At 34.8% G+C, this 64,634-nt stretch overlaps 1 protein-coding gene across 1 annotated transcript; it reads left to right on the forward strand.

The window, feature by feature from the left end:
- The first annotated feature begins 24,433 nt into the window (after positions 1-24,433).
- On the forward strand, positions 24,434-55,513 carry pdxkb (pyridoxal (pyridoxine, vitamin B6) kinase b). The gene is made up of 11 exons (XM_056456631.1): positions 24,434-24,715; positions 29,396-29,450; positions 37,857-37,961; positions 42,927-43,010; positions 44,758-44,792; positions 44,884-44,969; positions 45,149-45,194; positions 46,433-46,544; positions 47,939-48,075; positions 48,183-48,249; positions 51,038-55,513. The coding sequence occupies exons 1-11, from the start codon at positions 24,635-24,637 to the stop codon at positions 51,148-51,150; spliced, it is 921 nt and encodes a 306-aa protein (XP_056312606.1). The 5' UTR covers positions 24,434-24,634; the 3' UTR covers positions 51,151-55,513.
- Positions 55,514-64,634: the final 9,121 nt, after the last annotated feature.

Here is a 64,634-nt window from a genome sequence, read left to right on the forward strand (position 1 = left end):
GTACCCGGAGGAAACCCACACCAACACAGGGAGAACATGCAAACTCCACACAGATATGCCAACTGACCCAGCCGGGGCTTTACCCAGTGACCTTCTTGCTGTGAGGCAACAGTGCTAACCACACTTTCACAGTCAATAATAGGCTAATTATTTAATTGTTTTGTGTTTAATCTGATCCCTGTACTGAGTTTGATTTGCCTATATGTTTATTTTTCTATTTTCAAAGTGCTGCTAGTGCTAACATTTGACCAATCACCAAGGATGCAGCTAAAGTTATAGTTCACACCCAAATTTAAATGTACTCACTATTTCCTCATTCTCAAATGTTTCTAAACCTTTTCTCGTTTCTGTTAAACACAAAAGAAGACATTTTGAAGAATGCTGAAAACCATTGACTTCCAGCAGGTAAGAAAGAAAATACAATGGAAGTCAATGGTTACAGGCTTCTAACATCTTTCAAAGTCGTTTCTTTGGTGTTCAACAGAAGAGATAATCTCATAAAGGTATTTGGAATAAGTAAAGGATGAATAAATGATGACAGAATTTTCATTTGGGTGAACTATCCCTTTAATGTCCCATTTAAGACATAAAGTCAGTGTGTGTGTTATACATAGACGATCAAGGGGGGCAACTATTTGATTAGTTAGTTTAATACATGCTTCAGTCATTTATATGTTTATTGTTAATTGAATCTAGTTTATTAATACAACATATTTACGTTTTCAGTTTTTTTGAGGGATATTTATTGTGTTCTGACCTACAGTATTCTCTGATTAGCTCTTTCAGCTATTTCTGTAGGTCAAAGTATATAAACTCCATCTAATTAGACTTTACTTTCAGGCTATATGTAGATACAAACACCTATTTTACGAGAAACACGTCTTGTAAACACTTGTGATGTTTCAGATTTGCTTTGACTTTTGGCATTTTGCATTCACAATGGAATGAACCATTATAAGGGTGGTCAAATGTATATTTATATTGTCTATTACTTTAATTATTAACATTATCATTTAAAAACAGATCAGAGTGAACTATTTCTCAGTATTAAACTGCAGACCCCCCATACAGCTTGTTTTGACATCCTTTAGGGAGATCAAGTATTAATGGGGTGGGGGGTAAAATCCCCCTGTAATTTGCACCCTATATAAAGTCACCTCCATCTTAAGGTGAGTAAATTAACATCACATTTTCATTTTAGGTGAACTATCTCTTTAATGGCACTCAGAAGAGGCTGCTATAAAGCAAAAAGTGTTTTGGTTTTACTCTAAAAATAATGAATGTTGACTTGTAGTAGTACGATTATTGCCCTCCCATAGAGTTTGCTTTGTTGAAAATAAATACATTCCCATTTAGATAGCTCTTAGAATGATTCATGAATGCCATAAGGCTTTGTGGCATCTTAACAAAGTCTCTGTCTTTTTACTGAGGCCTGACAAACTGCTCTGACCTCGTAGTTTTCTAGATTTATGGTCAGGTGGGCAGCAGGCCAAAGACAAAAAGATGAACTAGGTTTCTAAAGCCTAAAGCTATCGGCCCACCTGTCCAAAAATAGTCGAGTCCTGACCTGAGGCTTTGCATGAGTCAGTATTCTAGCTTCAGTGGACAATAAAGTACAGAGGACATGCAGAATAGGGGTGTTACAGTAATTATAAACCAGAACAAGTAATGAGGTCTGATATATGAAACACTAGTCTAAAAACTGAAGACCTTAAGTTTGCATTTATGATGTTGAAATTTGATATATCAAAACTTAGTAATGGGGCGGCACGGTGGCTCGGTGGTTAGCAATGTCGCCTCGCAGCAAGAAGGTGACTGGTAGGGTTGGGCGATGTCGACCAATTTGGCATCGTACGATGTCTAATGTGAAACATCGCGATGGACGATGGCATCGGCGTCGTCTTAGGCGGCGGTGAATTAATTGTTTATGAATAATTAATGAACTGATAATGAATTAATTATTTGTAGCCTACAGTTTCAACTACCTGACTCGCATGGTTTTTGTTTTACCCATAACCAAATTATAAATAAATAAAGATAAGTTACACAATTTACACTAAACTTCGAGAGCGGGTTGCTGCGACGGAGGCATGGCGGAGGATCGCGATGCCGGTGTTGTGCCAAGAAATACACTCCTGCCGTAAAATGCACCCCCTCTGAAATGTGCATCTATTAACTGAAATTGATTTAAAAAAATATTTAATAATATAGTTATGACACTAATGAGAGGGACTGAGGTGAGTTTCATGAATGGAACCCTTCCCTTACAGAAGATATAAATAAATAAATAAATAAATAAATAGATTGACTTTAAATACAATACAGACGAGATTAAGTGAACTGTTTAATGTGTGGTTTAGTTTAAAACAGCAACAACAATTTTATGTGTTCCATGTAGCATAAATGTGTTTAAAACCCACCAAAAAGCCTAATTTTAGGCTACACTACAGTCAATATTAATATTTTACATTTATTTGTAAACCGAGTGCATTTTAAAATGCGTTTCACATCTTGTCTTTGCTTTATCCATCAAATTAATAGTAATAATTTTTAAGTTTTAATCAATTATGGCCTTTATTTTATTAAATGTAGACTGAGAATGCCAATGAAAGTCTATGAGGGGGTACATTTTCTCGGCACAACACCGGCTCAGGATCATGATGCCTATCGGCCATTGGAGATGAACGATAGCATCATCTATCAACCCAACCCTAGTCACTAGTTCGAGCCCCGGCTGGGCCAGTTGGTGTATCTGTGTAGAGGCATTTTCTCACCTCCGGGTGCTCCGGTTTCCCCCACAGTCCAAAGACATGCGCTACAGGTGAATTGGATGAACTAAATTGTCTGTAGTACTATTGTACCGTAATACAACCCACTGAGTCAAATCGATTTGATTAAAGCTAATGCTAACGCTTTCAGTCAGTGTATTATACAAAGACAATGGAACTTTTTTTGTCTGAACAATGGAAAGTAGATAAAATTTCATGTATTCACAAGCTTTTAAGATTTGCTTGGTTAATATGTCAATGAAGTCTCATTCATTCATTCATTTTCTTTTTGGCTTAGTCCCTTTATTGATCTGGGGTCACCACAGCGGAATGAACCGCCAACTTATCCAGCATATGTTTTACACAGCGGATGCCCCTCCAGCTGCAACCCATCACTGGGAAATACACTCTCGTTCACACTCATACACTACGGCCAATTTATCTTACCCAATTCACCTGTAGCGCATGTCTTTGCACTGTGAGGTGAACTGGAGCATCTGGAGGAAATCCATGCGAACACACCAGCGACCTTCTTACTGTGAGGCGATCGTGCTACCCACTGCGCTATCATGACGCCCACCTTAATAAAGTCTATTACAGAAATATATAGTAAAAACCCCACAACATGTTCGTGTAATTTAAAAGACACCCACATATTCTGGACAATAGGGGTCATCATTAATTTACTGTTGGTGCTCAATGCATCAGAAAGTTGCACTCGGTGACTGACGCCACTGGTCCTGATGCTAGTGCTATTTTTATGACAAAACAATGCAGAATATAAAATACTGATACGATGCACATCGTGTAGCTTTTGGCTGTAAAAAGCCATCTAAAAAAGTTTAAGTTGACTCTTGATATACAGTAGTCAGCATTTGAAGTGGATCAAATCCTTTCATCAAAGTTGTCCTAAAACTATTGAACAACACCCAGTCTTGACAATTTTAATACACTTTTTTGATCCACTTCAAATGTTGACTGCTGTGTATGTGTGTGTGTATATGCTTTGTGCTGACGTGATTGTCATAGTGACGACAACCAAATATAAGCCATGTCTTGTATATAAAACTAGATTAAAGACACATCTCTTTGCATCAGCATACATAAAACACAAATCCAAATCCTCTAAAGGATTGTTAGTCTGCATTATTTAATAGCAACCAGAGCCGGGAACACTTCCCAAAAGACATATTAATTTGAATAGCATCTGTGCTTATTTCACACTTGTGAATCGATTCATTTGTTCCGAAACAGGGATTTAAATTGTTACAATGTTGCTCTTTGGTCTTGGTGCAGATCACTTTCACACAGCAAAGTTTCTAAACAGACCAAACGAGCTGAAACAAGTCATGTGCGAGTCACACTTTCGTATTTAACATGAAACGCACATTTACCTTTAGGAATGACATCCCACCTTACTCATAATTCTCTTTTCATACAGCCCTATATGCCTATTATATGTCCATAATACACTGTGATGTAGCCGGTCTCGGATCGTTTTGCTTTCTCACTACAATCGATCCACTCCAGAGTTCGTTTCAATCGAGCCGAGACCACCTCATTCAGGCGATTTCGGACCGATTTATTTGGCACAGATCCGAGCGCGATTGCTGGGTTCACATATGCCAAACCAACCGCGCTAACTAGGCAAACGAGACAGGTTCCGAAAGAAAAGTCTAGGTGTGAAAGCACCCTTAGTCTGTTTTTATTATTCCCGAGGTTATCAAAATCCTGGACCAGGCTGTATCCTGAGCAGCTGCTGTGGTGGTCATGGAGGAGTGGAGAGCATGAGACTGATTCCTGTAAGACCCCAATGAAAGACAAGTCCTCACATTGATCCTGAAATGCCAGCCTGTACACCAGTCTGTGACCTTTCCCTCTTCCAGTTTCTCCACAATGGACGTCCAGCTTTCTCCAGCCTCCGGCGCCTAGACTACAGCTCTGCACAAGAAGTTTGGCCAGAAGAGAAATGGTCTTGCCCAACTGAGCCTGGTTTCTCTCAAGGTTTTTTTCCCTTCTCTTTCGTCAATTGGTGAAGTCTGAAAACTGGACTGACACAGTTTCAATTTACTAGAACTTCTATGTGAAGCTGCTTTGACAGAATCTACATTGTAAAAGCGCTATACAAATAAAGGTGAATTGAATTGAATATGTATGATGTATAAAGATCAATCATAAAGCACCGGGTGATTAAGAACCAACCACGTACTGGGTTGCGGTTGGAAGGGCATCTGCTCTGTAAAACATATGGTGGATATGTTGGCGGTTCATTCCGCTGTGGCGACCCCTGATGAATAAAGGGAAGAAGCCAAAGGAAAATGAATGAATGAAAATTTAATAATATCATATAATGATAATATGGAGCTCATTGAGGTATAGGAAATCACGAGGCCCGAATCATATGCATCAATATAGAGTTTTCACAAATGTGCTTTTATAAACAAATAGAAAACATTGAATTAAAATAATGTAATAATAATTTTTAAAAATAACATTAAACATTTATAATAAAATATGAATATCATTCATTCACTTTCTTTTTGGCTTTGCCCCTTTATTTATCAGGGGTCGCCACAGTGGAATGAACTACCAACTTATCCAGCTTATGCAGCGGATACCCTTCCAGCTGCAACCCATCACTGGAAAAATATGAATATTAATAAAAATATTAATAAAATATGTATAATTCAAATATATTATGTTAAATGTTTAAACCAATAAATACTATTTAACATAAAGATACTATAAGTTCTATAATATTTAATAATTTTCCTTTGGCTTAGTCTCTATTCATAAGGGGTCGCCACAGCGGAATGAACCGCCAACTTATTCAGCATATGTTTTACACAGTAGATGCCCTTCCAGCTGCAACCCAGTACTGGGTAACACCCACTCACACTCATTCACACTGATACACTACAGACAATTTAGTTTATTTAATTCTATAGCACATGTCTTTGGACTTGTGGGGGAAACCGGAGCACCCGGAGGAAACCCACACGAACAAGGGAAAAGGGAATATATTTTTTATTATTTTAATCTCTTTTTCTTTTTATTAAACAATTATTTGTGTTCCTTAAAGGTCAAATCATGCTCTGCATACTAATGAAACATTTTTGCAGAAGAAGATAGCGCTGATAGAGATGAACAGGCCTGATTGTCTAAAACTGACTTGAGCTGGGCAGCTAGAAACTTCCTGTCAGCAGTATTTTTTTAACACAGAAAATGTGCAGTTGAGAAAGGTTTAGACTTTTTAATATTGTGCAGAGAATTTGTAGAGAAATAGGACATGTGTATGGGGTGCAGCCAGTGGAGGAATTTCATTAAACTCCACCTGTTAATATCAGCTGCCTATATAAGTTGAAGTGAGGAAATGAAATTTGTTGCGCACCTCCTGAATGTAACTTTTGCATTGCATTGAGGATAACAGAATTCCGAGAATCGAATTTTTCATTTGTATTTAATAAATTGTTACGATTTTTGACATTTCTCTTGAGTCCTGACCTTTTTTTATTGAACACACATGAAATTGATTGAATATTCCAACAATGGGGAGAACATGCAAACTCCACACAGACATGCCAACTGACCCAGCTGGGGCTTGAACCTGCGACCTTTTTGCTGTGAGGCGACAGTGCTAACCACTGAGCAACCGTGTCACCCCAATATAAATACATCTAAATAAAATATGTGTAATTCAAATAAATTATGCAAAATGTTTTAATCCAATTAAAATAAACAAATACGAATTAGAATAAAATTAGTGATATTTAAAATGTAAATAGTGACATATAGTACTATAATAAGTAGATAAGTAGCTTAAAGTTACTAAATATTTTTCCTAATAATATGTTAGACAATATTTACAATATTAATATTCTACGGTATGTAATGTAATGTTTATACCAAGGAACCATTTTTGGATGAGCGTCACTTGCGCCAGATTTGTTCATTATTTTAATTTTATTACAGAGAAATTCAAATGAGCAGAATTAAATTCCGCACGGATGGGCAGAATTAAAATTCAGTAAGAGCCGGACAGCGGTGACGTCAAACACCATCCATTCGCTGTCTGACGTCACCGCGGAACGCGCTTGCGATTGGAGGATATCAGAGCGCGTCTTTCTGTACAAGGACCCCACTTCCGCAATACCCAAGGCTATAAAACATGCTATTTCTTTAAATCCACAAGTTGTTTTACAGAAAATGAGTGCAAGGCAATTGACTAATATATAGCTGTCATAACAATTCAGAAGGCGCCAGTTCACATACATCCACGAATGACTTCCTCAGTTTACGTGATGGACTGGTGTAGACTTCCCTGCTCCTCCTATGTGTCTTTACTGTTCAAACGCGTGAAGTAAATTTAGCCTACGGTTCTACTTTCTTTCTTTATTGATTTATTTATTTGATATGCTTTAAACAACAGATACAAGACCACAAAATAAAATAGCGCTTAAGTTACTTTATTTTTTCTCTACTTATTATAGTCCTGTCTTTATGCAACTATTTACATTATTTGTTTATTTTAATTGGAATCAACATTTTGCATCATTTATTTTAATTATACATATTTTAATTATATTATTTATATTACACATTATCATGTTAGTTATTTTATAATTATTGTTTTAATGCAGTGTTTATTTGTTTGGCCAGAGTGAAAGAAAGTCAATTAAAAATAAAATTCTTATAATTACAGACAAGCATGGCCTTTAAATTAGTCAAAGACTTTGAAAACAGAACACACAAATGGAGTTTTAATTGCATTTCTATTAGTACTAAAAGTAGAGAAATACTGTTAAACTGTTTTTTGTTAGAAAATTCAGTCTTATGAATATGAAATGTAATCAACAAAGTAAATAGACCAATAAAAAAAACGTTATTCTCATAATTATAAATGCGTGATGTAAATTTAGCCTACGGTTCTACTTTACTTATTTAATATGCTTTAAACAACAGATACAAGACCAGAAAATAAACATTTATAAAGCCAGGATGATATAAAGTAAATTAAAAATAAATTCTAACAATTACAGACAAGCATGTCCTTTACATTAATCAAATATTTTGAAAACAGAACACACAAATGGAGTTTTAACTTAATTTTCATTAGTACTAGGTTGATTAGTACAGAAACACTGTAAAACTGTTTTTGTCAGAAAATTCATCCTTATGAATATGAAATGTAATCAACAAAGTAAATTGAATAAAAACGTTGTTATTCTCATAATCATAAATGCGTGATGTAAATTTAGCCTACGGTTCTACTTTACTTATTTAATATGCTTTAAACAAGATACAAGACCAGAAAATAAACATTTATAAAGCAAGGAGGATATAAACTAAATTAAAATAAATTCTAACAATTACAGACAAGCATGTCCTTTACATTAATCAAAGAAAACAGAACACTTTTAATTGCCTTTCTCTTAGTACTACGTTGAATAGTACAGAAATATTTTTAAAGTCTTTATGAAACACTATAGAACTGATTTTTTGTTAGAAAGTTTACCCTTATAAATGTCAAACTTAATCAACAAATTAAATAGATTAACAACAAAAACTTAGTTATTCACATAATCATAATTTAAATATCAGTAACGGACATTTTCAAAATGATCATTTTAAATTAATTTTACATTTAAAATTTAAACACAATTAAGGCAAGGCAAGTTTATTTATATACACTGTAAAATCCAAGTCAAGGGAACTCAAACCGTTTGAGGCAACCGATTGCAACAAACCATTTAAGTTCAAAAACTAATCCTAATGAGTACTGTGAACTTAATCCATTTGAGTAAATGAAGCAACCTGAGCACAGTAAAACCCAATAAATGAGAACACAAACCAACTGAGTACTGTTAAACCCAATAAGTTAAGACAACTCAAATCATGAGGAAACCGATTGCTACAAACCATTTGAGTTAAAAAAAAAACTAATCTATATGGGTACTGTGAAGTTACTCCATTTAAGTTGAAGAAATGAAGTATTTAATTAACTCATTACCTTCAACGCTGAGTTCAAAACTCTTTTCTAATAAGTAGAATTAACTTTCAGTCAATTTTGAGTTAACTACACTCATATTACAAAAGTTGACTATTGGGATTTACAGTGTAGCACATTTCTTACACAGTGGCAATTCAAAGTGTTTTACATAAACAGGAATAAAAGAGACAAGTATAAGAAAATTAAAAACAAATAATAACAGTGATTAAAAACAGATTAAAATGTGTTAAAACAGGTTTAAAAGAATGAAAAAGAAAGACATAATAGTGCGATGTGTCGGACGTAACAGTGCTCATTCAGTAAAGGCACAGCTAAATAGATGTGTTTTCAGTCTTGTACGCATCATACTATACCTTTTTTAAATAACTACAGAGCCAAATATGTGGGTACAATTTCCAAATGTAAAAAAAGAGCTATTTAATTCAATATCCTTTTCAAAATTGACCGAAAATGTGTTTAACCGGTTAAAATCACGGCTCTGCTAATAGCAAACACGACTGCGGTCAAGCCAGCCGCGGTTCGGAAAAACACAGTCAAGCCAGCCGCGATTTATATTTCGGTGCGCGCGTATTGCTATGATTACGGTAATGTCAGCAGCCACACAGAGAGCGCTCCACAGAGCGCCCATTTCGCCCAGAACAGAAAGATTATAACGAAATATCAGTTTCTCCCTCTTTCCTGCCACGTATGCTTTATTAAACAATTTATTAGCTCTTTTTTGACGGTGTTGTTGTTTTAAGAAATGGGTTTTTGGGCTTTTCTGTAATTTCTTTAAGTTTATCTTTTTGCTTCAACTGATTTTATAGCAGATCAAACGGACAGAATAATTATACTATTTCTAAATACCAGGAATGCGTTTCTGTTTCTCCTAGCCAACTACAGTACATTGCAAATACGGTTGAATTCAAGTTTATACAACTTGGCTAACCTCAGAAAGTGAATACAGATATAAGTAGTCCAACAAAACATTGTCTGAGTTACAAATATATGTTTATTTAATTTAAAGGAGATTTAAAAAGGTATGCTTCTTTCAGTATATGGGATATGAGGCATTATTACACTTTAGATGACTATAAAGACCTAATTTGTTATAAGTAGAATAGAACAACAATATGATCTGATGCAGGAAGTACTGTTTGCATACATCATATGAAACCTGTTTTACTGCAGTATTTTGGAGAAATGTACCATTAACACACTTTAAAGTGCTATAAAGAAATAAGTAGAAAAAATAAACAAAGCTTGGTTCTGCGACAGTATGTACATGCATATGTCATGTGAAAGACCTCATTTAAATGAGCAGAAGAAAACAATGGACAGGACGTCCAATATTATATGCATACCTCATAATAAACCTTCTTACTGCAGCATTTTGGTGAAATGTGCTATTAATGAGCTATAAAGTCTTTAAAGTGCTATAAAGACATTGTTTGAATTAAATAAAAGTTAAAAAAAAAAGTTGAGTTAAATAAAAGACTGATCTGGTCTGATACTGGATGTCCCATGCTATATGCATATATACCACATAAGAATCTTTTTTACAGCACCAATTTGGAGAAATGTGCTCATTTAAAATATGTAGAAAAAAAACAATGGTCAGGTCTGATACAAGACATCCCATACTAAACCTCAGATAAAGACTTGTTATTGCAGCGTTTTGGAGAAATTGGGTATTAACATTACTCAAAGTGTTATAAAGACCCCATTTACAATAAGTAGAAAAAAACTATGGTCAGTTCTTATACAGGACAACCCATACTATATGTGTACTCCACACGAAACCTTTTTACTGCAGCGTTTTGAAGAAATTGGGTATTAACATTACTCAGTGTTATGAAGACCCCATTTCCAATAAGTAGACAAAAACAATGATGAGTTCCTGTACAGAACATCCCATAAATTATGCATACTTCATATGAAGATATCTTGCTTCCGGAATTTGGAGAAATGGGGCATTTACATAATATAAAGTGCTATAAAGACCCAATTTCAAATAAGTAGAAAAAAACAATAGTCAGTTATTATACAGGACATCGCATACTATATGTGTACTTCACATGAAAACTTTTTACTGCAGCATTTTGGACAAAATGGTTATTAATATAATTCAAAATGTTATAAAGACCCCATTTCCAATAAGTAGAAAAAAACAATGGTCAGTTCTTATACAGGACAACCCATACTATATGTTTACTTCACATAAAGCCTTCTTACTGCAGCATTTTGAAGAAACTGGTTATTAATATAATTCAAAATGTCATAATGACCCCATTTTTAATAAGTAGAAAAAAACAATGGTCAGTTCTTATACAGGACATCCCATACTATATGTATACTTCACATTAAACCTTTTTACTGCAGCATTTTGGAGAAATTGGTTATTAATATAATTCAAACTGTTATAATGACCCAATTTCAAATAAGTAGAAAAAAAGTACTATATGTGTACTTCACATGAAACCTTCTTACTGCAGCCATTTGGAGAAATTGGGCATTTATATAATTCAAAATGTTATGATGACCCCATTTCTAATAAGTTGAAAAAAACTAATGGTCAGTTCTTACCCAGGACATCCCATACTATATGTGTACTTTACATGAAACATTCTTACAGCAGCGTTTTGAAGAAATTGTGTATTAATAAATATCAAAATGTTATAAAGACCCCATTTCCAATAAGTAGAAAAAAACAATGGGTAGTTCTTATACAGGACATCCCATACTACATGTGTACTTCACATAAAACCTTTTAACTGCATCATTTTGGAGAAATGGGGTACTAACATAATTCAAAGTGTAATAAAGACCCCATTTCCAAAAAGTAGAAAAAAAACAATGGTCAGTTCTTATACAGGACATCCCATACTATATGTGTACTTCACATGAAGCCTTCTTACTGCAGAGTTTTTGAGAATTGGGGTATTAATATAATATAAAGTGCTATAAAGACCCAATTTCAAATAAGTAGAAAAAACAATGGTCAGTTCTTATACAGGACATCCCATACTATATGTGTACTTCACATGAAACCTTCTTACTGCATAGTTTTGGAGAATTGGGGTATTAACATAATATAAAGTGTTATAAAGACCCCATTTCTAATAAGTAGAAAAAAACAATAGTCAGTTCTTATACAGGACATCCCATACTACTTGTGTACTTCACATGAAACCTTTTTACTGCAGCGTTTTGGAGAAATTAGGTAATAATATAACTCAAAATGTTATAAAGACCCCATTTCCAATAAGTAGAAAAAAACAATGGTCAGTTCTTATACAGGACAACCCATACTATATGTGTACTTCACATGAAACCTTCTTACTGCAGCGTTTTGGAGAAATTGGGCATTTATATAATTCAAAATGTTATAATGACCCCATTTCTAATAAGTAGAAAAAAACAATAGTCAGTTCTTATACAGGACAACCCATACTATATGTGTACTTTACATGAAACCTTTTTACTGCAGCGTTTTGGAGAAATTAGGTAATAATATACTTCAAAATGTCATAATGACCCTATTTCCAATAAGTAGAAAAAACTATGTCCAGTTCTTATACAGGACATCCCATATTTTATGTGTACTTCACATGAAACCTTCTTACTGCAGCGTTTTGGAGAAACGGTGTATTAACATAATATAAAGTGCTATAAAGACCCAATTTCAAATAAGTAGAAAAAATCAATGGTCAGTTCTTATAAAGGACATCCCATACTGTGTATGTGCTTCACATGAAACCTTTTTACTGCAGCGTTTTGGAGAAATTGGGAATTAATATAATTCAAAATGTTATAATGACCCCATTACTAATAAGTAGAAAAAAACAATAGTCAGTTCTTATACAGGACATCCCATACTACTTGTGTACTTCACATAAAACCTTTTTACTGCAGCGTTTTGGAGAAATTAGGTAATAATATAACTCAAAATGTTATAAAGACCCCATTTCCAATAACTAGAAAAAACAATGGTCAGTTCTTATACAGGACAACCCATACTATATGTGTACTTCACATGAAACCTTTTTAGTGCAGCATTTTGAAGAAACTGGTTACTAATATAATTCAAACTGTTATAATGACCCCATTTCTAATAAGTAGAAAAAAACAACAGTCAGTTATTATACAGGACATAGCATACTATATGTGTACTTCACATGAAACCTTCTTACTGCAGCGTTTTGGAGAACTTGGGCATTTATATAAATTCAAAATGTTATAATGACCCCATTTCTAATAAGTAGAAAAAAACAATCGTCAGTTTTTATACAGGACAACCCATACTATATGTGTACTTCACACGAAACATTCTTACTGTAGCGTTTTGAAGAAATTGAGCATGAATATAATTCAAATTGTTATAAAGACCCCATTTCTAATAATTAGAAAAAAACTAATGGTCAGTTCTTACCCAGGACATCCCATACTATATGTGTACTTTACATGAAACATTCTTACAGCAGCGTTTTGAAGAAATTGGGTATTAATAAATATCAAAATGTTATAAAGACCCCATTTCCAATAAGTAGAAAAAAACAATGGTTAGTTCTTATACAGGACATCCCATACTACATGTGTACTTCACATAAAGCCTTTTAACTGCATCATTTTCGAGAAATGGGGTACTAACATAATTCAAAGTATAATAAAGACCCCATTTCCAAAAAGTAGAAAAAAACAATGGTCAGTTCTTATACAGGACATCCCATAATATATGTGTACTTCACATGAAGCCTTCTTACTGCAGAGTTTTGGAGAATTGTGGTATTAATATAATATAAAGTGCTATAAAGACCCAATTTCAAATAAGTAGAAAAAAACAATGGTCAGTTCTTATAAAGGACATTCCATACTGTGTATGTGCTTCACATGAAACCTTTTTACTGCAGCGTTTTGGAGAAATTGGGAATTAATATAATTCAAAATATTATAATGACCTCATTTCTAATAAGTAGAAAAAAACAATCGTCAGTTCTTATACAGGACAACCCATACTATATGTGTACTTCACACGAAACATTCTTACTGCAGCGTTTTGAAGAAATTGAGCATTAATATAATTCAAAATGTTATAAAGACCCCATTTCTAATAAGTAGAAAAAAACTAATGGTCAGTTCTTATACAGGACAACCCATACTATATGTGTACTTCACATGAAACCTTCTTACTGCAGCGTTTTGGAGAAATTGGGCATTTATATAATTCAAAATGTTATCCTGACCCCATTTCTAATAAGTAGAAAAAAAACAATAGTCAGTTATTATACAGGACAACCCATACTATATGTGTACTTTACATGAAACCTTTTTACTGCAGCGTTTTGGAGAAATTAGGTAATAATATACTTCAAAATGTCATAATGACCCTATTTCCAATAAGTAGAAAAAAACTATGGTCAGTTCTTATACAGGACATCCCATATTTTATGTGTACTTCACATGAAACCTTCTTACTGCAGCGTTTTGGAGAAACGGGGTATTAACATAATATAAAGTGCTATAAAGACCCAATTTCAAATAAATAGAAAAAAACAATGGTCAGTTCTTATAAAGGACATCCCATACTGTGTATGTGCTTCACATGAAACCTTTTTACTGCAGCGTTTTGGAGAAATTGGGAATTAATATAATTCAAAATGTTATAATGACCCCATTTCTAATAAGTAGAAAAAAACAATAGTCAGTTCTTATACAGGACATCCCATACTACTTGTGTACTTCACATGAAACCTTTTTACTGCAGCGTTTTGGAGAAATTGGGAATTAATATAATTCAAAATGTTATAAAGACCCCATTTCCAATAAGTAGAAAAAAACAATGGTCAGTTCTTATACAGGACATCTCATGCTATATGTGTACTTCACATAAAGCCTTCTTACTGCACCATTTTGGAGAAATAGGGCATTAACATAATAAAAAGTGCTATAAAGACCCCATTTCAAATAAGTAGAAAAGAACAATGGTCAGTTTTTATACAAGACATCCCATACTATATGTGTACTTGACATAAAACCTTACTGCAGCGTTTTGGAGAAACGGGGTATTAACATAATATAAAGTGTTATAAAGACCCCATTTCAAATAAGTAGAAAAAAACAATGGTCAGTTCTTATACAGGACATCCCATAGTACTTGTGTACTTCACATGAAACATTTTTACTGCAGCGTTTTGGAGAAATTAGGTAATAATATAACTCAAAATGTTATAAAGACCCCATTTCCAATAAGTAGAAAAAAACAATGGTCAGTTCTTATACAGGACATCCCATACTATGTGTGTACTTTACATGAAACCTTCCTACTGCAGTGTTTTGGAGAAATGGGGTATTAGCATAATATAAAGTGTTATAAAGACCCCATTTCAAATACGTAGAAAAAAAAACAATGGTCAGTTCTTATACAGGACATCCCATGCTATATGTGTACTTCACATAAAGCCTTTTTACTGCATCATTTTGGAGAAATGGGGTATTAACATATTTAAAAGTGCTATAAAGATCCCAATGCCAACAAGTAGAACAAAACAATGGTCCATTCTTGTACATAATGTGCCTCATATGAAATCTTCCTATTGCCGCATTTTGAAGAAAGAGGCAATTAACATACTTTAAAGTGCTACATAGACCCCATTTCTAAAAATTAAAAAAAAAAAAACATCGGTCAGTTCTTAAACAGGACGTCCCATACTATATGTGTACTTCACATTAAACCTTCTTACAGCAGTGTTTTGTAGAAATGGGGTTTAACAATTTAAAGTGCTATAAAGACCCTATTTCTTGTAAGTAGAAGAAAACAATGGTCATTTCTTATGCAGGACGTCTCATAATATATGCGTACTTCACATGAACACTTGTTACTGCACTCTTTTGGAGAATTGGGAAGTCATTACTTTTCAGATGGCTATAAACACCCCATTTAATAAGTACAAAAAATGGTCAGTTCTTGTACATATGAAGACTTCTTCCTGCAGCATTTTGATAAAAAGTGCAGTTAACATACTTTAAAGTCCTATATTGACCCAATTTCTAATAAGTAGAAGAAAACAATAATCAGTCGTTGTACAGGACATCCAATGATATATACATATCTCAGACGAAGACTTGTTACTGCAGCGTTTTGGAGAAATGGGACATTATTACCTTTCAGATTGCTACAAACACCTCATTTCTATTAAGAAGAAAAAAGAACAATCATTTCTTGTAGGAAATTATATGCATACCTCATAAGAAGACTTGTTACTGCAGTGTTCTGGAGTATTGGGACATTATTACTCTTAAGATGACTATAAAGTGCCCATTTCTAGTTTTTAGTAGAATAAAATAATGGTCAGTTTTGATACAGCACGAATGTGTCAAGCACAGACAGCACATCACAGTTTTCTACATCTCCAAATGTGTCAAGGACAGACAAAATTTCAGTTCCCTTCCTGCTGAGGGACACTATTTATTGACCTCCATAGTATTTTTTTTTTTTTTTTCTAAAATGGAGGTCAGTGGTTACCAGTTTTTAGTTTAATTCAAAATATCTTCTTTTGTGTTCAACAAAAGAAAGGAACTCATAAATGTTCGTAACCATTTTATTGTGAGTGAATAGTGTGTTCGTTTTCACTTTTGGGTAAACTATCTCTATAAAATTAACCAAACATATCAGGTTGCTTTGTCTTTGTAGTCTACATTTGAAGCAGAACCACTCATAATCCCCAATAATAGCATTTTGTAGTAATGCCACAATAATAGCTCCACACAGTTGGGATGATGCCATCAACCCAACTGACCATTGAATTGACCATTGAAGAACTGACCGTTTATTTTTTTACTTATTAGAAATGGGGTCAGCATAGCCATCTAAAAGGTAATTATGTCCCTTTTCTCTAAAACACTGCAGTAAGAAGTCTTCATATGAGGTACGCCTCCTGTATGGGATGTCCTTTTTAAGAACAGACCATTGCTTTCTTCCATTTATTAGAAATTGGATCTTTATAGCACTTTATATTATGTTAATGTACAATTTCTCCAAATCTGTACAATTTGACATCTTCATATGAAGTATGTACATAGAATAGGAAGTCTTGTATGAAAACTGCCCATTGTTTTCTTCTACTTATTAGACATTGGGTCTTTATGACACTTTGAATGTTGTTATTACCCCGTTTCTCCAAAATGCTGCAGTACGAAGTTTTCATGTACAGTGTGCAAATACTATGGAATGTCATGAACTGCCCATTGTTTTCTTCAACTTGTTAGACATTGGGTATTTAAAACACTTTATATAATGTTTATGCCCCAATTCTCCAAAAACACTGCAGTAGCAAGTCTTCATCTGAGGTATACATGTAGTATGGGATGTCCTGTACAAGAACTGACCGCTGTTTTTATCTACTTATTAGAAATGAGGTCTTTATAGTACTTCAAGTTGATACCTATTTCTCCAAAAAAATGCCCCAGTAAGATGGCTTCATGTAAAGTATGCATATAGTATGGGACGTCCTGTACAAAAACATACAGCACTTTATATTATGTTAATGCCAATTCTCCAAAAAGTTCATATTAGGAATGCATACAGTATGGGATGTCCTCTACGATTATGCGGCAATAAGAGGAGCTGAGCATTGTTTTTTCTACTTTTTAGAAAAGGGGTCTTTAAAGACATTTATATTGTTAATACCCCATTTCTCCAAAATGCTGCAGTAAGAAGTTATCACATAAAGTATGCATAAAGTATAGGACATCCTGTATGATAACTGACTATTGTTTTTTTCTTATTATTAACGGGGTCTTTATACTGTAGCACTTCATATTATGTTAATGCCCCATTTCTCTAAAACGTAGCTGTAAGAAGGTTTCATATTATGTATCATTTATTATGGGACGTCCTTTAAAAAAATGACCATTTTTTTCTTCTACTTCTTAGAAATGGTCTGTTTAACACTTTGAATTATGTTATTACCCAATTTCTTTAAAATGATGCAGTAAGAAATCTTTACATGAAGTATGCGTATAGTATAGGACGTCCTGTATAAAAACTGACCATTGTTTTCTTCTACTTATTAGAAATTGGCTCTTTATAACATTTTGAATTGTGTTAATTCCCCATATCAGACAGCATGGTGGCAGAAGGTCACTGGTTCGAGCCTTGGCTGGGCCAGTTGGCATTTCTGTGTAGAGTTTGCATGTTCTCCCCGTGTTCGCGTGGGTTTCCTCTAGGTGTTCCGTTTTCTCCCACAAGTCCAAAAACATGTGATATAGGTGAATTGGGTAAGCTAAATTGTCTGTAGATTATGTGTTTAAATGAGTGTGTATGGATGTTTCCCAGTGATGGGTTGCAGCTGGAAGGGCATTCGCTACGTAAAACATGTGCTGGATAAGTTTGCGGTTCATTCCGCTGTGGCGAACCCCAGATTAATAATGGCATTAAGCTAAAAAGATACTAAATTAATGAATGAATAATACCCCGTTTCTCCAAAATGCTGCAGTAACAAGGTTTCATATAAAGTATGCATATAGTATAGGTCATCCTAAATGAGAACTGACCATTGTTTTCTTCTATTTATTGGAAATGGGTTCTTTATAACACTTTACATGATGTTAATACCCTGTTTCTCTAAAAAGCTGCAGTAAGAAGGTTTCATGGGAAGTACATATTATGGGATGTCCTGTATAAGAACTGACCATTGTTTCTTTCTACTTATCGCAAATGCGGTCTTTATAACACTTTGAATTATATTATTAACCAATTTCTCCAAAATGCTGCAGTAAAAAAGTTTCATGTGAAGTACACATATATTATTGGATGTCACGTATAAGAACTGACCATTGTTTCTTTCTACTTATCGCAAATGCGGTCTTTGTAACATTTTGAATTATATTAATAACTAATTTCTCCAAAACACTGCAGTAAAATGGTTTCATGTGAAGTACACATATAGTATGGGATGTCCTGTTTAAGAACTGACCATTGTTTTTTTTCTACCTAATTGAAAAGGGGTCTTTATAGCACTTTATATTATGTTAATGCACAATTTCTCCAAATTGCTGGAGTAAGAAGTCTTCATATGAAGTATGCCTATTGTAAGTGTTGTTGATCATTGTTTTTGTCCATCTATTGGAAATGGGGTCTTTATAACACTTTGAATAAAGTGAATACCCCATTTCTCCAAAACACTGCAGTAAAAAGGTTTCATGTGAAGTGCACACATAGTATGGGATGTCCTGTATAAGAACTGACCATTGTTTTTTTCTACTCATTTGAAATGGGGTCTTTATAGCATTTTTATCATGTTAATGCCCAATTTCTCCAAAATGGTGCAGTAAGAAGGCTTTATGTGAAGTACAGATATAATATGGGATGTCCTGTATAAGAACTGACCATTGTTTTTTTCTACTTATTGGAAATGGTGTCTTCATAACATTTTAAATTATATTAATAATCAATTTCTCCAAAACGCTGGAGTAAAAACGCTTCATGTGAAGTACACATATAGTATGGGACTTCCTGTATAAGAACTGACGATTGTTTTTTTCTACTTATTGGAAATAGGGTCATTATAACATTTTGAATTATATTAATGCCCAATTTCTCCAAAACGCTGCAGTAAGAAGGTTTCATGTGAAGTACACATATAGTATAGGATGTCCTGTATAAAAACTGACCATTGTTTTTTCTACTTATTGAAAATGGGGTTTTTATATCACTTTATATTATGTTAATGTCCCATTTCTCCAAAATGCTGCAGTAAGAATGTTACATGTGAAGTACACATATAGTATGGGATGTCCCATATAAGAACTAACTAGAGTTTTTTTGTACTTATTTGAAATTTGGTCTTTATACAGTAGCACTTTTTGTTATGTTAATGCCCCATTTCTCCAAAATGCTGCAGTAAAAAGGTTTAATGTGAAGTACACATATAGTATGGGACTTCCTGTATAAGAACTGACCATTGTTTTTTTCTACTTATTGAAAATGGGGTCATTATGACAGTTTGAATTAAATTATTAACCAATTTCTTCAAAACGCTGCAGTAAAAAGGTTTCATGTGAAGTACATATATAGTATGGGACGTCCTATATAAGAACTCACCATTGTTTTTTATACTTATCGGAAATGGGGTCTTCATAACACTGAATTATATTAATAACAAATTACTCCAAAACACTGAAGTAAGAAGGTTTCATGTGAAGAACACATATAATATGGGATGTCCTGTATAAGAACTGACCATTGTTTTTTTCTACATATTAGAAATGGGGTCTTTATAACATTTCTAATTATATTAATGCCCAATTTCTCCAAAATACTGCAGTAAAAAGGTTTAATGTGAAGTACACATATAGTATGGGATGTCCTGTATAAGAACTGACTATTGTTTTTTTCTACTTATTAGAAATGGGGTCATTATAACATTTTGAATTATATTAATTCCCGATTTCTCCAAAACGCTGCAGTAAAAAGGTTTCATGTGAAGCACATACACAGTATGGGATGTCCTTTATAAGAACTGACCATTGTTTTTTTCTACTTATTTGAAATTGGGTCTTTATAGCACTTTATATTATGTTAATACCCCGTTTCTCCAAAACGCTACAGTAAGAAGGTTTCATGTGAAGTACACATAAAATATGGGATGTCCTGTATAAGAACTGACCATAGTTTTTTCTACTTATTGGAAATAGGGTCATTATGACATTTTGAAGTATATTATTACCTAATTTCTCCAAAACGCTGCAGTAAAAAGGTTTCATGTAAAGTACACATATAGTATGGGTTGTCCTGTATAAGAACTGACTATTGTTTTTTTCTACTTATTAGAAATGGGGTCATTATAACAGTTTGAATTATATTAATAACCAATTTCTCCAAAATGCTGCAGTAAAAAGGTTTCATGTGAAGTACACATATAGTATGGGTTGTCCTGTATAAGAACTGACCATTGTTTTTTTCTACTTATTGGAAATGGGGTCTTTATAACATTTTGAGTAATATTATTACCTAATTTCTCCAAAACGCTGCAGTAAAAAGGTTTCATGTGAAGTACACAAGTAGTATGGGATGTCCTGTATAAGAACTGACTATTGTTTTTTTCTACTTATTAGAAATAGGGTCATTATAACATTTTGAATTATATTAATTCCCAATTTCTCCAAAACGCTGCAGTAAAAAGGTTTCATGTGAAGCACATACACAGTATGGGATGTCCTTTATAAGAACTGACCATTGTTTTTTTCTACTTATTTGAAATTGGGTCTTTATAACATTTTGAATTATATTAATGCTCAATTTCTTCAAAACGCTGCAGTAAGAATGTTTCGTGTGAAGTACACATATAGTATGGTTTGTCCTGTATAAGAACTGACTATTATTTTTTTCTACTTATTAGAAATGGGGTCATTATAACATTTTGAATTATATAAATGCCCAATTTCTCCAAAACGCTGCAGTAAGAAGGTTTCATGTGAAGTACACATATAGTATAGTATGTCCTGTATAATAACTGACTATTGTTTTTTTCTACTTATTTGAAATTGGGTCATTATAAAAGTTTGAATTATATTAATAACCAATTTCTCCAAAATGCTGCAGTAAAAAGGTTTAATGTGAAGTATACACATAGTATGGGATGTCCTGTATAAGAACTGACCATTGTTTTTTTCTACTTATTTGAAATGGGGTCTTTATAACATTTTGATATTTATTAATACCCAATTTCTTCAAAACGCTGCAGTAAGAATGTTTCATGTGAAGTACACATATAGTATGGGATGTCCTGGGTAAGAACTGACCATTATTTTTTTCTACTTATTAGAAATGGGGTCTTTATAACATTTTGAATTATATTAATGCTCAATTTCTTCAAAACGCTGCAGTAAGAATGTTTCGTGTGAAGTACACATATAGTATGCGATGTCCTGTATAAGAACTGACCATTGTTTTTTTTCTACTTATTTGAAATGGGGTCTTTATAACATTTTGATATTTATTAATAACCTTTTTTTTCCCCAAAATGCTGCTGTAAAAAGGTTTCATGTGAAGTACACATATAGTATGGGATGTCCTGTATAAGAACTGACCATTGTTTTTTTCTACTTATTAAAAATGGGGTCATTATGACATTTTGAATTATATTAATAACCAATTTCTTCAAAACGCTGCAGTAAGAAGGTTTCATGTGAAGTACACATATAGTATAGTATGTCCTGTATAATAACTGACTATTGTTTTTTTCTACTTATTTGAAATTGGGTCATTATAAAAGTTTGAATTATATTAATAACCAATTTCTCCAAAATGCTGCAGTAAAAAGGTTTAATGTGAAGTATACACATAGTATGGGATGTCCTGTATAAGAACTGACCATTGTTTTTTTCTACTTATTTGAAATGGGGTCTTTATAACATTTTGATATTTATTAATACCCAATTTCTTCAAAACGCTGCAGTAAGAATGTTTCATGTGAAGTACACATATAGTATGGGATGTCCTGGGTAAGAACTGACCATTATTTTTTTCTACTTATTAGAAATGGGGTCTTTATAACATTTTGAATTATATTAATGCTCAATTTCTTCAAAACGCTGCAGTAAGAATGTTTCGTGTGAAGTACACATATAGTATGCGATGTCCTGTATAAGAACTGACCATTGTTTTTTTTCTACTTATTTGAAATGGGGTCTTTATAACATTTTGATATTTATTAATAACCTTTTTTTTTCCCCAAAATGCTGCTGTAAAAAGGTTTCATGTGAAGTACACATATAGTATGGGATGTCCTGTATAAGAACTGACCATTGTTTTTTTCTACTTATTAAAAATGGGGTCATTATGACATTTTGAATTATATTAATAACCAATTTCTTCAAAACGCTGCAGTAAGAAGGTTTCATGTCAAGTACACATATAGTATGGGATGTCCTGTATAAGAACTGACCATAATTGTTTTTTACTTATTTAAAATGGGGTCTTTATAGCACTTTATATTATGTTAATACCCCGTTGCCCCAAAACGCTGCAGTAAGAAGGTTTCATGTGAAGTACACATATAGTATGCGATGTCCTGTATAATAACTGACTATTGTTTTTTTCTACTTATTTGAAATTGGGTCTTTATAGCACTTTATATTATGTAAATGCCCCATTTCTCCAAATTCCGGAAGTAAGATATCTTCATATGAAGTATGCATAATTTATGGGATGTTCTGTACAGGAACTCATCATTGTTTTTGTCTACTTATTGGAAATGGGGTCTTCATAACACTGAGTAATGTTAATACCCAATTTCTTCAAAATGCTGCAGTAAAAAGGTTTCGTGTGGAGTACACATATAGTATGGGTTGTCCTGTATAAGAACTGACCATTGTTTTTTTCTACTTATTGTAAAAGGGGTCTTTATAACACTTTGAGTAATGTTAATACCCAATTTCTCCAAAACGCTGCAGTAACAAGTCTTTATCTGAGGTTTAGTATGGGATGTCCTGTATCAGACCTGACCATTTTTTCTTTTTTTCTACATATTTTAAATGAGCACATTTCTCCAAATTGGTGCTGTAAAAAAGATTCTTATGTGGTATATATGCATATAGCATGGGACATCCAGTATCAGACCAGATCAGTCTTTTATTTAACTCAACTTTTTTTTAACTTTTATTTAATTCAAACAATGTCTTTATAGCACTTTAAAGACTTTATAGCTCATTAATAGCACATTTCACCAAAATGCTGCAGTAAGAAGGTTTATTATGAGGTATGCATATAATATTGGACGTCCTGTCCATTGTTTTCTTCTGCTCATTTAAATGAGGTCTTTCACATGACATATGCATGTACATACTGTCGCAGAACCAAGCTTTGTTTATTTTTTCTACTTATTTCTTTATAGCACTTTAAAGTGTGTTAATGGTACATTTCTCCAAAATACTGCAGTAAAACAGGTTTCATATGATGTATGCAAACAGTACTTCCTGCATCAGATCATATTGTTGTTCTATTCTACTTATAACAAATTAGGTCTTTATAGTCATCTAAAGTGTAATAATGCCTCATATCCCATATACTGAAAGAAGCATACCTTTTTAAATCTCCTTTAAATTAAATAAACATATATTTGTAACTCAGACAATGTTTTGTTGGACTACTTATATCTGTATTCACTTTCTGAGGTTAGCCAAGTTGTATAAACTTGAATTCAACCGTATTTGCAATGTACTGTAGTTGGCTAGGAGAAATAGAAACGCATTCCTGGTATTTAGAAATAGTATAATTATTCTGTCCGTTTGATCTGCTATAAAATCAGTTGAAGCAAAAAGATAAACTTAAAGAAATTACAGAAAAGCCCAGAAACCCATTTCCTAAAACAACAACACCGTCAAAAAAGAGCTAATAAATTGTTTAATAAAGCATACGTGGCAAGAAAGAGGGAGAAACTGATATTTCGTTATAATATTTCTTTTCTGGGCGAAATGAGTGCTCTGTGGAGCGCTCTCTGTGTGGCTGCTGACATTACCGTAATCATAGCAATACGCGCGCACCAAAATATAAATCGCGGCTGGCTTGACTGTGTTTTTCCGAACCGCGGCTGGCTTGACCGCAGTCAAACACGAGCACTGCTGCTGCTGTACGAGCGTCGTCGTGATGTCAGTGAATTTTTAGGTGCCCCCTCAGGATGCCTGAGTAGCTGTGCTCGCCAATGAGCGTCTCCACCAGTGTGAATGTCCTTCATTTCTCTGTCTGGCTGCTGAACTTGCCATCACGGATCCCAATTTGGATTTAAAACGGGAAAGGAAAGCACCCCTCCGGTTCGCCGCTGCCGCTCGAATCGCGTGACATTCTGGAGCGTTTAAAACAACTTTAACTGCGCGCGACATGGAGTGCCGAGTGCTGTCTATCCAGAGTCATGTCGTGAGAGGATACGTGGGGAATAAATCTGCATCCTTCCCTTTACAGGTGAGCGGCTTTATGCCCTGCTTATAATTATGTTATGACAGCGAAACGAGAGGTCACATGATCGATATTCCTGCTTTGCATGCATGTCTTTAAGAGGTTTATCAAGCGAACTTCTCTCATCTCACTGTTTCATTCTCACAACTTGGCCTCTTGTTGTAGTGATTGACTTCTAATAACAGTGACTTAACTAGAGATATGAGCAAACGTGTTGTCAAAACACCGGCATGTTGCATTGACACGATCCCGCTGCGGTGAGATCAGCGGCTGTCATCATTTCCAGGAGTGACATTGATCATCAGCGGCGGAAAATAATTCATATATCATTGAGTCTCGGCTCCTGAAAGATCATTTGGCATGAGGGATCGCGCCTCGTCCAAACTATTAAATCGGGCTCATTAGCTTTTGAATGGCTCCAGCTGTCATGCGAGCGGAAAGCGGCTGTCTTTCCCTTCCCTTCTTCTGCATGCTCGCTCTGTCTTACGTTTTCGAGACTGACGTCACAGCCGGGAGACTCAATTCCAGCAGAAATCGTGACATGTTTTTTCTCTCTCACCTTCCAGTCTCGTCGTAATCCCACGCTTGAGTAATATACTGCATTAGTAACATGTCCTCAATTTAAATTCGTCGTGTGATTCTGACAGAAACCCTCGTGTTTTGAATTTGGGGTCTAAGTATGAGTGTTTAAATCGCTGAAACTGATAGTGACTGAGGTGAAGTTGGTTTTATATTGGCACATTCAGGGTTTCTCCTTAAAAATATTGTTTCAGAAAAGTATTCTTTGTGCGACACGTTGGCTTAGTGGTTAGCACTGTTGCCTCACAGCAAGAATGTCGCTGGTTCGAGTCCCGGCTGGGCCAGTTGGCATTTCTGTGTGGAGTTTGCATGTTTTCCACGTGTTCGTGTGGGTTTCTTCCGAGTGCTCTGGTAAGACATGCGCTGCAGGTGAATTGAATAAACGGTATTGAATTGAATATAGAATATAGGTGAATTGAATAAAACGTATTGAATTGAATATAGGTGAATTGAAAATAGGTGAATTAAGTAAACCATATTGAATTGAATAGAGAATATAGGTGAATTGAATAAAACATTGGATTGAATATAGAATATAGGTGAATTGAATAAACCGTATTGAATTGAATATAGGTGAATTGAATAAACCGTATTCAATTGAATATAGGTGAATTGAATAAACCATATTGAATTGAATATAGAATATAGGTGAATTGAAAAAAATTATTAAATTCAATATAGGTGACTTGAATAACCATACTGAATTGAATATAGAATATAGGTGAATTGAATAAACCATATTGATTGAATATTGAATATAGGTGAATTTAATAAACCGTATTGAATTGAATATAGAATATATGTGAATTGAATAAACCATACTGAATTGAACATAGAATATAGGTGAATTGAATATAGGTGAATTGAATAAACCATACTGAATAGAATATAGGTGAATTGAATATAGGTGAATTGAATAAACCATACTGAATAGAATATAGGTGAATTGAATATAGGTGAATTGAATAAACCATATTGAATTGAATATAGAATATAGGTGAATTGAATAATCCGTATTGAATTGAATATAGAATATAGGTGAATTGAATATAGGTGAATTGAATAATCCATATTGAATTGAATATAGAATATAGGTGAATTGAATATAGGTGAATTGAATAAATGGTATTAAATTGAATATAGAATATAGGTGAATTGAATATAGGCGATTTAAATAAACCATATTGAATTGAATATAGAATATATGTGAATTGAATATAGGTGAATTGAATAAACCATATTGAATTGATAAAGAATATAGGTGAAATTGAATAAACCTTATTGAATTCAATATAGGTGAATTGAATATAGGTGAATTGAATAAATGGGATTAAATTGAATATAGAATTAGGTGAATTTGATATAGGTGAACTGAATATAGGTGAATTTAATAAAGGTGAACTGAATATAGGTAAATTGAATAAACCGTATTGAATTGAATATAGGTGAACTGAATATAGGAGAATTGAATAAACCATACTGAATTGAATATAGAAAATAGGTTATTTGAATATAAGTGAATTGAATATAGGTAAATTGAATAAACCATATTGAATTTAATATAGAATATAGGTTAATTGAATATAAGTGAATTGAATAAACTATTGAATTGAATATAGAATATAGGTGAATTAAATATAGGTGAATTGAATAAACCGTATTGAATTGAATATAGCTGAACTATATATAGCTGAATTAAATAAACCATATTGAATTGAATCAACCATATTGAATTGAATATATAATATAGGTGAATTGAATATAGGTGAATTGAATAAACCGTATTGAAATTAATAGGCCATAGTGTATGTGTGTGAATGAGTGTGTATGGGTGTTTTTCCAGTACTAGGTTGCAGCTGGAAGGGCATCCGCTGTGTAAAACATATGCTGGATAAGTTGACAGTTCATTCCGCTGTGGCGACCCCTGATGAATAAAGGGACTAAGCAGAAGGAAAATGAATGAAAAATATTCTTTGCAAATCCTAAATAGGGAAATCATATTAGCAGCCAACGATTATCAAAGTACATTGTTCACAGTCAATGAAATAATGCTAATGTTGTTTTGAAGTCATTTTTGCACACATTTTCAGACTGAATATTCAAAGTAGCACATCAAAAAAATGAATGAATGAATGTATGAAAATAAAACCAATTTTACCTCAATCTGCTAGTGCTACTACAAATAAGTGAAATTAACCTTTTGTTTTCCCCTTCAGATTCTTTTTAGTATGTTCCTGCAACTTTCCTGCCTCACATTCTGAGGACTTGTGATCACATCATACCTTTAACATTTAACCGTTAGTTGTGGATTGAACCTAGACGGGTAAAGGTTAAATGACACAATACTATTGGAGTGTTGATCAAAGGAGAACTCCAATATTTCTAACAGTGCTACTACCAATAGTGTAACAGTTTGGCTCTGGCAGTAAAACCCTCATCATTACTTGAAAATTATTACAATTCTATAATTCACAGGCAGATTAGTCTGCATTTATTTGAATTAATTGAAATAAATCAGTGAGAGATTGTGTGAAATACCTGCATCTGTACATTGTCTCTGTGTTGTGAGTTTAATAACAAAAAGACAACAACTTCAAGTAAAGAACCTATTTTATTTTTACAATTCACATACAGAGGTTGATTTTGTGAAAATGTGACATTAAAAGCCATTTGTGCAGGCAGTTTTTGTGTTGCACTTGCAGTGATTTTGAATTCCAAAAGGGAATCTGTGTGTAGGGAATCTAAAACACATATAGTGCACATTTCAGTCAGATGTATGTGTTTAGACTTGCTGTTATATTTGTTAATCTATTAATATGATTCATCTATTTTTTACTCACATTTAGCACAAATTAAAATTGGCTGCACATGCACAAACACAAAATCTTCATGAAATATGGTTTTGTGTTGAAAAGATGCACCAAAATCATATTTCATGAAGATTTTGTGTTGAAAAGGTGCACCAAAATCATATTTCATGAAGATTTTGTGTTGAAAAGATGCACCAAAATCATATTTCATGAAGATTTTGTGGACATGAATGTGCACCAAACTCCAATCTGTACCAAATGTGAGTAAATAAATGATTGTTTTCATGGCATTATAAGCACAGCCTAAGACTTTTTTATTCCATATGGAAAAATACTTCCAGAAGTTGAAAAAGTGGGTGCTATTACTTACAGTTTTTCATATTGATATCACCTTCAGATTCTTTCAGTATTTTCCTGTGACATATTAACCAGATCCCAGTAGGCAGTATTATTAAAACTTCTCTGACTCATTTTCATTATGCAGCACCTTCAGATCTCGCTAAAGAGGCCAAATGATGTTTCATTTTTCTTTTTCTTTATAATGTAATATATATGTATGTGCATGGATTTGCAAACAAAAGTAATAGTTTTCAAACAAAGGAGACTGATTGTTTCTAACTGAGAAAACAAATCCAGAACTGGCTAAAAATAGCATCAGTAGCAAAAAAATAGCAAAAACAGCATGTTCTCTTTATATACCTTTGATTATTTACCCAATGAATTTATAGAGGTTGAGTTGACATGGGTTAATAATAATAATAATCTTAATAATGTCAATAATCATGAGTTTTGTCATATTTCAAAGGTCAAAGGTATACATTTGAAACTAAAAGGGTCCTTATTAATACCTCAAGGGTACATATTAGTACCTAAAAAGTCTGGAAGTGTACCTCTTGAAGTTTGAAGGTACTAATATAAACCATTGAGGTACAAATATGGACCCTTTAAGTACAAATATATAACTTTTGAAAAGGTACCACCACCACCACCCCAGTGACAGCTCTTGTGCCTTTATTTCTGAGAGTGTAGTGTTAATTGTATTTGTAGTATTTTATGTACACTGAAAAAAGTGTTGCATGCAAAACTGTTGCAAACAATTTATTTGTGTTGAATTTAAACAAACAAATTAAATTTAATAATGTTCAACTTAATTTGTTTGTTTAAATTCAGCCAAGATAAATTGTTTACAACCACTTAACGTAAAAAAATTGAGTAAATCCAAGGAATCATCTTTGAATAATTTTTTTCAGTGTATTTATTGCTATTTTTTTTATAATAATATGTGTCTGTTTGTCAGGTCATGGGGTTTGAGGTGGACTCGATCAACTCTGTACAGTTCTCCAACCACACAGGTAGGCTGACACAATCTTTCTGCTTATTGCCGTCAAACAGTAGCATTTGTAAAGCATTTCTAGATCAAGCAATTATGTGCATTTAAACGTTTGTGGAATCTCATCATTTGTTATTATGATGTAACGCATGCTTTGATGAGTAGAATGGTATGATGTCATAATTAGGGCCAGATGGAATCCTTTTTGCACTGTCCATAACATTAAACACCGCAAATACTGTATGTCAAAGGGTTTTTAACATTGTGTAGTCAAAAGTCACATAGGTTGCAAAGTTAATGTCACAAACAATACAGCATTTTAGCATGTTTCTCAAATCTTCTGTGATTCTGTCATTTTCTTCAGTGAAATAAGTAACAAAACAAGTTATAAACTCTAAATTGTGAGTCTTTGAGAATTGTGTCTTTATTATAAACTAGTACTTATATAGTTACAAGTTATATAAAGAAATTTGGACTTTTTTGAGTTTATATCTTGCATTTAAGTTATTTCTCTCTCTTAATTCTGTGAAAAAAAGTCTGAATTATGAAATGAAAATTTGAAATTACCCTTTTTTTCTAACCCGTAGCATGCAAAAAAGGGCCTTTCAAACATTTGTGAATGTGAGGTTAATATTTTAAGTTAATCTGACAAAAAAGTTTCCCTGGCTGAATATCCAACGAACCTGAATCAAAATGTATTCCACAGTATATTAGGTTAGTAACACTTGACAAATGAACAGTATAGAAAAACTCCCTTCAGTTTCCTGTGGTTTTTGAATTACCTGTGTTTGCATGTAACGTTTGCACCCGAATTCATTTTCGCGTTCAGTGCTCTCTGTAGTGCCCCTCGACCTATTTTCTTCATTCTAACACGAGATGCTTCATTAAAATGATTAAAGCATATTGCATTCGAATGTTGTGATGGTTCGTTCTAAGCTGTAAGTGAGTAGATAAGTGCAGATAGTGAGCTGTCCAAACAGGCCAAGCACTGATCCCAGTACTTTCAGAAGAGCAGGAATACCGTGATCCGTTTTCTCTTGTTTGGATAGTGCACTTTAGATCTGGTGGGTCTTATCATTGTTTTGCTTGCAAGAGGAGACTGCTTTTAGTCACCTGCTTTTAAACACACTGTTCCTGCTGATCTCTTTATTTAGTTGTTTAGCCTCCCTCATGCTGTTCCACCAGTACTGTTCTTCTAATTTAAAACATAAAAGGACTTTTTTGTTATTTAGAGATCGGGAAAAAGCTGATGCAATTCAACATGACTTGTGCACTATATTCGTATATATATGGTGTATATATATACAGTAAATCTCCTGAAATCTCCATATCATGATTATCAAGATTGCATTTTTGCCATATCGCCCAGACCTACTTGAAAGATATTTTTTTGTGCTAATGTGTATCATCACAGGTGGTCAGCTGAGATGCATAACTATTTCCACCAGTTATTAATGTGTGCAGATGCATCTTAAATGACCGGTGGATCTTTCATTCTTATTTCATTGTGCTTTACTAAGATCACTTTTCTGGAGTGCTCGTTCAAGTACTGCTCAATGAACTCAACTATATGACATGGTTTATTAGCATGCAGGAACGCAAGAAAATGTAAAGCGTAGGTCTCAAACTGGATTCCTGGAGGGCCGCAGCTCTGCACAGTTTTGCTTCAACCCTAATCAAACACAGCTGATCCAAATGATCAAGGTGTTTAAGACTAGAGACTATTAAGCAGGTGTAAGTTGGAGGTGGTTGGAGCTAAACTATGCAGAGTTGTGGCCCTCCTGGAACTGACAGTAAGACCATTAATGTAAAGAATGCAGCTGGGTTATGGAAGTTGGAAACTAGGGCTGGATGATACTGGGAAAATGTTGGATTTTGTTGAGCACTGCAATATAACATTTCCCTAGTGAAATGCTATTTTTAAAATGGTTTAATGATCATACTAAAATAAACAGGTAGCATATATTTTTCTGATCTATATGAATTTAATTCAGGCAACAGCAACAAAAAAAGTCCAGCTGCAAACATTGATGCTGATGATACATTTTGAGCACTGTTGCTTGGCAAATTTTACAGATTTACAGGGTTACAGATACAATATTGTTAACCGTTGTTAATGGAAAAGTAGCCAAGCCACATCACTCTGTAAAATTGACGCTAACATTGCTCAAAAAGTTGCCCTGTTTATCATCAGCATTAGACTATGAATGACTGAAAACCTTGACAGTCTTGTTTGCTGTTGACATTTTTCTTGCTTTTCTCAACAATTTTACCCCACTTGCTCTCTGTTCTGAGCCATTAGGTTCATTTTTGGGTCAGCCTAGCCAAGAGCATAATAGCACGTACTGGGGAAGTGGGTATAAAGATTTCAAAGCCATTTGATTGGTCAAAAAAAAATCCAATAAGATTCACTTTATTTGGTAAACAAAGCAAGTCTCTCATATAACATATCTACTGAAAGACAGAAAATATTACTGTACAAACAGCATTGTACATTAATCAGATGAACATGTTCATATTAGTCAATAATATTACTGTAATTAATAAAAAAAACTGAATATAGATTTACACACATTTACACAAGTAAATGAACAGAATTAACTAAAAATCTGTGGAATTCTGCGGAAAATCTGCGGAATTCTGCACGCGCAGATTCCGTGTGGGCCTAGTCATAGCTAACTCACAGCGAACTGTTTCCATCACTGCTCTTATCAAATGTCCAATCTGCGTCATTCTCATGGTCACTAAAACCAGTCTCATCCTCACTTTCATCTGCAGGAGGAGCCATTTCTGCCCTCTTGTTGTTTCACTTACCACAGAACATGGTGAACACTGTTTTCATATCTATTCAAAAGTAGTATTGCCATTAAAACTAGATTTTATCCATGATGCTAATGCCATTAACATACAAGTAATCAACATTATATTACTAGGATTCATGTTGTTATTGTTACAAATTAAAAGTTCACAGCTGACCTTGCTAGCTGGCTAACCTATTGCAATATTGCATATTCCACATTTGGCAACACACACATTTGATCGATTTACAAAAAACTAATTTGAGAATAACAAAAATAAAATAAATTGAGATGTGAATATGTCATCATAACTTACTGGAGGTGATGTTTCAGATTTTTTTTTGTGGATCTGACTTAATTCGATCCTTTGTTTTTATTAACGTTTACATTTGCATTCAGCAACTTCTTACTATGAACGCCAGTCTGTCAGAAATTGCATCATTGGCAACACTAAGGTCTTCTCTTTCCAACAAAAAAATTCAATGTTGGAAACAGAAACAGTAGCAGGCAAATGAACATAAATATCATGTTGCATTTTGGCAAAACCATGTGGTAGAGGGTTAACTATCCAATTGCCTAAAACACTGTTTCAGGACCAGCTTCTTATAAACTCATCCCATTTCAAGCGTATAAGTAGTTCAACCTTTAACCGGTCCTGGATCAGTAGTCTAAACAACACGTGGCCCAAGCTACTGTAGGCTCTTGCCCTGCGACTGGCCTCCATCTCCGCTCGGCTGCTTTCTTCACCTCAGGGCTGTAATGTTGTCACTTGAGTTTGGTTTTGTAAAAGCATTTAAGCCTATAGATGGAGGGACACACAGACTCTTGTGATGCTGGCTCACTTGTTATTCCCAAACCAGCAGCTGCTGTCAGCACAGCTAATCGGGTACCAGGAGTCTCAGGGCTGCACGCTGGAGAGATTCTCATGAGGATTTGTGAAGTTGTAGTCACTTAGATACATGGCTTAGGCCTGGGGACACATTAAGGCTGATATTGTATGTGGAGCAACAATTCAGCACTCCTGATAGCATTGTTTTAGCACATGGCTAGTTGAAATCATAAGTAGCTGGTGTAAAGTGAGTGTATGGCCACTTTTAATAAGAACTTATGAAAAGGATGCTCATTTTACGACTCCTCTAGAGGTAAACAGTCGAGTTTTACCACTTTTGAATCCATTCAGACGATCTGAATGCTTAGCTTAGCTGAGCATAGATCATTGAATCAGATTAGACCATTAGCATCTTGTTTAAAAATTAAAATAAAAATTTCTCTAATAGATGTTGTCTGTCTGAACTGTGATGATAGTATCTGCAATCAATTTTTAGTGACCCCCCCCCCCCCCCCCCAATAAAATAGGATTATTGATAGGGGTGTGAAGCTACACTGGTCTCACAGTTCGGTTCGGTTACGATTATTATGCCATCGATTATCATGCCATTGAGACGGTTCAATGCGATATCTCGATGCATCACTGTGCATTGACGATGGTTTCCATACACAATTTGATATTTTAATTAGCAACACAATAATTCTTGTAATAAATGTATAATTTATAAATATATTTATATTTGTATATTATTTGTAATACATAATAACCGGTTATGATTATTACTGAACCGATACCGAATTGTTTGCGTCTGCATCGCAATGCTTTGAAGAAACAATTAACTTTGAGACCCCTAATTATTGATTTATAATACAATTCATTTATTGGTTATTGACCATAACAAAATTCCTAGCAGGCACAAAACATCATAAGATGTTAATATCAGGTTAGATTAAGGTTGTGACGTCAGACGATGTTAATTTATTGTCCAATAACGACATCAAATGACGTTGATATTTGGTTGATTTTAGGTTGTGTTGGAAAGTGACCAAAATCCAACATCTAGCCAACATCTTAAACCAACGTCATATTGACGTCAAATACTGACATTTTATTCGTCAGGTATAGGATAGACGTCATAGTGGTAATGTCCACACAATGTCAAGCTGTAACATCATTAGACGTTGCTATTTGGATGATTTTAGGTTGGATGTTGGACATTGACCAATTTTCATTTTCAAACAAAATGCAACATCCCCAAGACGTTGGGGTACAACGTCAATCTGATATCATGTTGACGTCCTGTGCCAGCTGGGTGGTATTCAAAAGTTTGTTCTTAAAGTTTGTTTTTATGTTAAGGCAGCATCAGTTTAATAAAAAAAAAAAAAAACTAACTAAAAACAGAAAGATTTTTGACTGTCAAGTAACAATTTGTACAAGTAACAAGTTTAATATAACATATTTAAAATAAATTTAAAGATGTAATTACTTAGTGTGGTTGGCTTGGCAGTGTTTAGTGTTCATCATCATTATTCCAGTCTTCAGTGAGTGTCAAAACTAATATCATTATGCTGATTTGCTTTTGTAGTTATCAGTGTTGATAAGAGTTTGCTGCATAATGTTAGCTGTAAATTATTTTTAAACCATTTTAGAAAATCAGTTTGACCCTTTTTGCTGCAATGTAAAATCTTAAGGGTGGCACAGTGGCTCAATGGTTAGCACTGTCACCTCACAGCAAGAAGGTTGCTGGTTTGAGTCCCAGCTGGGCCAGTTGGCATTTCTGTGTGGAGTTTGCATGTTCTCCCCCTTTTTGGCGTGGGTTTCCGCCAGGTGCTCTGGTTTCCCCCACAGTTCAAAGACATGCAGTATAGGTGAATTGAAGAAACTGAATTAGCAAATAGTGTATGAGTGTGTGAATGTGAGAGTGTATCCCAGTACTGGTTTGCGGCTCGAAGGGCATTCGCTGTCAGAATAGTGGGTGGTTTATTCCACTGTGGCGACCTCTGAAATAGAGACTAAGCCGAAGGAAAATGAGTGAATGTAAAAATCGTCATAAGTACCCTTTTCTCACTCAATTTAATACGTTCTTGCTGAATAAGTATTATTTTTCCCTAAAACTTTCCCCAAACTGACCTTAAACTTTTTCAGCAGTTGTGTAATTATCTGTGTATGCGTCTAATTGCCCAGCACTTGATTTAATTAGGCTGTAAATTAGCTGTAGGAAGACGTGTTATTTCTGGTCATTTTTGAGTTCTGTTTGATTATTTGCTAGAGATGAAGCTATTCACCTCTGCTGTAGTCTAATAGAGATTTCAGCATCTAAGGCATCTACATTTTTTCCAGCCACATATAGAATGAATGTCATACTCAAAACACACTATGGCCCCTATCATAGACCTGCGCTAATAAGGCATAAGATGTGTTTGGCGCAATTTGTTGCTTATTTTAGACCAGTGCAACAGTCATTTTTACGTTTTGCGCCACATTGTTTAAATAGCAAATCCATTTGCACCACTTTGTGGACTCATGGGTGTTCCGATCTAAAATGGAGGCATATTAAGGCGCATTGTTGGCTTGTTGCTATTTTGAGGAACTAAAATAGACTGCGCAATTGACCAGCTGAAAGCAGGTCTAAAGTCCAGCGCAGATCGCGTTAGGTATGTGCCTATGTGGGTCCAAACGCATACACATTGCTTAATAAACACAGGATGTACAACAATAAACAATATCTTTACATATGAAAACAATTAGAGGATTAAAATGTTATGAAAATTATTATTTTCTGCATAAATACAAAAGCCACTGCCTCCATGCCTCATCTCGGGTTTTTTTTTTCAGTTTAATCGTGATGATTTGCATTTGTATATTGTTATTATCATTAGCAGTATTATTTAATATATGCATATTTATATTTGTTTTAATCAAAACTAGTTTAGATTTGTCTGCCAGTCGGGTTTTGGAGACGCAGTAGGCCTCCGTTGGTCAGCGTTGACCATGGATGACATATCCTAATTCTTATCTTGAGGCATGACTGATTTTCTGAGACTGTGTGGTTGTTGGCTGAAGAGTTCAATACGGGAGAGGCATTCTTTGCCGCAGAAGTTGCATCGATAGGTGGCTTCCTGGCTGTCGTTGCTTTCAGCAAACTCGCTTGTCCTCAGACACACATCATGTTCTTTTCACCTGACTTCACCTGCACCTCCACTTCAGGCGGTTTGCTGCAAGGTTTTTTGACCACACTTCATTATTATTGTTGATTTATTCGTTTGCTGGAAATTAGTGAAGGAAAATAGTTAAAAATAGTTTTGAAACAAATCTTTGCACTTAAACTAAATTAAACATGTAGGCTAAAGGATGTCTTCAGTGGAGTGCGTACAACATTGTTTCCTTATCCACCAAAGTAAAGGAGTAAAGAGTAAAAGTAAAGTAAAGAGAAAGTAAAGAGGCCGAATGGAGGAGGCTCGTTCTTTATCGTCGGGCTTCAGATGTTCTGTTGAACTGTTTTCTCGCTAGTGAAGCGTTCAGTTTTTCCGCTTACAAAGTTCGTCATGTAAATAGCAAATGCACCATGGCGTGACGCAATTGACTCTTAAAAGGAATGGGAGATTCCTCTGATTGGTTTAATGCACGTTATGCTCAAAACACACCCATAACTCATTAAGAAAATAAGCACAACCCTGTTAGACCATGTGTCGCGGCACAAAGCGTATTTTTCCATCCATAAAATAGCAAAAATGGATTCAGACTCGCCCTTAATGTGTTTGTGCCATGCGCTTTAGACTTTGCGCGTAGATCGCTAAAATAGAGCCCGTAGTGTTAAATGGACAGTTCACCCAAAACTGAAAATTCTGTTTCTGTTTCAATCATTTACTTACAATCTACTTCCTGTTACATTCCTGTTTAAGTTTGTTTTTTCTATTGAACACAAAATAAGATATTTAGAAAAATGTTGGAAACCGGTAACCATTGATTTCCATACTATTTTACAGGTTTCTAACATTTTTCAGAATATCTTCTTTTGTATTCAATAGAAAAAAGGTTTGGGACCACTTACGGGTGAGTTTAAATTTTGGCTGAACTATCCCTTTAAATCTGTTAAGTCAGTGCTGGTTAATCAGCATCTAAATGTCCTTTTAATGGGATCTCCAAACAGGACATTCCCTTCAGGACTTTACAGTTTGACCTTGGAAATGTATTTGCAGGTTGTGACATTCAGAATATCAATGGGCGCCGCAAAGCCTTATGGGCAGAGACAGCGTGTACCTCACAGGGCAGCTTGTGAATGTTTTCCCCTGATCGTGATTTAAGCAGATGTAGAGTATCTGCATGATCCATGTGGGTGAAGCCATTGGGATTAGAGGTTTGGGGATCCAGCTGAGAAGCAGTGCAGAATTGCGGCAGCAGAAAATGATGACGACAGACACCCGTCTTATCACAGATTCCCCTTTGCAGTCATTTTTCCCTCTCTCTCACACACACACACACACACACACACACGCACACATCAAGGCTACAATGATGCGTCTTTTTCATTCAGCCCCTCAGGCTTTCCTCTGTCCTGTTTCTTAGCAACAAGAAACACACCATGTGACCGACTCAGTGACTCACCTGAAATGTGACATCACAGCTCTAGCGGCAATAGCAATGGCCTCTGACGAAACACTTCGTGCTTTTATTGGGATCCAACGCAGATCTGAGAACAGTCAGATGTTCAGGGAGTGTCATGTGATCAGAGCTTCTCAGACATCAGCTTCAACACTGGATTTTCAGATGTGTGTTTGACCTGTGATCTGTCTTTACTCAGGTTACGCTCACTGGAAGGGACAGGTCTTGACCGCCGATGAACTTCACGTCTTGTATGAAGGGATCAAACTGAACAACGTCAACCACTACGACTATGTCCTTACAGGTCAGTGTTTTAACTTGTAGTCATGCCACATTGAGGACAAAGTTGGATGATAGAATTGCCTAATAGCACGGAGTGATGTGTATATATATATATATATATATATATATATATATATATATATCCAATGGGCCCCGGGGACAGCCTAACACATTTATATACCAAGGTGTCCACGGGTTCCGAAACAGGGATTAAAATTGTTACAATGTTGCACTTTGTTCTTGGTGCGGTTCGCTTTCACAAGACAAAGTTTCAAAACGAAGCAAAAGAGCTGAAACTAGTCACGTGCGAGTAAACTCTCCTCACATTGGTCAGAGTTTCATGGTTTATTTCGGAGAGTGGCGCTCAGCTATCATGCGTCCTTATTTTGATTTATGTCAATGAGCAACAAGACATAAGCAAAAAGCTGTGCTTTAATTTTGAATGGTGACACCCACAGACATCTTGACCAAGTATAAATCAGATGTAAGACTCCCCTTTGGCTAGTATTATGCATTATAGCCTTTACATTAAAGAGAGAAATAACAGATAAACCAAGACTGCAGTTTGGTCAGTTTTCCTAACGGATAAACAGCTCTCGTTAATAGTGAACATGCTGTCACTTTCGTATTTTACATGAAACGCACATTTACCGTTAGGACTGACATCTCACCCTACTCATAATTCTCTCTTCATAAAGCCGTATATATGCCTATTACATGTTCATAATACACTGTGATGTAGCCGGACTCGGTTCGTTTTGCTTTCTCACTACAATCGATCCGCTCCAGAGTTCATTTCAATCAAGCCGAGACCACCTCATTCAGGTGATCTCAGACCGATTGATTTGGCACAGATTCGAGAGCAAATGCTGGATTCACATATGCCAAACAAACGAACCACGCTAACTGGGGAAACAAGACCGATTCCAAAACAAAAGTCTAGGTGTGAAAGCACCCTTAAATTAGGCCTTAAAAAATCTTAAATTCACTGGAAGAATGTTTTGTAGGTCTTAAATCATTTTAAATTCATCCTCATTTTCATATGTCAATGTAAATTTATTTATATTTAGGTTATATATATTTTCAAAGCTTGTCTTTTTTTAATACAAATATGTTGATAGCTGGGTTTGGCACATCGTTTTAAATGTGGCTAAAATGTATTTGTTTATTATTATGTTTGATTTTCTGGATTAAAAAATCCTTAGCATTTAGCCCTGTTTAAGTCTAAAATTTTACTCATAATGGACTTTAAAAGGTCTTAAAAAGTCTTAGACTTGACTTGATAAAATGATAAATAAGGGACTAAACCGAAGGAAAATGAATGAATGAAAAAATCAACTGAGTACATGAAATGCCATCACTGAAGAAGCTCAAACATTAGCATTGTGCTATTTAGTGTTGCACTGACGACAAGCGTTTCTCAGTGAATGTGAAACTCTAGTTGATCTGTTAGTCTTGTGTGTGTCTTACTATGTTAGATTTGGTTAGCCTGTAGTCAGTCAGGAAATGAGCAGATCTCTGTTCCTCTGCTAATCACTGCACTGAGGGATCGTAGAGGACACACACGGTCTCGCTGGAGCTCCACACACTCAGACGCTCCGCTCTGCTGAGTGTGTAAAAACAGATGAGAAGTCTCTGATGCACGCCCTCTCCTTTACCATCACCTTCAGAGGAGGCAAATAGAGGAAAAACACAGAAGGGAGGAAAAGAGGAACATACCAACAGTCCAAGAGAGACACAGTAATGTAAATGAGGATCTTGTTTTGTCCTTTTGCAAAAACTATTTAGCAGAAACATTTCTACATGATTCTGTTAAAAATTTGTTATAAGAAATTGTATTAGAATGATTTCTGAAGGGTCATTTGACACTGTATAGTGCAGTGGTGCTCAACCCTGTTCCTGGAGATCGACCCTCCTGCAAAGTTCAGCTCCAACCCTGATCAAACACACCTGAACCAATTAATTAGGAGCTGAACAGCACTTGATAATTACAGGCAGGTGTGTTTGATATGGGTTGCAACTGAAATCTGCAGGAAGGTCGATCTCCAGGAACAAGGTTGGTCACCCCTTGTATAGTGTAATAAATAGTTAAGTAGCTAGCTAACATTGCTTTTGTATTCAAAAGCGTGTTTAATTAATTGGAAGTGCTAAAATTGTAGTTTAACAATCTTAAATTACAATTGCATAAATAAAACGTAACTTAAAGTTGCTGTGAAATCAAAATGTATTCTTATTTTTATACACAAATAGCAGTTCTTGTTATAAACGATGTATCTGTGCACTTCATTATTTTCTAAAAATTAATTTGCCCTCACAAGTAAAGTTTACTTAGAAACTAATTTTTAGAGCATCACATTATGATTGACCAAGGTTTGTCCCACATTAGCAATCACATGACATACCAGTCAAACAAATCCAAACACACATAAATAGCTAGATTTCCTTACCTAACCATCTTTGTCTTGAAGAACTCCCTCAACCACCCCAACTCATCCCCATTTTTTCCTAGCATAATACAATGGAGTTCTCAAGACCTACCTAAGCTCAGACTCCCCTCTCACCCAATGAAACGGGAGGGAGCCCTGGGCTCATGTATCTAAGATCCTCACGTATAAGTGTGTAAATGAGTGTGAGGGCTGGAAGTGCATCCACTGCGTAAAACATATGCTGGAATGGATGGCTGTTTCTTCCACTATGGTAACCCCTGATGAATAAGGGAATAAGCCGAAGGAAAATGAATGAATGAATGTTATTGGTGTTACTTTGAAAAGCACAGTCCTTTCTTCTGTTTAACATTACTAAGCCTTTATTTCTGTCAAGTTAAACTAAACTTTTACTTTGAGAAGTTGCTGTCAATATGCTTGTTTTTATGCATGCAAAATATTGACATCTCTGTGAAATTGTCTGGTTTTTGGTAGTGGTTTGCGCTTAAAATTATTATAAAAAAATATTTTCATACTAATTTTGTATCCCACCTTCATCATAGTGACCCTATAACCAGCCGAACACCTAGACGTTATTCCTACTGCAGTATTTTTAATCCCAGCTGTGATTTCATATTGTGAATTGTTTTGAACTACTATTGCAATCCTCCCACACACCTTTTTAGCCGTGTTTTGTGTTGTCGCAGTGCGATTTTAGTGTGTGTCACTCTATGACATCATGAAAAGCAGTGAAGGTCAGATGAGTCACTGGTAGGATTTATTTACCTGACTGTAGAGACGGAGTCGCTGCATGACCGATAGCTGGAGACTGACCCTGACACTTTCACTGCTACAACACCACTTTACTCTACATCCTCTGCATGCTTTGGTCTGTTGAACATGGAGTTTCAGGTTTAATGGGTTATTTGAATATATTGCAAGGTGTGTTTTGCGTTGTCCAGGTTTTATTGAATTGAGCTTTTTTTCTGTAAATAAAGTAACTACAGGGTGACACGGTGGCTCAGTGGTTAGCACTGTCTCCTCACAGCAAGAGGGTCGCTGGTTCGAGTCCCAGCTGGGCCAGTTGGCATTTCTGTGTGGAGTTGGCATGTTCTCCCCGTCTTCGCATGGGTTTCCTCCAGGTGCTCCGGTTTCCTCCTAAGTCCAAAGACATGCACTATAGGGGAATTGGGATGGCTAAATTGTGTATAGTGTGTGTGTGTGTGTGTGTGTGTGTGTGTGTGTGTGTGTGTGTGTGTGTGTGTGTGTGTGTGTGTGTGTGTGTGTGTGTGTGTGTGAATGAGTGTGTATGGGTGTTTCTTAGTACTGGGTTGCGGCTGGAAGGGCGTAAAACATATGCTGGAATAATTGGCGGTTCATTCCGCTGTGGTGACCCCTGATAAATAAGAGACTAGGCCGAAGGAAAATTAATGAATGAAAATAGCTTCTGCAGGGGTGCCAGGTATACGGTGTATATATTCAATTTTGTTTCACATGTAGTTCAACTGTTTTGTAGTAATATTTAATTATTAAAATTATGCATGAATATTATCTGAGTTATTAATCAAAGTCTTGTCAGGTCTAAAAATCTTAATTTACAAAGTCTTAATAAGGTCCTCATTGCAATAAATGCAAAAAAATATCCGTTGTTATGTTTTCCAGTACAAATATCTGTACACCCTAAAATCAAAAGGCGTCTAGTTAAGATGCAAACTAAAGATTATTGATTTATTTTAGACATTTTACAAAGTATGAGCTTATGCCATAAGTAGAAGAGAACAAATAAGTGGTTATACTTTTTAAAACAAACCATGAATTCACTTAAATTTGATAGTTTTCAGAAAGATAGACTCAACATTTTGTGCTATTTTATCACTGGAAAACAAGACAAAAATACTAAGATCATCATGTTTGTGCAGCAATATCAGTCAGTAGTTTCTTGGGATGAAAATCAGTGTTTTACTTTGAAGTGCTGCTACTAAAACTTGTCTTTTCCTTTGGGACATTATAATTTATTAAAAAACTATTGAATTGGTCTTTTTTATTTGATGTAAATTAAAAAAATTTCAAATATCTTGCATTTACCTTCATAAAACTTTCAGCAACACTGTTATGGTTAACTAAAATCATGTAACTGAAAAGGTTTTGTTTATAAAAAATCTTAACTGAAAACTTTATTTCAACTTTCTTATTTTTATTTAAACTTAGAAACTTTTTATGGTAAAAATGGACATTTATTCAAAAGTGGAAACTAATGAAAATGAAAAAAACCTGTTAAAAATGTATTAAAATTACAAGAGAAAATCTTTAAGTAAAATTAAATGAAACTTTGTGTGAAACCTACTATATCAGGAATGCTAAAATAAACCTGTACCCATTTCGATGTTCTCAGGCTGAATGAGAATAATCTGAGGATGACCCTCTTACTTGTGTCAAGTGGTCAGTTTTTCTACTTCAGCCAGAAAGAACATTTTGACCCGGGACAAATGGAGTCAAGCATCAGAAGTTGCCAGCAGAAAAACAAATTGTGTTGATAAAAAGCTCTGTTCTCTCTGTTGCTGCAGGTTACACTAGAGATACATCATTTCTGGAGATGGTGGTTGATATTGTACAAGAGCTGAAGAGGGCCAATCCTAACCTCGTATATGGTGAGTGTTTTACTCTCTTTTATTATCAGTGAACAGAAATGCCACATAGATATAGACACTACATTTATGCACAAGTAGTTTTACAGGTGTTTAAACAGATCCAAAGTTTCGATTTCCATCAGCCCGTGTTAATGCGGCTTTTGAAGTATTGAATGAGAACTAAGCGATAGAAACAACAAAAACCTTAATTTGCTAAAACATTTTTATAATCGCTTGAGGTGGTTTTGGAATTGGTCAAAAAAGGCTTGATAGGAATAATGGGAGATCGAAATACATTTGCCGAATAATCTTTGATTTAGTTAACATTACACCCACACGACCATTATGCTTGCCTTGATTAATGTTGGTTACTAGGTTACCAATACTACAGTCAGCCGCTCTAACAACTTAAATTAAATGCACCGAATTTGCATTTGTGATATATTTTTGGTTTATTATTGCAAACTTTGAACAGATTTGCTTCACCCTAGGATGGAAATCCGACTGGTGCGAAAAAGACAAATGCAATTAATACTTTTATTCCGCAAAGACGCATTAAATTGATCCACAAAAAATATATAATTATATATATATATATATATATATAATTTTGTGGATCAGTTTAATGCATCTTTGCGGAATAAAAGTATTCATTGCATTTGTCTTTTTCATATATATATATATATATATATATATATATATATATATATATATATATATATATATATATATATATATATATATATATATATATATATATATTTATATATATATATATATATATATATATATATATAATTTATTGTTTATTAATTTGTTTATTTTTACATATTTATTAACTCTTCTAATCTTGAAACATATGTATTTTGTTGTGTAAAACTGAATTTAGGGGGTAACTTTTTGTCCACATATAAGGCATTTATAATGTTACTTTTTTTTTTTCAACTTTAATTTAAATACTGTATATGTATATATGTCAAGCCTGAAAATTATTCATACTTCTGGCAAATTCTGACTTAAAGTTACTTGAAAAGACTTTACCCTATAATCCAATAACGTTTCATCAAACATTAATGTTTTGAAGTGGCCCAGCCAGAGTCCTGACATAAATCCAATTGAGAATCTGTGGAGGGAGCTAAAGGCTAGTAGACCTTCCAACCTAAAAGAGTTGGAGCTCATCACTAAAGATGAATGGGCAAAAATACCAGTGTAGACAAGCAAAGCAAGCTGGTCAGCAATTATAGCAAGCATTTGATTGCTGTAAAAGCCAATAAAACCTTTTCTATTGAATACTGAGACTGGTATGAACAATTTTGGACAAGCCACTTTTGTTAAAATGTGAATAAAAGCTAAGAAAATTGTTTTTTCTACAATGATGCATCTTGTACATTGTCTTATTGTGTTTGGGAGACGCCTGTGTCATTTTCAGTCATAAAAAAACCTTGCTGGTTGAATAAAAGTTATTTTATACATATATATGTAATATCCAGCATGTAATTAATATTAAAGATCACCAAATAATTTCTGATGGGTCCTGTCACGCTAAAGACGGGAAGAATGATGCCGAAAATAAAGCTTTCTTTGTTTATTTGAATTCATTTTATATTTATTTTAAATGGCAAGCATTTTCACAAGATTAGCATTAACGTAGCCTTGCTTAACTAAAGAGACTTTTCTCAGAAACAGTGAAATAGTTTGAACAGTACAGTAGTGTACATTAACACTTGCAGATTAAAGTGTAACTAGTTTTTCTCTGTTCTTCTGTCAGTTTGTGACCCTGTCTTAGGTGACCATGGTTCAATGGTAAGCTCTCTTATTCATTTTTCTCTCTTATATCTTCCTTCAGCATTCAGAATGAGATTTGAATATAGTTTTCTTCATTGTCCTTTTGCAGTATGTTCCCCAGAATCTCCATCCCGTGTACAAGAATAAAGTGGTCCCGGTGGCCGACATCATCACACCCAACCAGTTTGAGGCCGAGTGAGTAGAAAAGCTCTTGTGATTGGATGATTCAGTGCTGCAAATGTCAAACCTCTGGCTTTTGCTGATAGATGAGTGGTACTGTAGTGCCACCTGGTGTTCAGCTGTGGTTGTACGTGCAAATCATCGTTTTATATCTTTTTTCTATACATTTTCTCAACTCTTTATGTTCTTTTTAGGTTGCTGACAGGGAAGAATATCAGCACAGAGAAAGATGCTGTTGAGGTGAGGTTAAATGCATATATGAGGAGTGGCTCTGAAAGTCGGTTTATAGAAATGACGGAAGGAGAAAAAAAATGTGAATACAAATTATATACACAAATCCTTTTCATTTAAAATTTTGGTTTTCATGTTATATAATTATTTTTTATATAAATAGTTTATCATTTGCTGTCATTAATATTAAGAATAATGCTTTTCAATAATTGAATAATGTTTTCAAACTTCTCTAAGGAAATTAATATATGTAATTCGCCATATTAATGTCATAGAATGTTATTTGATTGTAATAATATTATTTTAATAATAAAAATTATTTTCAAACATTACATTTTATATTATTATGTATTATTTAACAATTATATATTTGTTATTTTGAAGCATCACTAATAATACAAATTTGTATTGTTATTACTGTCGTTAGTAGCAAATATTGTTAATAAAACTTTTCATTTCTTCATTCATGTTATTTTCAGTTTACACCCTTTATTAATCAGGGGTCGACACAGCGGCATGAACCGCCAACTTATCCTGCATATGTTTTACACAGTAGATGCCCTTCCAGCTGCAACCCATCACTGGGAAACACCCACATATTCTCATTCACACACATACACTACAGACAATTTAGCTTAGCCAATTGTCTATACCACATGTCTTTGGACATTTTGTGGGGGATACCGAAGAACCCGGAGAAAACCCACACGAACGCGGGGAGAACATGCAAACTCCTCACAGAAATGCCAACTGACCCAGCCAAGGCTCGAACCAGCGACCTTCTTGCTGTGAGGCGAGAGTGCTACCCACTGCGCCACCATGTCGCCCACTAATAAAACTTTTTTTAAATATAAAATTAATATAATAATTTTTTTAATAAAAAACTGCTCCTTGATCAAGATGATTTGGATTATTATGAGGATTATCATTATGGTTTATTATATTAGTTGTAATAAAAAGCATAACAGTATTATTTATATTAGTACTGCACTACAATTATTCAGTATAGCATGCTTTTAATAAATAATAATAGCAATATAATATTAATAATAATACTAAAGTTTTGAATTGGTTTATTATTACTACAACTAGTATATGTAGTAGTAGTAGTAGTAGTAATATGAATATTAATAAAAAAATGTTGTTATTATTGTTATCCATTTATTGCATAATAATATTATGCTATTATTATTATTATTATTATTATTATTATTATTATTAACAACCATAATAATGTATGTGTTCAGGTGATGGATCTACTGCATAAGATGGGTCCAGACACTGTGGTCATTACCAGCTCTGACCTGCCGCCTCGTCTTGGGGACAGATTCCTGGTGTCTCTCGGGAGTCAGCGCATCTGTAAGTGTGTGTGTGTGTGTGTGTGTGTGTGTGTGTGTGTGTGTGTGTTTTATATGCTGGTGGTCACTTAAACCTGAATTCACACCAACTTGTGTGACTGTAGAGACCTAAACTGAGGTACACTGAGAAATACAGTTACTATAAAAAAAAATCTATAGAGAGTTTTTTTTCAAGGATAGTAAACCAGACATGTTTGTATGTGTGTATACTTGTGGTTTACGGGTTTACAGGGACACAAATTTGGATGATAACATGGATATGCCCTTGTTGTATTAAGGTGGTTTACGAGGATATGCCTTGTGTAATTGTAATTCCGAATTCTTAAATCATACCAAGCGGGATGTTTTGGCTTTCAAATTTTTCCTGTTTCCTGTGAGGGTTGGGTTAAGGTTATTGCTGGGATAAGACCATATAATAAGTATTTTACAATACAAAATACATTACATCAATGAAGAGTCTTCATAAACCATATATACAAGCGTGTGTATTTGTTTATGTGGTTTACAGGAACACAAATTTGTATAGTGACATGGGTATGACCTAGTTGTACTCTATTAAGGTGGTTTATGTAGACATGTCTTGTGTACTCATAATTTAGAGTTCTTAAATCATACTTAAGGGGGTGTTTTGGCTTTCAAATCTTGCCACAGGTTTCTTGTGAGGGTTGGGTTAAGGTTAGGGCTAGGGTAAGGCCATATAATGAGTGTTTTTTATGGTATAAAATACATTGCATCAATGACAAGTCCTCGTAAACCATATATTCAAGAGTGTGTGTATATACTTGTTTATGTGGTTAACGAGGACACGTTTGTGTAGTGACATGGGTGTACTCTGTTAAGGTGGTTTAAGAGGACATGCCTTGTGTACTCGTAATTCAGAGTTCTTAAATCATACTTAACGGGGTGTTTTGGCTTTAAAATCTTGCCACAGGTTTCCTGTGAGGGTTGGGTTAAGGTTAGGGCTAGGGTAAGGCCATATAATAACTGTTTTTTACGGTATAAAATACACATCAACGAAGAGTCCCCGTGAACCATATATACAACTGTGGGTGTGTGTATATGTATATATATATATATATATATATATATATATATATATATATATGTGTGTGTGTATATGTACATATGTATGCTTGTGTGTTGCTTGTGTGTGTAACTCAAAATTGCTTTATCGTGAATTTAAAAGTGTGTCAAACAGCTGAACAGTGAAAGATGATTCACTGTGCAGATTTCAACAGAATTCACTGGTATAGGAGCTTATTGTACTGCATATGAATTCAAATATTTTCTGTTCATTGCTTTGAACCATTTGTGTAGTGTTGTGTAGCTTAGCGGTGAGAGATGTGTACTAATTCACACGTGATAAACCGATGCACTGCACGCCTGTTTATGCAGTGATGCCGGATGGGACGAGGACGACCCAGCGGATCCGGATAGAGGTGCCGAAAGTGGATGCGGTGTTCGTGGGCACTGGTGATCTATTTGCTGCTATGCTGTTGGCCTGGACTCATCATTACCCAACAGACCTGAAGGTACAGTGCATTACATCATCAGGCCACAAATGCATCACAGTGATCATGCAGCGCTGAAGGAAAATGCTGATCAACAGTTTTTCTTACTGTTCTTCTTTGTTTTGCAGACGGCATGTGAGAAGACCTTCTCCGTTATGCATCACGTCATTCAGAGGACTATATCTTATGCTCACGGTAACACACATATTATTTATACAGTACAGCTTTGGAAAATATTAAAAGAACACACTATGATTTTTAGTTATGTTTTTGAGTAAAGTTAAGTTTTTGTTTCATTATGTAAACTACTGATGATATTCCTTTCAAATCTAAAATAAAAATGTCATTTTTCATCATAAAATAGCAAGTACATAAATAATAAATACTCTATACACAGCATAAATAACTACACCCCTCACAGATCTATTTTTCAATATGATGCTTTACAGTAATATATTTGTCTATATACATTAGATTAATCAGTGCCAAAACTAAAAATGGAATTTCATTAATAAATAAAAATGTAAAATTAATTTTAATTATATATAAATACAATTTTAAAAACAGGACAAATCAAGAGAAACGTCAACTTTAGTTTCAGTTTTTTTCTTTTGCAAAAACTCATTTGAATTTAAACATATTATCTTTCAATTCCTAAATATGTTAGGAGACCAAACTCTTATTTTAAAGCATACAACTGCTTAATAAAATTGTTTAAATGCATCTAAAATTATATATTTTATAATTATATTAATTATTTTATAATTCTATAAGAATTGTATAAATTATTCTTATTTATATAAGTATATTTGTACCACCATTTCATACATGCCATATAGTGTCATTAAATTCTGACTCAATTCATTGTTTCTTAAGCATGTTCAATTGCTTTGATAAATGTAACGTTCTTTAGCTGAAAAATTCAATTATTGTCCAAAATATGTTTGTATTCTGTTACTCCTCATTTCCGAATTGATTAATGCAGAACTACTGAATTTTTTACAGTATTCAAGGCAAGTGAAGTATAAGTAACTGAAAGAAATTACTGAAAAATTTAAAGTAATCCCTTACTTAACTTTTTCAGAAATCTAATTGCAATAACTAGTTACTTTGTAACTAATTACACCCACCACTGACTCGATAAAATATGGTTATTTCACTGGCATATGTTTTTATACAGATCTTTCAAAATTAATTATTATAAAGCTTTTTCGATTTCGCCTTTTGGCCAATGCATACAAAATTTTTGGTTTAAAGGGCCCTATCATACACCTGGCGCAATAAGGTGCAAGGTGTGTTTGGCGCGATTTGTTGCCATTTTCAGACCAACGCAACCCTAATTTTCATGTTTTGTCACGTTGTTTAAATAGTAAATCCATTTGCACCACTTTGTGGACTCATGGGCCTGCTGATCTAAAATAGAGGTGTGTTAAGGCGCATTGTTGGAGCGTTGCTATTTTAAGGAACTGAAATAGACCATGCCATTGACCATCTAAAAGCAGGTCTAGTCAAGCCTAGCGCAGAGTGCGTTAGTTATGTGCCTATGTGGGTTCATACGCTTACACATTGCTTAATACACACAAGATGTACAGCAATACACAAATATCTTTAAATATGAAAACAATTAAGGGATTAAAATGTTACGAAAATTATTATTTTCTACATAAATATAAAAACCACTGCCTCCATGCTTTCATCACTTTGGGGGGCTTTTTTCAGTTTAATCATGACAATTTGCATTTGTATAATGTTATTATTATTAGCAGAATTATTTATTATATGCATATTTATATTTGTTTTAATAAAACAAGCTTAGATTTGTCCATCTGTTGGGTTTTGGAGACGTTTGCATCACCATATGACGCATGAGAATAGGATGCGTGTTTGGATATAACTCAGATTTTGACCACACTTCATTATTATTGTTCATTTATTAGTTTGCTGGAAATTAGAACTGAATTTAGAAATTGTTTTGAAGCAAATCTTTGCACTTAAAAAATGAAATTAAATATGTAGGCTAATGGATGTCTTCAGTGGAGTGTGTACAACACTCCTTATTCAAGAAAGTAAAAGAGTAAAGAGTAAAATTAAAATAAAGAGAAAGGAAAGAGGCCAAATGGAGAAGGCTCGTTCTTCATTTTCATGCAGATGGTCCTTAACTGTTTTCTCGCCAGTGAAGCGTTCAGTTTTTCCACTTATAAAGTCCACCATGTAAAAACACAATTGACTTTTAAAGGGAATGGGAGATGAGACTCTGATTGGTTTAATGCACGTTATGCTCAAAACACACCCATAACTCATTAAGAGAATAAGCACAACCCTGTTAGACCATGTGTTGTGGTGCAAAGCATATTTTTCCGTGGATTCAAAAGTGGATTCTGACATGCCCTTAATGCTTTTGCACCATGTGCTTTAGACATTGCGTCTAGATCATTAAAATAGAGCCCAAAGTCCACATGAATCAGAAGCTGCGACCATTTTTTTTTTTCATTATAGTAAACCAGTTAAGAATGTTAAGAGAAAGAACAAGAGAAACAGAATGTTAAATGAGAAACAGTGGGCGTGGCTTGTTTTTATCTACTGCAAGCTGTTTGGATGTAGTAAAGTAGGCATTTAGATTGATCGGGAAATGGGTTTAAGAAGAATTATTACAACCTAACAGACACTTCCTGCTCACCGTTTCTGTTTGGTGTCAAAACTGACAGTTGGAGAGGTGTGGTGAAGTATGTTAGCCAAGCCCAATACCTCAGACAGAACTAATCTGAGAATTTAACTGAAAAATACAAACAGGAAATGCATTTTCAGATTTCAATTTAAGATTAGAAGGGCAAACTATTTTTTTTCTTAATGACAGATGAATTGTTCACCACAAAACTAGCAATGTGAGCTAACAAAATTATACGGTTAGTTTTGATTTCATTTGTGCTTTAAATGAACAAGCACGTCTCACTGAAACGCTTTGGTTTCTCTGTTATATGTTCAGAGATGGCAGGTCCTGGCAGAAGACCCAGTCCTTCCCAGCTGGAGTTGCGGATGGTCCAGAGTAAAGCGGACATAGAGGATCCAGCCATAGTGATGGAGGCCACCGTTCTATAGAGCCGCCCCCTGCGCGAGCGCACCTCTCATCCACATCTCACCCTCCGCTCACAACTGCACAATGTATAGATGTTGTACATTTTGATATGTAATGTGACATTGCCTTAGAATCTCAGCCAGAGCACAAGGGTTCCACTTCAAGAGATTCAGCAGGGTCCAAATGAGCGCTCAAGAGCCAAGAGATGACGGCCAGAAGAGGAGGATCAGCCTCACTCTCGTTCACACTCTTTTGTCCATCTTCACCATCTCTATCTCTCTCTCTGTTTCTCTCAAAGCTCCTCAAGAGGTCCGGTTTGTCCTGCACGTAAAGCCCAGTCACTGACAGGTCCAGAGCAGGTCAGTTACGCACCTAAACTGCCATTGATCTAGTGTGGACCAATTTACAAAAAACAAAAGGATGGTGTGATGCTTTCTATATGCGAGTCAGAGCTGTTCAGTTGAGAGTCAAACAAAAACTGTCAAGAAATGCCTGGGTCATATTTCAATCCAAAATCAAAGGAGAAATTTGATTATTGCAGAGAACAGAGGCTATTGTTAGGGTTATTAGATTATTATAATCATGTGAGCTAATACTTAGTCATTTCTGTTATCATTTACTCACCCTTGACTTGATCTTGACTTGTGTTTATATTTTGAAGAATTTTGGAAACCTGTAACCATTGACTTCCATAGTATTTGTTTTCCTACTATGTATGTCAGTGGTTACCGGTTTCCAACATTCTTCAAAATATCTCAAGGGTGAGTAAATGATGAGAGAATTTTCTTTTCTGGGTGAACTGTCCCTTTAAGGATCTATGCATGGGTTTTTATTGCCATGATTAACATGTTTCTGTCATGGCGCTATATGTTTGGCACTGTATTAGCAAGAGTAAAGAGATTTTTTTGTTGTTGTTGACGAAAATACAACATGCCAGAAACATAATGATAACTGCAATAAAGATCCGATCATAGGTGTATTTACTTGCTTAAATCCAAACAGTACGGGTTTTAATCAACCCAGGCTCATTCTGAAAACGTACCCCTGTATACATTTCCGGAGAGCTCCAAATACGTCCAGGAGGTAAATTTTTTTGCAGTTTTTGTTTTCGCAAATCCACCAGAGGCTGTTGTGTAGGCTTTTTGAGATCTCAAATTTCTCTCACGAGTGCCATTAGTGCCTGCTGTTCTTGCTTAAATCCACCAGAGGCCGCTGTCGACTGACTGACTGACTGAATGACTGACTGACCCACCCTCCTCCTTTCCTAAACCCAACTGATAATGTTTTCAAAAGCACCGATTGATCCGCCCAACCACTTCCCTAAACCCAACCGACAGTGTTTTGAAAAGCAACCCAGAAAAAGAAAAGCCCTCACCTGATTTTTTTTTTACCACGTTTTCCAATTCTACGTCGTTCTCACTCTGTTATTTACTTGTTTATTTAATTTTTTTTCCTTTTGTTTTTGTTTTACCTGCTTTCTGGAACCGTTCTTCGCCAGACTCGAACTCCGTTGTCATGGTCAACTCCTTTCTGTGTCTTAAATCTGTTGACGTACATGGCGAGCTACTGAGCAAACTGGTAACGGCGGAAAAGCCATCTACACGGAGGTAAGCGGTCAGCTGGTAGGGCAAAAAGAAACAGCGTCATCCTGCCCCATAGCGTTTGTTTTAAAGATGAAATGCAGCCATACGTACCTCTGGCTACATAAATCACGGTCTCCAGAAATGTGTACAGGGGTACGTTTTCAAAATGAGCCTATATTGGTTATAATGTGCCAGGCAGTGCACTGCTTTCAGAGACCATTAGAAAATTCTCAGTTTCTCTGCGTTTACAATTTATTGTTTTTGAGTAAAACATACTTTTTGCTTTATTCTGTAAAGTACTGTTAACATTTTAAAATACAAATGTTTATAATATTATTAGATACATATAATATTATTATTATATACAAATGTTACACATTATATTACACGTTTAACATAGGAATTAAAATGAAGAGTTCAGATACAAGTGCCATATCATTTTTCTCAATGTCCTAGGTTTACATTCAGGTATTTCACTTTAAATGCAATGAAAAGAACCTAATATTTGCCCTAAAAGTGAAACACACAAGAGCCTGAGACAAATTCAGAGATGTAACTTTAAACTGAATTGATCTTAATGGTCCCGTGAAGTGCTTCGAAATATGCATTTTTATTTGATGTTTGATCCAAACCAATACACAAAGAGAGGGTGGGACATTGTGTAGCCCCTCCCCTTTTTAAAAAACAGCCAATAGTGTTTTGTTTTTATCACAGCTCTGCCAGCGAGAGTGTTGAGCTCAAGCGCATCAAAAGAAAAGCCAATGAGAAGCGTCTTAAAGGGGACGGGGCATGTCAGATACTAGAGAGCATTTGATTGCTCAAGATTTGATGGGAAACTGAAGTATGAGCTGACAGGAATAAAACCGTTGATTCATTTAAGCGAAAGTGACAGACTTCAAGCTTTATATGTTTATATCAGTTTTATATCTTCTAAACATGAATTTTCTCACTGTTTTGCAGCACACTAGCTTACAGATATCTTATGGCCCATTTCCACTGAGTGGTACATTATGGTACCGTTCGCTACGCTTTAATGGCCGTTTCCACTGTCAAAGGGAACCTAAAAGTGAACTGTCCCGTACCACAGCCGAGACATTACACTGTAATAATATATACATATAAAAACAAGCCAAGGTCGACCCAAGCTCAAACAAACCTTGTGATTGTCTTGATGAATAGCCACAAGGCCAAGAAAAAGAGCAGAACTACCCTGTGCCCTGTAGTTGATTACAAGGCTGTCTAAAGCGCTAGCGGTTTCGCTTTCTTGCTTTTGCTCGCCGCATGTCGATATATGAAAAAATTAACATCTTTAGCTGATGATAATAACGTATGCGTGATTATTGAAGTGTTTCTGACATCCAATCCTTTCAGAAACAGACAAACGTGAGAGTGATGTGTGAAGAAACAGGAGAATCCCGACAAAACAATAGAGCGAATGATTCCTTCAGCAACCTAAAACATGAACAAACTGCAATGTTTAACTATTGTCATCACCTTTTGCACTATTATGATCTCAGAATGGTGGAAATTCTTTCTAACAAGAGGCTGCATGTGCTGGTGAAGATTAAAGATACATATGAGAGGTTTGCACTGACTGGGCTATATGTTGCGTGTGGTTTTGGAACCCAAATAAGGACTAATTGTATGTTGTGTGACGTTTTTCTGTAATTGGTAACATATCGGAGACTGTAAGGGTCTGTATGTGTTCATATATGTTGCATTTATTTATTTATTTTATATAATTACAGACGTTACAGTAGGCTATTTTGCATTGATCATTGATCTGCAGTTATAATCAAATCCTGTTTATAGAAAGGTTAGTAATGGACATTTATACACAAGTGTTTATGTGTATAAAGCATCTGTTTTGTGAGAAGTGCTTCTCATATGATATGTGAACGACCCGTACAGCTTTACTGTGGACATTTCCTTAAGCGAGAATGACGTCGACTGAACTTTCTTTCACACATTGGTACCCTTTTGGCAGTGGAAACGCAACCCTGATAACTGACCTGTACTATACCGTACCATACCACTCAGTGGAAATGGGCCACTAAAAACTAACAATACTGATACTAACATCTAAAAAACTTTATTTTAATTTCACGGGACCTTTAAATCTAGATTTGTTTTCCACACAGCTAATTTTCCTCATGCAAAATACAATTGTGTATTCTGTTGTTTTGAGGTTTACCCAGAAAGCTTTGGCTCGTGGCAGATCTTGCTATCTGGAAAACAAAAAAAAACTTTTTCAGCCGACCTGAAAAAGTGAGCAAGTTTGCTAAATGTGTATTACTGACCCAAAGCACACACTTGTGTCTCCAATCTGTGTATTTTATTGGTCATCCTATTTTTCTGGACGAGATGCGCTGCTGTATTTTGTGACTTGTTGTTTATTTTGGTGAGATGTACTGTAATCATTCTTGGCCTTGCTCGTCGTGTGAATGGTTTGATTCTCTTTCCGTTGAGTTTGTTGTACATCGAGCATTTTTAAACACACCACTTTTAGCATTTCACTTTTGTGTTCATTGTTTGTTGCTCAGTGTAAACTAACATCATCATCTCATTTGCTTTGAACTGATTGTATTTGCATCGATAATCTACTTGTTTGTACAAGCAGAAGAGACTTTAAAAAGTAGCGTCGACTTTTTATTTGATAGTATTTTCATATCTTAAAAGGAAAAAGACTAGTGGGAAGTCTGAAGGGGAACTTGTTAAGATGCCTTGACTGAAGTCGCCGCTTGGTTACAATGCTGTGAAAGATAATAATAAAAGGCAGATGAGTTCGATCTGTTTTTATTCAGACTTCTTCTCTTTTATTCAGTTCACAAGGAGATCCATTCAGGCAGCGTGTTTGTGTTCATGTCTGATCCATTCTCCATTACAGTCAGCGGGTTTTGTGAGTTTCTCAAGTATTATTTTTGGATTCGTTTTAAACATTTCTGTTGACTCTCTTATCTTTTTTTTTTGAGTTGCATTTGACTTTTAAACTCTGAGTGAATCTCACGAAAACATATCCATGTCACGTTACATGCACAGTCAGGAAAAAATAAATGAATAATAAACATACTCAAGAAGCATTTATATGGAGTTGTAAGCATGCAGTGTTTTATTTTATGCATATTTTGTCCATTTTCATTCAGTTTTAGTTAACGGTTTAGTCATTTTGTTGTTGTTTTTGTCTATTTTATGATTTTGGTATTCTTGTATGCCTATACAGATTCATATTTTTTGTATTATCATCGTTATTATTATTATTATAGTTAGAATAATAAGTTTTGATATATTTTATTTGAATTAATATTTATTTAATTTGGGCGACACAGTGGTTCAGTGGTTAGCCTCACAGCAAGAAGGTGACTGGTTCGAGTCCCAGCTGAGCCAGTTGACATTTCTGTGTGGAGTTTGCATGTTTGCCCTGTGTTGGCGTGGGTTTCCTCCGGGTGCTCTTGTTTCCCTTACAGTCCAAAGACATGCACTATAGTGCACCTTATACCAAAATGGATAAAATTCATTTATTTCTTCAAAATTCTACACACAATACCCCATAATGACAATGTGAAAAAAGAGTTTTTGAAATTGTTGCAAATTTATTAAAGATATAAAACCTGATAAATCACATGTACAGAAGTATTCACAGCCTTTGCTCAAATACTTTGTTGATGCAGCTTTGGCAGCAATTAAAGCCTCAAGTCTTTTTGATTATGATGCCACAAGCTTGGCACATTTTTGCCCATTCCTCTTTGCGGTACCTCTCAAGCTCTATCAGGTTGGATGGGAAGCGACTGTGTACAGCCATTTTCAGAACTCTCCAAAGATATTCAATAGGATTTAGGTGTGTGCTCAAGTCTGCATCGGTGCATCCTCGATATCAAGAACACATCTGGGAAGTTTCACGCGTCCTCCATTCTTGCGGTCTTGAGTATTGGAACTGAACTTTGGCAGCTGATGATGACGTTACATGAGAACAGGAGGACTCAAGACCGCTGAAGAACGCATATTGAGAAATAGCCCGTATGTACCTGAGCTCAATTTAGAGCTTCACGCCAAAGGCTGTGAATACTTCTGTACATGTGATTTTTCAGCTTTTTTTAATAAATTTGCAACAATTAAAAAAAATATCATTAAAAAAAAATATATATCACATTATATCACATTGTCATTATAGGGTATTGTGTGTAGAATCTGAGGGAATAAATGAATTTATTCCATTTTGGAATAAGGCTGTAACATAAAAAAGTGTGGAAAAAGTTAAGCGATATGAAGACTTTCCGGATGCACTGTATAGGTGGATTGAATAAACAAAATGGGCCATAGTGTATGATTGTGAATGAATGTGTATGGATGTTTCCCAGTACTGGGTTGCAGCTGGAAGGGCATACGCCGAATAAGGACTATGCCGAAGGAAAATTAATGAATTTATTTAATTTCAAGCAACAAAAGTGGTTTCAGTTTTTAATTATAACAAGCCTGTTATAGCATGTGATGCATTACAGTGAACCGTGCATAAGTGGCTACATAAATAAGCAAAAATGGTGCAACAAAAAACAGGCATTATTTATAAATATTTGATCATATAAATTTTGTGATTATTCAGAATTAAATGTTTTGGCATTATACAAAAATATGTGGGACCTTAAAAAATTGTCAATTTAGTTCTGAGGGGGAAAAACTCAAAATTGTGAGACATTACATGGAACTGCAAGAAAAAAAATCTGAATCCTGAGTTTACACCTAGCATTTCTCAGAATTATATGTTCTCTCACACTTCTGCAGTTCTGACAGTTCAAATCTTTCCCTTCAGAATTGTCAAATTTCTTATTTATCCTGGGCTAAAATATGACTCGGCTGTGTTTTTGACAGGTTTCATGAGATTCACCCCTCTTCATCATACACTTTAATCACATCTCAAGCTTTTGACATCTCAAGACTTTTTTTATTGGCAAAATTAAAAAGACGGCCATGTGCAGGACTGATCAAGGGTCAACATTGCTCTGAGCTTGTCATGAATTTCTGATCTGTTTCTTGACTTCTTTGGTATATTAGGTCGTCGTTGTACGTACGTGTGTGTGTGTCTGTGTGTGTGTGTGTGAATGACTAAAGGATGGTTCTACTGTGCGAGCATTTGTGTTTCTGATGTGAGGGTGTGACGGGTTAAACTGGGAAAAGAAAACCTAAATAAGATTAAGGTCGTCCTAAACTCTACTTTTAACATGAGTACAATAAAGTTTCACTCTTGTAATTTCGGCGAACAGCAACCGACAACCAATCACCCTCGTCATATTCTCACGGGAACGAACTTTATAAACAAACGGTCGTTTTCGCGTCTGAAGAAAACGATGTAAAATTGTGACAGACACGTTTCCGATGGAATAAAGAAGATACCGTTTCATTCTCCGAAAAGCCAATGGAGGAAAACGTGTATAACAGTGGATAATAATATGAGGTAAAGGCGGGAAAGCTGCGTTCACATTGTACGTAATTTAAACGGACAAGACTTAAAGGGACAGTTCACCCAAAAATTAAAACGTACTCACCCTCAAGTGGTTCCAATTTATCTGAAACTTGAGATTTATACATCACTTGAAAACTGAATAAATATGTTTTCCTTTTATGTATACTTAGAAAAACTATACCTAAAAAGGTGCTTAGCAATGCTAATTTCTATTCAAATATCAAGTTTTGATATGAATAATATTCGAATAAGTCGAATTTGGCTATTGCAAAAAAATACAACTGTGCAACATAAGACAGGTTTTGTGGTCTAGGGTCACAAATATCTTCTTTTGTGTTTATCAGTAGAAATTCAAACAGGTTTGAACGAACTGGGGTGCATTTCCCAAAACTATATGTAGCCAACTAAGGTCGCAAGTTCCATCGTTTCAAGCATAGTTCATTGATTTGGCATTTCCCAAATCCATCGTTCCAACGAACATACACAAACTGCGTCGCAAACTTGAGCACTTGCAACTACACCTCTGGAGCTGAAGTTAGAAACACAGTTCCTGGCTGTGTTCTATTCCCACTTATCCCCCCTATGCCCTATTCATTTAGAACATTCTAACATTCAAAGTTGGAGTGATTAAAAATAAAAAAGCATTAAAGTCATCTCTCTTAGGTGTAATTTGCTTTCAAATTATTTTTACAGTTCAGTTTTTGCGCTCTTCATGTTTACAACTGTGCTCCCTTCGCAGTGCACTTTGAAAACATAGATGTCATTTTGAACACAGCCGTGGCTCATGACGAAAGCTATAGGTGACCTATTATTTAAAAGCGGAATTTATGTTACGTCTCCAAACCTTGTGAAAACAAAAAACACAGCATAGGTTAATTCTTTTAATTTATAGTGGGTTATTTATTAAGTATCTGTACTGTAGATAACATGGGCCTGTTGGTTAGAACATTCTGCAGTGGCTTACATGTGTCAAATTGTGAAAGTAGACTTTAAAAAAAATAAATAAAATAAATAAACAATATCCTACTTAATAATAATAAACATCAACATCATTAATATTATTATTAAAGTAGGATTTTTTAAATTTCCTAATAAATAATAAACATTAAATTTCATTTTATAATAAATAGCCTCATTATTTATTTATTTATTTGTTTATATGATTTCTATATGATATTAGAATACGTGTAAGCTTTAGTGAGTGATTTTATGTTTTAGAATAGAATATGTAATGTTCAACTTCTCAATAATATTAGTAAAGCAAACAGGCCCTATATGTACCGTTTACATATATTTCAGTTAGCATGGAAAACGAGTGCATGTTTTTACCAAAACTAATATTGGATTTTATTTTAAATTTGTGTTTGTGTAAAACAATATAACTTGCACAAGATAAAGAAGTAGTTACTCCACCCTATTTAGGGCATCATTATGGGCGTTTTACGCTATAACTTACGTGGTTCAATCGATGGATCTGCGACAGAGAGACTAGGGGTTTTGGGAAACACTTGTCACTACATCGTTCTTTTCCCAAACGATGCATCGTACTATGATAGTTCAGCCGCGAGTTACGTTGTTGTTTGGGAAACGCACCCCTGGAGGATGAATAAATAATGACAGAGTTTTGATTTTTGGGTGAACTATCACTTTAACTTTCAGAAAATGTGTTATTACAAGTTGTAAGATGACAACAATGCTTTTTACTACCTAGCAAACACATAACATTCCCCCTATGTTCCCATATGGTTTCTGTTTAATTCCCAGTTTATTTATTTTTTTGAGAACCAAAAATGGAGACTGTTGGGAATCTAAAAACCAACCTTCCCAGAATCTTGTATTATTATTATAATACTTTTGTTTTATGCCTAAAAAAGGACCTTCAAGAAATGTTCTCCTTAACTTTAGGGAATTTCTATTCACATAAAGAAAACATTCCATGCTGCGTTCTAGGAGTAATCACAAAATGACACAGCTAAATACTTTTCCATTCAATCAGTGACAATGACACCTCAGATATAGGTCTAGAAAATGACCATTTGAGTACTTACTTATTAAGTACTAAATTATGACCAGTGTAAAACATGAAGCAAGATAACCCAGTTTCACTAATAATCGTGCTTTAAAATGACTATAACAAGTGTGAAAAAGCCCTCTTGTGAATGCTAACAGCCTGTTAGCAAACTGTCTGTCAACTGTACTGCTACTATTTGCTCTCAGCATTACTAAACCGGTTTAATTTAGGGCAAAATGGCCACTTTTGCCTGAAGATGCCTTGGTGAACAGCTGACCTTATTCTCGTGCATGTTAATTAAAGATGTCAACAATGAGAGCACACGTGTTTACTGCTAATGGAAGAGCGAGTGTTTTCTGATACAAGAAACCCTCATTAAGACTAAAAAGAGCAAAGGAAACGTAAGGAAGATGCATCCCGCTCTCTTATAGTGGGCAGCCAAATATTTCGACTGTTATCGCAGTGACGTCTAGTGCATTCCCTGAGGGAAGTGTGGTTGAAAACTTTTAGGATGAACTACATTTTTGTTTGTTCTGTACACATAATGTTTGTAAATTGTATATTGCTCTGTGGAAGTTACGTGTTGTCTGTTGTAAGACTGTGGATCAGAAATGACCAAATGATGCTGGGCTCCTACTATGGCAAGCTGTTTTAACATTTAATCAATAGCTACGCTCTAAAGAAATTACTGCAAATTTACAGTAACATACTGGTAATTTTGGTTGCCAGTTGTTAAGACTGTTATTAAGATTGTGCTGTATTTTTTTACATTACAATTGTAATTATTAAAATACAGTACACTTGTAAATTTAGTCTTACGGGCAACCAAAATTGCCAGTAAGTTATTGTAAATTTTACAGTACTTTTATTTATTTATAGTGTATATACTATATGTTTGCGCTTATTCGTTAGCTATACTAGTACTTATTCTTTAGGTACTAGTAACTATTTAAAAGATGCTATTACTTATTTATTAAACATTGGTACTTAATTAATGAATTAGTTTTTAGTACTATTGTTACAATTTACAAACTTCCTAGTTTAATCATTGAGATATCAGCTATTTGGTTTTTAATAGTATGCAGTTGTGATTAGTAAACTATTATTTATTCATTAGCTATTAGTACTTATTTTTTTAGATAGTAGAACCAATTATTAGATAAAAGTGCTTATTAATTTGACTCTCACACTGATTACAAAACATTACACTGATTATCCAATACAGGATCAGTGGGAAAATGTGCACAGGGATACATTTCTGAGAACCAAGAAATGTGTCCTCCGGGAAACATAATGGCTACATTTTGTAAAACGAATGCTACAAAGTGATATAGCTCAATGATTTCCTTCTGAATGGATGGCAAATCAGTGGTGTTTAAGAACGTGCTCAACTGCACTTAAATGTTAACCGAAAATTAGTATCGTGACAAGTCTAATAAAGTGAAAGAATCAGTTCATTAACTTGAGTTTGATAAATGGCATCTAAAACAAGTGTTTGGGAAAGAAAACATTAGCTAGCTAGTGCCATTTCCCTAAACTGAAAATAAGGTCCGATATTGCTTTTTACTTTCACAGTCCATTTAGAACAGATCTTCGGGTCACTCAGAAATGGTGAAATTATAAAATTGTGTCACTTTCTCTTCACTGATAAGATATACAGCCAGGAAAGTGTCATTCCTGTGTGACTCCAGGCGATACTTCCAGGTTTCTTCTCACCGCAGCCTCACTTTCGCTTTTAAAATGGCAGGCGTGTGAAATCAGTCCATTGTATTTGAGATTGTCAAAAATGCACCTGACGGCCTCTAGTGGGTTTGTGAAAACAAAAACTGCAAGAAAACATAGTCCAGGGTACATATTTCTCGGTTCCATAAAATGTATCCCTGGGCACATATATCCAATAAGCTTAGGTTGACGAATTCATTTGTTACTTGAGTTGATTGATTATCAGCTCAATAATACACATTTAATGCATACTATTACTTCCAATCTCTCTCTCTTTCTCTGTCTCTCTCTTTTCAATGATTTTTAATCAATCTCTTGCAGTGGCCATTATGACTAGTTAAAAGACATGTAAAACAGCAGTTGACTAGTAAGATAAGAAATGTTACAAGCAAGAAATACAGAAGATACTGTCTAATAAGCACTTATAGCTAATGAAGAACTACTAGTATCTATTAAATAGGTATGAGTGTCTAATAAATCAATTCTATTGTCTAATAAATACCAACCAGTATCTAATGCATAAATAAAACAATCTCATGGCAAGTTTTTGATTTGGAGGCTAATTAGAATTAATTTGCCTGATCTCATTCGTACATTTTAGTATGATTTGCTCATCCCCCAATGACGGTTGGGTTTAGGGGTGGGATTTGGGGGCACTCTTCTTTTTAATGTTGTCATACGACAAAAAAAAAACGTACAAATTAGCCATTTTTCTGACAATGCGTTAACATTACGTTTAACGTTTCCTCGGGAGATTGGCAATACAACGTTATCTCACGGCAGTTTGTAACTTTTTGATTTAGTGGCTAATTCGTATGAATAAGTACAATCTCATTCATACAATTCAGTACAATTTGCTCATCATTCAATGACGGCTGGGTTTATGGGTGAGATTTAGCAGCACGCTTCGTTTTAATGTTGTACGAAAAAAAGTACGAATTAGCCACTTTTCTGACAATATGTAAACATTTTGTTTCACATTTCCTCGTAAGATCGGGAAATACCACGCTATCTCACTGCAATTCGTAACTTTTTGATTTTGTGGCTAATTTGTAGGAATTCGTACAATCTAATTCATACAATTCATCCAATGACGGTTGGGTTTAGGGGTGGGGTTGGGTGCCACGCCTCCTTTTTAAAATCATACATTTTCGTACAACTGAACTTTTTCTTACAATTCAGCCACTAAACTTACAAAATGTAAAACACTTACGTTTTCTTGTGAGATCAGGCTGGGCAATACCAGTTCTCATTCAGTACCAAGTATCAAAAATAAATTTGCTAGTAGTATTTAACAAATAGTTCTTCCTATGTAATAAGTAAGACATCTAACAAATATGGAGTAGAATCTTTTTCAAAGAGTAACCATTAGTAATTAAAGTAATTAAAGGGACAGTTCACCTTAAAATGAAAATTCTGTCATCATTTAGGACAATAATTTAGTAATTTAGTCACAATTCCCTCACCCTCAGGCAGTTCCAAACATTTGCGATTTTCTCTCTTCTGTTGAACACAAAAGAAGATGTTTTAAAGAATGTTGGAAACCTTTAAGTATTAGTAATGAATACTAGCATCTCAAAATAAGAGCTAGAGCCATGCAAATACATACTTGTTTATAGATGAATTGCTGAAATGGCTTGCCATATTATTTAGCCCATGAACAAAAAGTGATCTTTAGAATACTGGATCCCTTATAGTTTTGAATCTGATGAGTGTAATACAGAGCCCATATGATAGCCGTTCTATCAGGTGGACCTGTAGCTCATCCCACATGTCATTTCCTGTGGTTCACTGAGTTTTGTACTATTAGCTGCCTTCCATTACGAGGCATTGTATGCCTTAAAACATGTACAAAAGCATTTCAGGCCTGCTAGTGCTCAGTTAGTCGCCACTTCCATAGCTCTGACTCGAGAAGTGAGTGTAGGTTTTATATCAGTAGGTTTTTTAAATGTCATTTTTGTTGAATTTCACTTCCTGAGGTGCGAAACTGTGTTTTCCGAGGCTGTTTAGGAAATGATGGAATTTGACGGAAATGATTCATTGTGTCTTGGTCTCTCAGTGTGAATCACGATTCATCTGTAAAATGAGTGTTTTAAAAAAACCACTGTGCTTGCTGTAATGTACTCTTGTCCTCAACAGTACTAACTGATAGAAGAGTCTACTGCAAGAGTACATGAGAATACACTTGAAAAGGGTGTCTTTCTCGCAGAACGCCAAATATGAATTTCAGTGACATCATCATAATGTGCAGTATATGACATATGTTGCCGGATCAACAATCGGAGGCATCGTTCAAACTTCTCTCTGTAAATATGTCTGTTCTAATAGTGATGCGTCAGTGCTTCACCGTTCATTTTAAAGCCCTCTCTGTTGACATGGTTGGTATCAGAAAACATTTTTATTTGTTGGTTTTATTGATTTTTTTTCTTTTATTTTCAGTTTTGAATGGGGTCAGAAAAGACAATAAAAATAAATGTTTGGTAAAGTTTTTAGTGCTTTGTTTTCATATTCTCAATATTTTATAATATGTAACAATAAAGATTGTAGTGTACAAATCCACATTTATAATGTATGTATGTTATAATGCAATAAAGAAAAGCAAAGTATTATATTAAATGCTGTATTTGCGTGTTTATGTGGGGTTTTGAGGGAAGAAAGAGGTCTTCATTTTAAGGCTGTGTCCTTTGTGTCCCTTTGTGTCCCACCAGTGCCGATATACTGCCATATTGCACTGCT

This window comes from Danio aesculapii, chromosome 1 (genome assembly GCF_903798145.1).
Source record: "Danio aesculapii chromosome 1, fDanAes4.1, whole genome shotgun sequence".
In the NCBI taxonomy this organism is placed as follows: domain Eukaryota; kingdom Metazoa; phylum Chordata; class Actinopteri; order Cypriniformes; family Danionidae; genus Danio; species Danio aesculapii.

What these genes read in the sequence shown, in the direction of transcription:
- pdxkb (XM_056456631.1), top strand. Translation starts at nt 24,635, where the DNA reads ATGGAGTGCCGAGTGCTGTCTATCCAGAGTCATGTCGTGAGAGGATAC. An exon ending in CTGCATCCTTCCCTTTACAG is followed by an intron (nt 24,716 to 29,395) that starts GTGAGCGGCTTT and finishes TCTGTTTGTCAG; the next exon opens with GTCATGGGGTTTGAGGTGGA. An exon ending in ACAGTTCTCCAACCACACAG is followed by an intron (nt 29,451 to 37,856) that starts GTAGGCTGACAC and finishes GTCTTTACTCAG; the next exon opens with GTTACGCTCACTGGAAGGGA.